The 72089-nt window shown below is 40.5% G+C and overlaps 1 pseudogene; it reads left to right on the top strand.

Moving 5' to 3' along the window:
• The first annotated feature begins 45991 nt into the window (after window positions 1-45991).
• Window positions 45992-47844, top strand: LOC134361671 (eukaryotic initiation factor 4A-II-like; annotated as a pseudogene).
• The last annotated feature ends 24245 nt before the right edge of the window (window positions 47845-72089 follow it).

Below are 72089 nucleotides of genomic sequence, written 5' to 3'. Positions count from 1 at the left end.
GAATCAGAGTTTACATTTTAGCAAGCTCCCCAGGTGACACATTAAAGTTTGAAGAAGTAACAATTTAAGCAACTTTTGAAAAATAATGATGCCCAGACATTAGCTGCCAAATCAATAAAATCAGGTTCCCTGGGGGTAAGGTCTAGGAAATGGTCTAGGCATTGATACTTTTTGAAAGCTCCCTCAGGTGACTCTAACATGCAGCTGGGTTGGAAAACCAATAGAAGGGACAGCTGAACTGGGTGTGGTGATATGGCCAGACATCGATGAGGTGGAAGGAGAAACAACACTCTAAGCAGAAAGATAGGTGTGAGAATGCACACAGAGGGGTGAAAACGTAAGACATCAAGGGGTACCTTGTAGCTGAAATATAAGACAAGGAGTCTGGGAGATGAGGGTAGACAGTCCAGGGACAGGTCAGGAAAGGTGCCACATGCTTCAATAAGGACTTTAGAAAGTATCCTGCATGGGGAGTCTTTGAAGGAATTCATGAGCATTAAACTTTGTATATTACACGATTGACAAGACACAGTAAAGGAAGACCAGTCACTATGATAGTGAACCATTTCCCGTAAAGACAAAGGGCCTGGATTGGGCTCACGCCACTGAAGTCAGAAAAAAGGCAACAGGTTTAAGAACTAGCAGAGGCAAAGTAGGTAGAACCTGATGTGGGAAGAAAGGGACTCAACTACTAGCAGGAAAACTCAAAAGCAGGGATGATCGGTTATAGAGACACAGCCTAGCATCCCAAGGAGGTGGCCACACAAACCTGTAAGAAGGGAAGAAGGGATGTCAGAGTCAGTGCAGCATGACCTGAAGCTGGCCGTGGAATCAGGTGTGGAGGTGGGATGGAGTTGGGGGACAGCTGGAAAGCACATGACTCACCTGGAGGGACACCTGGGGATATACCTAGAGGAACACCTGAAGGGACACCTGGAAGGACACCTGGAGGAATACCTACAGGGACACCTAGAGGGAAGCCTAAAGGGACACCTCTAGGTGGGCAGTCTGTATACTTTGTTCCCAGTGGATCATCAGCTGCTGAAGGACAGGGCTCATCCTTGTGTTCTTTTATCCATAGAGCCTAGCCTGGTACACGTCACACCACAAGCTCTCAACCAGTTTTTACAGGATGAAGAAAAGGAGGGAAGGAAACCTCCAGAAAGAGTTCTTGAGAGCCAGGGTCTCCAAACCAAACCTACCTTAAACTTCAGTCTGAGAAGCCTCTTCCTGAAGTGCTGATTCCCAATGAATGAGCGAGACCAACACTTCTCAAAGTTCAGGGCACATCTCACTCATCCAGCTGCAGATCTTGGTGAAATGAAGGTTCTAACTCAGTCGGGCTGGAGTAGGGCTGAGATTCTGCAAGGCACTGCTTACAAAGAAGACCTGGGACCTGTGGCTCAGGCAGGAGCAGCTGGGTTAACCTTGACACTTCCCCCACAATGGTTATTTCTGTTCCTCTGGCTTATTTTCCTCATGAGATAATGATCAAACCTAGAGCAGATGGGAAGCTGGAGAGATGGTTATGAAAGAGTAGGGGTAAAAATCAGACCCCTGTGTCTAAGGGGGTAAGAAATGAAGGGTTTCACTAGGCAGGGGCAACAGAAGGAATTAACCTGAAAGAGATGGTGTGAGGTTTGTGCCTGAGGCAGGTCTGAGTTCTAGGTGGAGGATATGGGATATGCCTGTTTCTACCTCCAGCTCCCCACTTTCAACAAGAGATTTTCTTGTCCTTCTGCTCCCTGAATTCCCCTGTAACTGATGAAAACAGGATAAGTAGAGCCTTTCTCTTGCCATTTCTGGGATCTTTAATCTCCTAACTTATTTAAAATGCATTCACATAACTGACTTCAGTCTGGCTGTTGCAGCTAGAGACGAGGGTCTGAAAAGAGAGTTTCTCTAACTGCCCTCAGATAGGAAATGGAATTTTTGGCAAGTGTAAAGCCTTAAGGGAGCTCCCTTCAGTATAATACTCCCCAGGCAGTTCTCCAAGTGATTTTCTACTTGCGGCATATCCAGGGGGGTTCTGTCCAGTCTCTTTCCTATCAAGTTTACAGTATACCAGTGAGTTTTCAAGTGAGGAACATATACTTGTGGAAAAGTAAACTAATCATTTACTTTTGAAACTCCTCTGTTGACCTTCCAAGGTCATCCCTACCCTAACTCATGCAACCTCATCTCCCACTTCACAACCAAGCTGTAGTTCACTGCTGTGCCTATGCTTTTTCTGCTTGTTCTTTCTTGCCCCTTGCTTAGAATTCCCTCCCTCCACCCATTCACTTTACAAGGTGCAGCTCAAAGCGTGCCCTCTCCAGGAAGATTCCCTGCTCGACAATTGCAGAGCCATAATTCTCTCCTACATCCCACACTAAGCCAGCAACACAGAACTAGAGAATGCACTGTACTCAGAATCTCCTGTCTGTCTGCAAATATTTTACTCCAGCAAGACTAGGGATTCCTGGAAGTCAGGGACTAAGTCTTATTTCTTTTGTATTCTACACAGAACCTAGTAGAGTGATAGGCCATCCTCAGAGGCCTGTAAGTTTTCTCTCATTTATTCTATTATTTCTTATTAATATAGCATTTATTTTTAGGTAACAGATTTGATGCAATGGATTTTTAAGTGGCAAGTAGGGTTTGATGGTTTGTAAGGACCAATGAACCACAGACAAAAATTTAAGAATTAGGCTCTAAACACGAACTTATTTGTGAACTTTATGTCTCCTCACTATATCTCCTTACTTCTTCCTAACACCCTAAAATAATAGAATTAATAGTAGTAGCAGTAGCAATACTAATGGTAGTAGCATCATTAGTAGTAGCAGCAGTAGTAGTAGCAGAAGCAGCATTAGTAGTAGAAGCAGCATTAGTAGCAGCAGCATTAGTAGCAGCAGCATTAGTAGTAGCAGCATTAGTATTAGTAGCAGAATCAGTAGTAGCAGCAGCAGTATTACTAGTAGTAGCAGCAGCAACACTAGTAGTAGTAGCAGCAGCAGTAGTAGTGGTGGCAGCAGCAGCAGTAGTAGCAGCAGCAGCACCAGTAGTAGCAGGAGCAGCAGCAGCAGTGGTAGTGGCAGCAGTAGTAAAAGCAAACCAGCAGCAGCAGCACCAGGTCCTGCTTGATCTGCCATCTCTCATTACTTTTCTGACCTCCCCCATCCACCATTCTCCCCCCACCCTCAGTACTCCAGATGCATTGACCTCCCTGTTTTTTCTTGAACATGCCAGGCGTACTTCCACCCCAAGGCCTTTGAGCTTGCTCTTCTGTAAATCTGGAAGTCTCTTCCCCATATATGCACATGGCTTATTCATTCGCCAACTGTAGGACTTTTCTCAAAGGGACCCTTCTTGGTGAGGCCTTCTTGACCCCTCTATTTAAAATTACAATCCACTCGCTTTTTCCTCCTCCAATGCTACCTGTCTCTTTTCCCTGCTGGATTTTTCTCTAAAATGCATATCACCATCTCATGTACTACAAATTTTATTTCTTTATCTTGTTTGCTATCTTGCTAGAATGTAAGCTCCATGAGTGCAGAAATTTTTGCATGTTGAATTTACTGCTGTACCTGCCTAAAACAGTGGCTAATATATAGTAGATGTTCAAAAGTATTTATTACACGAATAAAAAATAGAACTGTCCTAAGTGTATTATGTGAACCACTGGTAATTTTCAAAATAACTTTAGGTGGCATATAAACCAATTGTTTTATAACCACATATTTAATAAAATGTGTTTTAAAAAATCAACTGGAACATCAAAAATGATCCTATGGATGTAATTACTTAGAATGAAATTATATTTTTAAAAAGCGAGTAGATTTTAAATCGATTTAAATAAAAGTATTAGGTAAGTAGTAAAGAAAAATATTAGGTAAATAGGAATATAACTTCCACACAGACGTTTCAAAATTATGATAGGGGTCTGCAAAAGACCGACATTTGACTTCTACTAAGGTCATCTGATTGTGCTGATATTGTGAATATTTCAAAAATTCTAGACTCTATGTTAAAAGTAATGCTATTTTGTCTTCAGTTCATATGGGACATGCCAGTGTGGCATTTCTACCTATTTAATATGTGCTGAAAATAATAAATAGCAATAATAATAGCTAAAACTTACCGAGTATTTACTGTTAAGCATTTTAGATTCATTATTGCATTTACTTCTCACAACATTATGAAGTAGGTACTATTATAATCTCACTTTACAAATGAAAAAACTAAAGAACAGGTAGTTCCATGAATATGCTCGAGGTATCACAGCCAGCAAGTGAGCTACAATTCAAAGCCAACAGTCTGACTTCGGAGTACAGCCTTGTAACAATAATGTTTTTGCTTTTCAACAGTGATGTTATGATTTTATTTATAAATTTTTGTGTATATATTAGAAAAATCAAACAATTCTCTTTTTTTTTTTTGAAAACCTGTTGGCTCCATATTGTGAATAAGGATGAAGTTAATATATTTCTCCTCTTACCACTCTTCCCTCCCCTATATTACCCACTTTTGTTGGTTGTATTATTTTCTTTTATTTCTTTACTTTATATGTGTATATGTACTTATATCCTACTGCTTCGTTTAGCAGACAAACAATATTTTTGGATCATCTGCTATGAAACATGAGAAAATCTATTTGCTTGCACTATGACCCACATTCTCACCCTCTTCACCATCTGATGTTTTTATCTTTTGGGTTTTTGCTACTTTTCTTTTATCTATTTATTTTATTTATTTTACTTTAACATTTACTTGGACATCTTTGTGGGGTACAGTGTGTTGTTTTCAATGCATGCATATACAGCACAATGATTCGCTTAGGGTAAATAGCATAGTTTTGTACCCATTAGTCCACCACTTCTCATCCAATGTTTTTAGTTATTCTTTTCCTACAATGTCTTTCTTTATAAATTTTGCCATTGCTGAATTAGTTTTATGCTGAATTTAGATAAATTTAATCCCACTGCCAGTCCTTTTATTGTAGCTCCTCCATTCATTTTTTGAACAACCACATTTTATATTTTAGTAGTTTTTCAAGATCTTATGGGAACCATATTCAGGATTGTTATGTATATCTGTGCAGGTTGTGCACTGCACATTTCCAGGGAGCACCATTTATATTGTAGTCCATGTAATAAGTGGCCATATGTGGCAGCCATGACTATATTCTTTAAGTTCTGTAATATTTGAAAATTTTTGTCAATTGCTTCTTTACTTTTGCATAGTTTACCTGGGTATAAAACTATTGGGTCATTTCTTTCTCCTGAGGACTTTACAGTCATTGCTCTAATCATTGCTCCATTGTTTCCTAAAATTGAAAAATACCATGAAAAAGTGTAAAGCCAGCCTGTGTGCCAGACTTGATCTTTATGAATTCTTAAAAGTCAGAGGATTAGGATTTTGCCAGTCTGATAAGTGAGAAATAATATTTTATTGTACTATTAATGGACATTTCCCTTAATTTTCCTTTTATTATTTTATAATATATTTATATATTAATAATTATATATTGTAACACATATTGTGTATAGTAATATATTTATATATAATGTATTATATTTTATGTATTTTCTTACTATGAGAAAATTTGACCATCTTTTCATGTGTAAAGGTCATTTTAATTTATTTTTCTGTGAGCTGGCTGTTTATGAGTCCTTTGTGCATTTCCTGAATTATATACTAAGATTGCCTAATGGTTCCAGCCAGGTAGCAGACAGAGAAGGGATTTGGCTTGGGGAACATAATATGAAATAAACTATAGCAAAGGAAGGAGGGGGTTGGCCATATGCTGGCTACTTTTCATTTAGGGACTATGAAGTCTATAGCTTGTGAGAGGAGAATTCAGTTCAATGTGTCATGAACAGAATGATCTGAGTCTGCCAGTCCCATAGCCCCATTATGAAGCAGCAGCCAAAGCGATCATCTGTATGTGATATCAGGTAACCCCCTAAAAACCAGGGAATCTGACTCAAATAGCCTTCTAAAATCTGTCAAGATCTACCCAACAGGGTTGGTTTATATTGGCTGGTCACTAACTGAACCAAAGAGATTCTCTTTCATAGTAAGTCTGATCATGACCATGCACAAAGAGGGAAGAAGACATGGAGCAGAAAGAGAGAAGTGTACAGAGAGAGGAATAGCAGAAGCAAATAGAAGTAGAGAGAAAAAACTGCTGACATGTAAATACGGTGCTGATGTTAGAAGAGGGAACAACCAACCAACCACACGACATGGGCAGTCCCTGAGCCCAATGGTCAGGAGAGTCACGTATACCCTGAGCTATGTTCCCATCTGCAGAGTCAGGCTACATGGCAGCTGAGATGATTTCCTGGTATTCCTTACAATCAACTTTAGTTGCCCAAGATTAGCTTAGCCTTCTATTTCTCACAGGCTAAAAGTACATAATCAGCATATTATTATTTCAATGAAAGATGTAATCGAAAAAGTACTGTCAGTGCAAAGCCTTTCATAAGAGGAGAATTGTTTTCTCTATATATAAAACCTCAGTGGAGGTAAGGGGCCAGTTATACACGTCATCTATAGTAGAGGTAGATTATATTTCCCCACCCCACCCATGCTGGGCTTTGATCATATGACCTGCCCTGTCCGTTATAATAGGAGCGGGAGTGACAGTGATAATTCTAGGCCAAAGCCTTGAAAGGCTCATACGCTTCCACCTACTCTCCTGCACTTTTGCCATCACCATGAGGAGGTACTGCTGCCTCTTCAGCATGGCCCCAGAATAAATACTCGTGGAGCAGAACTGCTCCTAACAACTCACAGACCTGTGAACAATAATAATCTTTGTTTTAGGCCACCGATTGTGGAGTGCTTTGTAATACAACATAATTGTAGAAATAGCTAACTGATACGCTGCCCTGGAACATGACACCCTGAGAGGGGCAGGTACCATGGACCACTTCAAGCCTCCAGCATAGAGAAAGAAACCATGGAGTTAGTATATGTGCCCCCAGGGAAGGCAGGGAGCATTCCGTGACATCAAAATGAGATTAGAGGCTGCTCAGGAAGACAATAGATTTCAGGTACTGGTAGAAGGAAAAGGACAATGGAAAGAGACCTAACAGAGAAAGCGATAGAAAATGATATGTAAAAAAACTATTAAAAGGCCTCTAGGTGACCCAGCAATTCACTCCCATGTATTTTGCCAAGAGAAATAACATCTGCTGATGAAATTACTCCTACAAGAATGCTCATCACAGGTTTGTTTTTTTTCATTGGTTTTGTTGTTTTGCTGTTGTTTTAACTTACACAATGTAATTGTACATACTTATGGGGTACAATCTAATATTTTGATACATATATGTGTTGTATAATAATCAGATCAGGGTAGTTAGCGTATCAATCACCTCATGCACTTATCATTTCTTTGTGGAGAAATTCAAAAGCCTCTCTTCTAGCTACTATGTAATATACAAAACTTAACTATTAACCGTAGTTGTGCTACTGTGCAATAGAACATCAGAACTTATTCCTTCTGTCTAATTGTAATTTTATACCTATCAGCCATCCTCTCCCTATTATCCCTCCCCAGTCTCTGAAAACCACTGTTCGATTTTCTCATCACAGGTGTATTCACAATAGCCAAAAATGGAAACAACCCAGGTGTCCAACGACAAGTGAATGGACAAGTCAAGAGTAGTACATTCACATGATGGAATAACACTTCACGATAGACAAGAACAAACTACTGACACTTGGAACAACATGGAGGAACCCCAAAAATATTCTGAGTAACAAAAGTTTTACAAAGAAGGCATATATTTCATATAAGATGTTTTAACTAATACGTAATGAATAAAAATCAGAGCAGTGATTGCCTATGGGAAAAACGGGTGCAGCAAGTTTTTCGAAAAGGGACAAAGGAAACTTTTGGAGTAATGTTCTATATGATGATAGGGGTTTAGGTTATACAAGTGTGGGTGTTTATCAACACATCAAATGGTAAATTTAATATTTATGTATTTCATTGTCTATAAACTTTATCTCAAAAGAAAAAAAAGAGCCATAAATAAATATTGAACTCTAATTAATATTTTTCAGCTGCAGTGCTTAGAGATGATGGGTACTGATGCCTGCCATTTAATTTGAAATACATCAAAAAAGAAGGTGGTTTGATGAATGGGAAAAAAACAAGTGGATAGATGGATAGATTTGTGATAAAATAAGTATACTGTAGTGGATTGAATAATGTCTCCACAAAACTCACTGAAGCTTGAATTGTGTCCCCCAAGTTTTATGTATTAGAAACTTAGCCCCCACTGTGGCTGTTAAGAGGGTGGGAAATCCTATTATGGTAACCGAGAGGTGGAGCCTTGAAGAGGTGATTGGATTATACGGCCATGCCATAGTGAAAGCATTAAAAATGATGGATGGTGGCATGGCTCTGAGGGCATGGGGAGACAAAGAGGAGAATCTGTCTCTCTCTCTCTCTCTGATCTCTCTGCTTCCACCATCTTGCAATGTGAGACCCCTGGGTCACTGTCCCCACCACCAGATGGACTTTGGACTTCCCAGTCTCAGAAACTGTAAGCAATAAATTTTGTTTTTCTTTATAAATCACTCAGTTCCAGGTATTTTGCTATAAGCAACAAAAATGGACTAACACATATACTAAAATGTTAATGTTGGAACCTGAGTGGTGGGTACATGGGTATCCACTATAACATTTTTTAAACTTTTATATATTTTTAAAATTTTAATAAATTTCCTATGAGCAAATTAATATAATAAAGTAATAAAAATACTAAAGTAATAAAATCTTATGGGCAAAAAGCTTTGGGGGCAGCTAACTCATGTAAATAGAAGGAAACAGTCAACTATGTCTGAATGAATCAACAAAAGAAAAGACAACAGAAGAATTAAGGGGGAAAAGCCCAAAGAAAAGGAAAGCCTGGGTAGAGTAGATGAGTCCTCAATTCCAAAAGAACCAAGACTGGGAGCAATGAGGGGAACAAAATCACCCTGAATAGCCAAAGCAATCCTGAGTAAAAACATAAAGCCAAAGGCATAACAGTACCTGACTTCAAGTTATATCACAAAGCTATAATAACCAAAACACATGGTACTGGCATAAAAACAGACACTCGAACTAATGGAACAGAATAGAGAACCCCAATCCACATACTTAACAGCCAACTGATCTTTGGCAAAGACAACAACAACATACAGTGAGGAAAAGACTGCCTCTTGAGTAAACGGTGCAGGGAAAACTGGACACCCATACACAGAAGGATTAAACTAGGCCTGTATCTCTCACCATATGCCAAAATCAACTCAAAATGGATTAAAGACTTAAATATAAGACCTGAAACTATAAAACTCCTAAAAGAAAACACAGGAAAAACATGTCAGGAAGTAGGACTGTGCAAAAACTTTATGAATAAGACCCCAAAACCACAAGCAATAAAAGAAAAAAAAATGGGATTATATCAAACTAAAAAGCTTCCACGCAGGAAAAGAAGCAATTAACAGAGTGAAAAGACAACCTACAGAATCAGAGAAAATGTCTGCAAACTATGCAGCTGACAAGAGATTAGTACCCAGATTATTCAAGGATCTCAAACAACTTAATAGCAAAAAAACCAAGTAACCCAATTAAAAAATGGGCAAAGCAGCTTAATAGGCATTTCTCAAAGGAAGACATACAAATGGCCAAAAGACACATGGAAAAATGCTCAGACTCACTGAGCATCAGGAAAATGCAAATCAAAACCACATCGAGTATCATCTCAAGCCAGTTGGACTGGCCACTATCAAAAAGACAGAGAATAACAAATGCTGACAAGGGTGTGGAGAAAGGAGAACCCTCTTACACTGTTGGTGGGACTGTAAAATGGTGCGGCCATATGGAAAATAGTATAGAGGTTTCTCAAACAACTACAGATAGAAATGCCACATGATCCATCAATCCTGCTGCTGGGTATATACCCAAAAGAATGGAAATCATCATGTCAAAGGGATACCTGCACTCTCATGTTTATAGAAGCTCTATTTACAATAGCTAAGAGTTGGAACCAACCTAAATATCCATCAACAGACACTGGATAAGGAAAATGTGGTATGTATACATATATATATATATACACATACACAATGAAATACTACTCTGCCATAAAAAAAGAATGAAATTCTGCCATTTGCAGCAACATGGATGAACATAGAGAAAATTATAAGTGAAATAAACCAGTCACAAAAAAAGAAATACCACATCTCCTCACTTATAAGTGGGAGCTAAAAAATAAACAAATAAATTTTAAAAGGAAGAAAGAAAGCTATAACAATCACAATAATTCCTTGAACTTTCAAAGGGAGAGAATGGAACTGAGGCCAACAGAGTGGGGAGGTGGTTAGTGAGAAATTGGTAGAGGGCCACAAAAACTTATTACATTTTGTAATGATAAATATGGCAATTATCCTGATTTGAGCATCACATTTTGCACAGTTATTGATATTCAATGCTGTACCCCACAGATATGTACAATCAATTATGTTTCAGTAAAAAAGAAGGAAAAGAAAAAGAAAGATATGCTAATCTCTGGGGACACAAAGTGAGTCAGACCTAAAACAGTTCCCTGCCCTCACGAAACGATGTTATAGCACAGGAGTAGGAGTTTATAAAAGAAGCTCTTGGTGCAATAGAACAAATGGCAGGGGCCAGCAGAGGAGACTTGTCATGAAAGGTATGGGCCTGTCCAAAGGGAACAAGAAAAAAAAACAAAAGGAAATCAATGGAAATTTTATAGGTCTTAATAAAATTACATCCATATAAAAAAAACCCACAAGTTAGTAATACATAAAAATAGTAAAATGAGAAACATTAAAGTCACAGTTGGTGTGGCTCAGGGAGAGAAGAAACTGCATGTAATTTTAGCACAAGAAATAAAGCTTAATGCCTAGAGAGGATTTTATTGTACCCAAGGGGGATGGGTTTAGGGGTCTTCCCACAAGTCAATAACAGGGAAAGGGAATCATGTAGAAATAGAATTTTGTTTAATATACCAAATGAGGATGTTTGAAAGAAAGAAAGTCTCAGTTGCCAGATGTATATTTATAATCCTGCATGTGAATGGGGGCCTGGGAATAACAAAATGAGTAACTTTTTTTCCAAAAATAATCTTTCAATTGTGCCTTTTAAAAAGACGTAGTTGTGGGAAGTCATCAAAAATCAATCTATAATAAACAGGTTCTCTGGACACAGTTTGGGATGGCTAATTGAAGAATTCATGACAAATGTGCCAATGGACTAGTCAAAATTGAACACATCCCCTCTCTCTGTTTACTAATAATACATAGGCAAGTATCTGGACAGAAAGGGGACCTTTAAAGCTACATACATAACTTTTTTTTTTTTGTCCTTTATTTTGACCGGTAAGAGGATCGCAACCCTTGGCTTGGTGTCGCCCGCACCGCGCTCAGCCAGTGAGCACCTCGGCCATCCCTATATAGGACCTGAACCCGCGGCGGAAGCACCACCGCACTCCCAGCGCCGCACTCTCCCGAGTGAGCCACAGGGTCAGCCCAATACATAACTTTTTAATTATAGATTTGGAAACCTTCTAAGCTTTGGTGTTCTGATATGTAAAACAGAAATAATTCTCACAGTGCCTGCACATTGTAAGCCCTCAATAACAGTTTCTATTGATCTGTGAGGACACATGATTAAAGACCATTTACTTACGTACATATGCCTGGAATATACATACCAGAAAGAGACGTAAATTGGTAGAATTTTCTGGAATGTTGGAGGAAAATATTAGAGATTATGAGGAATAAGGTGTAAGATAAGGTCTTTTTTAACATTCCAAAGTAGTAACTGAAATTAATTTCTCAGTATATGAGAAATTTTGCAGAATTTGGGAAGAGCTATATTTTATCAAAGAAGAAATTTTTAAATAAGAGGAATAATGGAGAGAGGAGAGTTTCAAACATTCTTTAGGACTGAAAGAGTTATGGTATATGTTAACATGGACACAATTGATAGGAAGAATAAAATCACATGTTTGCTTGCTAAAATGACATGTGCTCATTGTTAAGAATAAAATAATACTGAAAATGTATAAGGCAAAAAGTCAAGGTGTCCATCCTCAAGTAAATAAAACATAGATTTAAAAGTAAAAATTAATTGTCCACCCCCAAGTCCCTGGAGAGTGTTTGTTCTATAATGTTAAGGCCACACCAATTAAATCAGATTTCGGGAGGTGGTACCCAAGCAGCTGTGGTTGTTAAATCTCCCGACGTGATTCCAATAGCAGCCAAGTTTGAGAACAAGGGTTGTAGAGCAGTGGTCCTCAAACCAGCACATCAGCATTACCTGGGAACTTGTTAGAAATGTAAATTCCTAGCCTCCTACCCAAGACCCACTGAATCAGAAGCTCTAGGGGTGGGGTCCAGAGATCTGTGCTTTAACAAGCCCTCCAGACAATTCAGTGCAGCTTAAGGTTGTGAACCAGTCTTAGTATGCAAAAAGAGAAGAGATGGTGATAAAGGATATATTGAACATAGCAACTAAGATTTGCATGATATTTTTAAGTTTAAGAGTCTCACTTGTATGATAAACATAATTAAAACACAATTTTATCTTTCACTTTCCCCTTTAAATGTAGGAGTAAATTTCATCTGTTCTTAGGTGAAAACATAGTCAGGTCTTATGACTTCTGCTCACTCTTAGGCAACATCTCAGTACAGAACTTATAAGATACTTCCAAAGATGAGAGTTCTCCCCCACCCTTCCAAACCCCTTGGAGGTGGCATAAGTTTGCTCCCAGGCTGGTGTATGGGAGTGAAAAGGGGAAGGAGTAGGGAAGGGCAAGGAAATTTCTTTGTAGCCAATAGTTTCAGCTGTCAGGGCCCAGTAGATGAACATTTAGGGGGCTCCTCCCACAGGTGCTTTCTCGGGCTCACTGGAGGCCACTCTGCTGGACTCCTCTGGCCACACTCCCACCATATGGGCCCTGCCTTCTGCTCCTCAGCGACTGCTCCTCATCACCCCTGTACCTCTGCTATCCACTCCATACAGACTGCCAGGGCCACCTTGTCTCTCCCCTTATCTCCTCCAGGGGCAGGGCAGGATGCTAAATAGCTCCAGCCTATTTCTTCTCCAGTGAGGCCAACTTCTGATCCCAGGGAGACCCTTATACAACACTTAGCCCCCCAAATCCCTGGGAGTGCAGGTGATCCACCTACCCCACTGTCCCTAGGCCTCTTTAGCTTTCTCAGGCACAGATCAGCCACCACCAAGTCAGCTCTTCCCCCAACTGCAGGGACACATAACAAACTCTCTGAATGGACCCTTGAAACCACCTGCTCCCACTGGACTTTGGGGGGACAGGGGAGAAAAGAGACATACAACATGGCAATAGTTCTCTCCCAAGAAAATAATTCCCTCACACCTTCTCTGTCCTTTTCTCCTCAACTCTTTTTATTGTCTTTAAGTGGGTAAGGCGTTCAAGAGACCTTGAACCAGTTAGGGGACATTTTCTTTGTAAATTGTCCATGTGGTGATTTGGTTTTGGAATATCACTTATATTATGACTCGATGTCTACACAGAAGACATTTTAACATCCTGCTACATAGAGAGGTTCTCACGTGATCCTAAACAACCTGGTGATGTCTTCATTGTGATCATCATTATTGTCCAAAGCCATGCATCTAAAAGAAAGCAAGGCAGAGGTGAGGACTTGTGTCTTCCAACTCCAAACTGTGCTCTTTTAACTATGCCATGAGATGGACAGAACTTGCCGAAAGAGAAGTGAGAGCCAGTGAGACATGGACTATGGGATCACTTATTAAGGTGGAAGTCCAGAGTGAACTGACAGCCCCAAGGTCAGAGAACCAGGAAGAGGCTTCCCCACAAACATATTCAAGAACCAGAAAATGTCAATAAAATAGTACCTCAGCTAAGTTTCTTTTGATTGCAAATAATGAAGACCAACTGAAGACACTTTAAATAAATGGATATGTTCACCACCTTGACTGTGGTGATAGTTTTGTGGATTTATACATATACATATCGAGTTACCACTTTGAAATATGTGCAGTTTACTATATGTCAATTATACCTCAATAAATTTATCTTTTTTTTTTTTTTTTTTTTTTTTTAAAGATGACCAGTAAGGGGATCTTAACCCTTGACTTGGTGTTGTCAGCACCACGCTCAGCCAGTGAGCGAACCAGCCATCCGTATATGGGATCCGAACCCGGGGCCTTGGTGTTATCAGCACCGCACTCTCCCGAGTGAGCCACGGGCCGGCCCTCAATAAATTTATCTTTAAAAACTCAAACAGCAAAATCAAACATTAAGATGAGTTATAGTGGGACATAAAAGATACGATATTGGGGCTAAAGATGCTCCAAAGAACTGAAATGTCTAAAGGTCAGGGGAAAATTAGAAGTACAAAAACACATGTTAAAAAACGATCATGCTTCTTTCTTTTTTTATTATTTTTTTCAGAAAGAAAAACACAACAATCATAATAATTACTTGAACATTCAAAAGGAGAGAATGGAACCAAGGCCACCAGAGGTGGGAAAGGGGCCGGGAGGGAGTAGGGAGAAATTAGTAAAGGGGGAATCGGCCCATGGCTCACTTGGGAGAGTGTGCTGCTGATAACACCAAGGCCAAGGGTTCGGATCCCTATATAGGGATGGCCGGTTAGCTCACTTGGGAGACCATGGTGCTGACAACACCAAGTCAAGTCATTTTTTTTTAAAAAAAGAAAAAAAAAAAGGAAATTGGTAAAGGGCCACAAAAAATGTTTACAATTGGGTAATGATAAAAAAATAAATAAATATAAATAAAATTTTTAAAAATTTTTAAGAAGAAATTTATTGAATAAAACAAAAAACAAACAAACAGAAAAACAGGATCATGGCTGGCCAGTTAGCTCAGTCGGTTGGAGCCCAATCATGAGGCAAGTATAGGAGAAAGTAAAACATTTGTGGTTTAGTGTTCCTCAGATATTGATATTCAGTGTCTGTGGGCATTTTATTGGCTTTGTTAGGTGGTAGTAAAAGAGTTGCAAATATTTAAATATATAATATAACATATTTTACAGTAAAATTCTTATAAAGATCAACTGACATCAAGCATATGTCATCATTTGGAAAGGTATAACTTGCTAGACAAACCTAAGTGGTTACTAATAACAGAAAATGATAACAATTATTTCTGATTAATTCAGTTTCCCGAGCATACACTGTCACCCTTTCATGTGTAATTGGATATTTCTCCCATCTCTCTCATTTACAGGTTAAGAACTTTTCAAAAAAGAGTTGAGACCTAGACACAGATATAGGACTGTAGTGTCATTCACCTCTTCAGGCCTGTCCTCCCCAGTTGGCTTGCTCCCTGTGTCTGTCGCAGCAAGATTCCTGACTGGTGTGAGTGGGAGCCAGGGGAAGTCTTGTGCCGCACTGTGTGGAGCTGATGTAATGTGTCCAGGCATCTGCACAGGGAAAATGAGCTTCCCACACATGTGTGCAAAGGCAACAGCTGGAGGACCAGGGACAGCTTCAGTCCTTCTGGGAGATGCAGGGCCTATGTCTTCCCTCTCAGGGTAACCTTTCACAAGGACGGCAGACTGCTCAGATACATGTTGCAGAAATCCCCCTTACCTCCTTTTTTTTTTTTTTTAATTTAAAAATAGTTGTATATTTCTATAATCCTGAGGTAGGAAAGACATTTGCAAGTATGAACAAAAACAAAGATTGACAAGAAAGATTAACAAGTTGACTAGATAAAAATGATAACTTTTGTGCATAATATATACATAAACAAAGTTGACAAACAAAAGCTAAACGGAGAAAAATATTTAAAACATTTATGACAGATTAATGTATGAATTAAATATATGTATGATATAAATATATGACTGATATGCACTATATCAGCGTAAAAATAGGCAGGGCACATGCACAGCCAATCATAATATGAGAAACACAAGTGTTACTAAATACATTGACAAACATAATAGAAAAGTAAATTAGAACTATGTTGTTTATGACTTTTCATTTAGCAGACTGACAAAGATTTTTTTCTCCATGTGTTATATTTTTCCATATATATCTTGCCTTCTGGAAAACAGAGAGATCACTTTTTATTCATGTATTTATTCATGCAACTTCCTTGCAACCTTAAATGGAATAATCAGCATACACTCAGATTCCTGAAACTGCCACAGAAGGTATTCCTCAACCTGCTCACTGGCTTTTCTCCACCAAAGAGAATTTGCCAAAATTGTAGATTGCTATGTTTTTCTCAAACTATTTTTGCAAACTTTGCAGATTAGGAAAAATCTATGTATTTATTTCCTGTATATATATATTTTTTTTAATTTTTTTATTTAATCTTTAGATAGAAAATTATTTTCTCAGCATAAAAATGAAGTAAAACATCACAAATTAAATTTTTTGGGGGGTTTTTTTATTTTTATTTTTATTTTTTATTTTTTCTTAATTTTATTTTGTTGATATACAATGTGGTTGATTATTGTGGCCCATTACCGAAACCTCCCGCCCTCCTCCCTCTCCCCCCTACGTCTGAACAATGTCCTTTCTGTTTCCTTGTCATATCAACTTCAGGAACTGTAGTTGTTATGTCTTCTTCCCCACCCCCACCCCCAGTTTTTTTTTTTTTTTTTTTTTTTTGTGTGTGTGTGTGTGTGTGTGTGAATTTATTTATTTATTTTTAGCTGCCACCAATAAGTGAGAACATGTGGTATTTCTCTTTCTGTGCCTGACTTGTTTCACTTAATATAATTCTCTCAAGGTCCATCCATGTTGTTGCAAATGGCAGTATTTCATTCGTTTTTATAGCTGAGTAGTATTCCATTGTGTAGATATATCACATTTTCCATATCCACTCATCCGATGATGGACATTTGGGCTGGTTCCAACTCTTGGCTATTGTAAAGAGTGCTGCGATGAACATTGGGGAACACGTATTCCTTCGACTTGATGATTTCCATTCCTCTGGGTATATTCCCAGCAGTGGAATAGCTGGATCATATGGCAGATCTATCTGCAATTGTTTGAGGAACCTCCATACCATTTTCCATAGAGGCTGCACCATTTTGCAGTCCCACCAACAATGTCTGAGAGTTCCTTTTTCTCCACAACCACACCAGCAGTTATCGTTCAGAGTCTTTGGGGTTTTAGCCATCCTAACTAGGGCGAGATGGTATCTCACTGTAGTTTTAATTTGCATTTCCTGGATGCTGAGTGAGGTTGAGCATTTTTTCATATGTCTGTTAACATTTGTATATCTTCCTTAGAAATGCCTACTTAGATCTTTTGCCCATTTTTAATTGGGTTACTCGTTTTTTTCTTGTAAAGTTCTTTGAGTTCCTTGTATATTCTGGATATTAATCCTTTGTCAGATGTATATTTTGCAAATATTTTTACCCACTCTGTTGGTTGTCTTTTAATTCCGTTAATTGTTTCTTTTCCTGTGAAGAAGCTCTTTAGTTTGATATAATCCCAATTGCTAATTTTTCCTTTCGTTGCCCATGCTTTTTGGGTCATAATCATGAATCTGTGTCCAGTCCTATTTCCTGAAGTGTTTCTCCTATGTTTTCTTTAAGAAGTTTTATTGTTTCGGGGTGTATATTTAAATTCTTGATCCATTTTGAGTTGATTTTAGTATATGGTGAGAGGTATGGGTCTAGTTTCATTCTCCTGCATATGGATATCCAGTTATCCCAGCACCATTTGTTAAAGAGGGAGTCTCTTCCCCAGTGTATAGACTGGTGCCTTTGTCAAAGATCAGATGGCTGTAGGTGTGTGGGTTGATTTCTGGATTCTCTATTCTATTCCATTGGTCAGTGTGTCTGTTTTTATGCCAGTACCATACTGTTTTGGTTATTATAGCTTTGTAGTATAGTTTAAAGTCAGGTAGTGTTATGCCTCCAGCTTTATTTTTTTTGCACAGCATTGATTTGGCTATGCATGGTCTTTTGTTATTCCATGTAAATGTCTGGATAGTTCTTTCCATTTCTGAGAAAAATGTCATTGGAATTTTGATGGGGATTGCATTAAATTTGTATATCACTTTCGGTAGTATGGGCATTTTCACTATGTTGATTCTTCCAATCCAAGAGCATGGGATATCTTTCCATCTTCTTGTATCCTCTCTAATTTCTCTCAGCAGTGGTTTGTAGTTCTCATTATAGAGATGTTTCACCTCCTTGGTTAACTCTATTCCTAAGTATTTTATTTTTTTGGTGGCTATTGTAAATGGGCAGGCTTCCTTGATTTCTCGTTCTGCATGTTCACTATTGGAGAATAGAAATGCTACTGATTTTTGTGTGTTGATTTTGTATCCTGCTATTTTGCTGAAATCATTTATCACCTCCAAGAGTTTTTTTGTAGAGGCTTTAGGCTGCTCGATATATAGGATCATGTCATCTGCAAACAGGGACAGTTTGACTTCATCTTTTCCAATCTGGATGCCCTTTATTTCCTTCTCTTCTCTGATTGCTCTGGCTAGTACTTCCAACACTGTGTTGAATAGGAGTGGTGAGAGTGGGCATCCTTGTCTAGTTCCTGTTCTTAAAGGAAAAGCTTTCAGCTTTTCCCCATTCAGGATGATATTGGCAGTGGGTTTATCATATATGGCTTTAATTATGTTGAGATACTTTCCCTCTATACCTAATTTATAGAGGGTCTTTGTCATAAATGAGTGTTGAATTTTATCAAATGCTTTTTCAGCATCTATAGAGATGATCATATGGTCCTTGTGTTTGATTTTATTAATATGGTGTATCACATTTATTGATTTGCGTATGTTGAACCAACCTTGCATCCCTGGGATGAATCCCACTTGATCGTGGTGAATAATTTTACGTATGTGTTGCTGTACTCGGTTTACTAGTATTTTAGTGAGGATTTTTGCATCTATATTCATCAAGGATATCGGCCTGTGGTTTTCTTTTTTGGTTATATCTTTACCTGGTTTGGGTATCAGGATGATGGTTGATTCATAGAAAGAGTTCGGGAGATTTACGTCTGTTTCAAACTTTTGGAATAGTTTGTAAAGAATCGGTGTCAATTCCTCTTTGAATGTTTGGTAAAATTCTGCTGTGAATCCATCTGGTCCTGAGCTTTTCTTTGTTGGGAGCTTTCTGATAACAGCTTCAATCTCCTTTATTGTTATTGGTCTGTTCAGATTTTCTACATCTTCATGGCTCAGTTTTGGGAGCTTGTGTGTGTCCAGAAATTTATCCATTTCCTCCAGATTTTCAAACTTGTGGGCATATAGTTGTTTATAGTAGTCTCGAATGATTCCTTGTATTTCAGATGAAACAGTTGTAATATCACCTTTTTCATTTCTAATTTTTGTTATTTGAGTCTTCTCTCTTCTTTTTTTTTGTTAGCCATGCTAATGGTTTGTCAATTTTATTTATCTTTTCAAAAAACCAACTTTTTGATTCATTGATCTTTTGTATTGGTTTTTGGGTTTTGATTTCATTCAGTTCTGCTCTGATCTTAATGATTTCTTTCTGTCTGCTAACTTTAGGCTTGGATTGTTCTTGTTTTTCTAGATGTTTAAGGTGAACTGTTAGGTTGTTCACTTGCCATCTTTCCGTTCTTCTGAGGTGAGCATTTAATGCACTAAATTTCCCCCTTAATACTGCTTTTGCAGTATCCCACGGGTTTTGGTATGATGTATCATTATTTTCATTAGTTTCAATAAATTTTTTGATTTCTTGCTTGATTTCTTCTTGGACCCATATGTCATTAAGTAGAATGCTGTTTAATTTCCATGTGTTTGTATAGTTTCCAGAATTTCATTTGTTATTGATTTCTAGTTTTAATCCATTGTGGTCTGAGAAAATACATGGGATAATTCCAATTTTTTTGAATTTATTGAGACTTGATTTGTGACCTAATATGTGATCTATCCTGGAGAATGATCTATGTGCTGATGAGAAGAATGAATATTCTGAGGTTGTTGGGTGGAATGTTCTGTAGATATCTGCCAATTCCAATTGGTCTAGAGTCTTGTTGAGATCTTGTGTTTCTCTACTGATTCTTTGCCTAGATGATCTGTCTAATATTGACAGTGGGGTGTTCAGGTCCCCTGCTATTATGGTATTAGTGTCTATTTCCTTCTTTAGGTCTAATAGAGTTTGTTTTATAAATCTGGCTGCTCCAACATTGGGTGCATACGTATTTATGATTGTTATGTCTTCTTGATGGATCAGTCCTTTTATCATTAAGTAGTGTCCCTCATTGTCTCTTTTTAGGGTTTTTAGCTTAAAGTCTACTTTGTCAGATATAAGAATAGCTTCTCCAGCTCGTTTTTCTTTTCTGTTTGCATGGTAAATCTTTTTCCATCCTTTCGCTCTTAGTCTATGTGAGTCTTTTTGGGTGAGGTGGGTCTCTTGTAGGCAGCATATAGTTGGGTCCTCCTTTTTAATCCAGTCAGCCTGTCTGTGTCTTTTGATTGGGGAATTTAAGCCTTTTATATTAAGAGTTGTTATTGAATAGTGCTGATTTATTCCTAGCATTTTGTTGATTGTTGTTTGGCTGTCTTAGTTGTCTTTTCTTCCTTGCTTTCTGATTTACTGTTTGGTTTCTGTGTTTGTTGGTTCCTTAGGTTGTAGATAGCCTTTTTGTTTGTTTGTTTTCTCTTCATGAATGCCATTTTTATTCTACTAGTGGGTTTTGAATTTTCTTGGGTTTTTATGGCAGTGGTACTTATTTTTCAGGAACCAAACCCAGTACTCCCTTGAGAATTTCTTGTAAGGGTGGTCGTGTGGTGGTGAACTCCCGCAGTTTTTGTTTGTCTGAGAAATATACTATTTGCCCTTCATTTCGGAAGGATAGCCTTGAAGGGTAGAGTATTCTTGCCTGACAATCTCTGTCTTTTAGTATTTTGAATATATCATCCCATTCCTTTCTGGTTTTTAGGATTTGTGAGGAAAAGTCTGATGTTAGCCTGATTGGGGCTCCCTTATAGGTGATTTGATGCTTCTCTCTTTCAGCTTTTAAGATTCTCTCTTTGTCTTTGAGTTTTGCCAATTTGACTATAACATGTCTGGGAAAAGACATTTTTTGGGTTGAATACGTTTGGAGATTGTTGAGCTTCCTGGATCTGAAGATCTGTGATTTTTCCTATACCTGGGAAGTTTTCTGCCACTATTTTGTTGAATATGTTTTCAATGCAGTCTCCTTTTTCCTCCCCTCCTGGAATACCCATGACTCGGATATTTGAGCGCTTAAGGTTGTCTGATATCTCTCTCAGATTTTCTTCAATACCTTTGATTCTTTTTTCTTTTCTTTTCTTTTTTTTTTTTTTTTTTTTTTTTGTCTGCTTGTGTTATTTCAAACAGCCCATCTTCAAGTTCAGAGGTTCTCTCATCAACTTCCACAAGCCTGTTGGTTAAACTCTCCATTGTGTTTTTTATTTCGCTGAATAACTTCTTCAGTTCGGCAAGTTCTGCTACATTTTTTTTCAGGGCATTGATTTCCTTGTACATTTCCTCTTTCAGGTCCTGTATACTTTTCCAGGTTTCATCATGATGTCTAGCTGAGTTTTCTTGTATCTCATTCAGTTTCCTTAGAATTATCACTCGAAATTCCTTGTCAGTCATTTCAAGGGCTTCTTGTTCTATAGGATCTAGAGCTTGAGATTTATTATCTTTCGATGGTGTACTTTCTTGATTTTTCGTATTTCTGGTATCTTTCCTTTGATGTTTATTCATTGTGGCAGGGGGTTTCACAGTCCACAGGTTTGACACTATTGACTGACTAAGATGTTGCTGTGGTTGCCAATTTGGTATGGCTACCTCAGTGACTCCCTGTTCCCTGTGGTCTGGCCCGGGCTGCTGGGATGTGTCAAGGCTCCGCAGAGCATGTGGTCTCCGCAGAGCTTCCCCTTCCCCTGCAGGATCTCCCTGCTCTGTGCGCACTAGGCCGGGCTTGGGATGGAGCCCGGTGAAGCCTACCTGTTGCTGGATTGCACCGCATGGACCCTTTGGAGTTCCCGCCTCCATGCCAGATGACTCCCTACTCTGTGTGCACTGGGTTGGGCTGAGAATGAAGGCAGGTGGTGGCGGTGAAGCCTACCTGTTGGATCAGGCAGTGGCAGCCCCACAGGGCGTGTGGTCTCCGTGGAGCTTCTGCCTCTCCCGCTGGACGTCTCCCTGTCTCAGCTGCAGGTTGATTCGCTTCCAGATCCAGGGACGGGCGGGTGGGGGTGGGGGGTCAGAAGCTGCTGTCACTGCTGCAGCCTGGGGTGACACATGCCGGCTCAGGCCTCCATGTTTCCACGTCTGCAGCTGCGGCTGCTACGCGGGACGTCACGCACCAGCGGGTTGCCCGCGCAGGTTGGGGGAAGAGTCCCAGTTCTCGGCAGGGTAAAGACACCCTTTCGCAGCTGTTCCTTTGCGCCGATTCTGCTACAGCTACATCTGGCGCAGGCCTCAGGCTGCTCTACTCATGGTGGAAAAGTGGCAGGCAGCTCTCCTCTTCCGCCATCTTGACCTCCACTGTAGTGTTGAGCAAAGGGAAGGCTCTGGTTTCAGGGCACAAAATGAATGTCACAGAGAAATCCTGTGGCTTGGGGGGCTCCCCCATGGGCCAAGCCGGAGCAGCTCCACACTTCCCTTGGGGAGAAAGAGAATAGACGGCCGCTCCTCTGGTGGCGGCAGCAGCGGCTCCTCTGCAAACTTCTCCAGGACCCAGCTCCGATCTGCGGGCTAGAATATTTTCAACACTGTGCCTGTACACAGCGCAGAAGATCTATAAATCTGCAGCCAAATCCAAGAGAAGTTGGCTCGGGTTGGTCACGCCGTCAGGTGCCAGCTGCCCTCGGCGCTGACCTTCGCTGCCGTAGCTGTAGCAGAGGCTGCGGCCGCCATGTTCCCAGGAATGATCCACAAATTAAATTTAAAGTCAATTGATAAGGAACAAATTTAACACACAAACATCAACATCCTTAATGCAAAAAGAACTCTTAAAAATGAATTTGAAAAGTCTAAGCAGAAATTTGCTGGAAGATGTGAGGATGTAAGTCACACACTCCAAAGAAACACAATGGCTAATAAGTACATTCTAAGATGTTGTGGTGGGGGGGAGAGGAGAGGGGTGGCAGGCAGGGAGGCTGGCCCTCAGTTCCCATCTCCGGACCCCAGGTGTCTGGCTCCATTGCTTACCTGGTTGTGGGCAGGGGCAGGGCTGAGGCCCACAGTACCCCCTTAACTCTTGCAAGCTGCAAGCACACAATGCTTGCCTGGCTGCTTCCAAATGGGTGATGCTCACAGAGAGTCACAATTCTTATCTGGCATTCAGTGGCCAAACTTGGCATTTGCTCAGCAGAAGAGGGAGCAGCATCTACCTGTGTCCCTAAGTGCCTAGTGCACTGAATGACACAAATTAGGGGTTCAACAAGAATTTGTGCATGGAAGGAAGCGAAAGAAGGAGGAAAACAGAAGGCACAAGTGAATACCTATCTTTCTAAGAAGCCAGGGATTCTACAGAAATGCTCCTATGGAAATATGTACAGTACTCTGGGGAATTTGGGAGGGTTGCAAGGCATCCTCCACAAATAGGGATTGAGTGTCTTGTGTGACTACAGATGACTGGAAGTTTCCATGACTCTCAGGTACACCATCCTTTCCCCCAGACCACACCTGACCTGAAGGGATGGGTTCCCATGGCAGACACTGTTGGCTGCCAACCAGTATCCATTCTTTCCTCTTACTTACTAAGAGAACATCAATTTATTGGGCGATGTCCCATCTTATCTCCCTCAGAGTCCCTTGCAGGTAGGGAAGTGACCATGGGACCTAGTTTTGGCCAATAAGATAAAAGTAGAAGCCTACAGTATGGAGCTTCTAGGAAAACTTAATTGCTACCTTATTTTAAGAAAAATAAAAGGAAAGAGGGAAAGAAAGCAAGAAGGAAGGAAGGAAGGAAGGAAGGAAGGAAGGAAGGAAGGAAGGAAGGAAGGAAGGAAGGAAGGAAGGAAGGAAGGAACCTTTTTACAGATCTTTCTCCTGGACACTTCTTATAGATGAAACAGTCATCTTGTAATTATGAGGACAGAATCCACATACCATGAATGGCAAAGCAGGAAGAGAGATGAAGCCTGGGTCCCTGGTAGCATTGTGAATACACTGTATAAGTTCTAGACTGCCTTCCTCCAGACTTTTTTTTGGATGAGAAAAATAAAACCTCTACTTGGTTCATCACAAGCAGGTTTCTGTTTTAAAACATCAGATGTAATTATAACTGATGAGTCAGAAGCACAACATGAATAAGTGCATACAAGCTCCTGGGAACCAAGCCACTGGGAGGAAAATCCCAGTGGTGCACTCCCATGGGTCCACTCACAAGTTAGAGTTATTGTTATAAATTATGGTCTCTCAGACTCATAAATAGTAAAGGAAAGACACTAAACAAGGTGCTGCCAGACCCTACTAAGATCAGCCCCAAAGGTCATGGAGTCAGTTGTCCACCTGCCTGAAGACATGCTTCATACTCTATTGATGGGGGATGGAGCCACTTGGATACAGGTACGGTAGGAAGACAGGTATGGTAGGAAGACAGATTTTCAAGAAGACAGTGAAAAGAGCAGAACAAGTATTGGGGTCACCAGGCCATCTACCAACAGACTGCACCTGTGATTCAGACTCTGGCCAACCAGGCAAAATGGTAAGAGATGATGGCAGGAGATGGTATACCATGAGCAAGAACCAGGAACCTCTGCATTCCAGCAACAGCTTCCAACCTAGAAAGAAAACAAGCTGAGAGTGGACAAGGGGGACTTGTTGCATGTGTTGGACATTGACATCAATGATTTCATCTGATGTTTGGAGAACCAGACACCAAAGAAATATGGCAGATGGTTATGGTTGCCCACCCAACATGCACTCCTCAACCCTTCTTCCTTGTCAAAAAGTTCATCGCCCACTACAGAGGTAAAAGTGTCATTCACCACTTTCCCAGCTTCCCTGGCAGCTGGGGAACGAGCATATGACCTAATCCTGGCCTATGGAACTTAAGGGGAAGTCTGTTGAAGGGCTTCTAGGAGAGATTTTCCTCCTCAATAACGCATTCTTCACTTGATGAGGAAATGTCAACATGCAGCACCTTGGACTGCTGTGGTCAACTCATGACCTTAAGGGAAGACATAACCAAATTCAGAAGATGGCAAAATGGACAAATGGGATGCACCAGTGTCATGATGACATGGTGGAACCCCTGCACTGACCCTGAAACCACCTACCTCCATACTACTTCTAAGTAAGATAAGAAATGTTCTTATGGTTCATGTCAGGTCTAGTTGTTTTTGCATTGCTTGCAGCTGCTGAAAGCATCCTTGCTGATACAGGGGAGATGGAAGGGAGCCCAGTGAGCCCCAAGACTCTTGGGAGGGAGTAGAAACATACTTTCACCTTTTTTTTCCACCCTGGGCCACTCATGTAAATGCCTAGAAAGAGCCATCAGCATTCAGAAATTTGGGTTTTTAATGATTCACTATCACAGCCCCATCTATCACCCTCAAAGCACCTACTCTGCAGCTGTCAAGAACACAGGGGCAGTGAGAAGGAAAACTCAGTATAGCAGGCTCAGTCATCAGAGTATCCACCCAACTGGGGGTCAGAGGTCAAAGGATCACAAGATGTATTCCATGTGAGCAGCAGAGAGAGGGGGGCAGTGGTGTCTCTGCGTTAAATGCCGATGGAAAAATCTTGATAAGAGAGTTAGCAAACATTTGAGAAATAATGCTCTATATGTAGACTATACATTATGGGGACATATAGGGTCGAAAGAAACAAACATTTTTTCAGTATGTACCTATTTAGCAGCATATTAGATATGTTAGCTCATTTCTTTTTAGTCCTCACAAAAATCCTATAAAGTAAATATATGCATTCTTTTTGCAGATTAAGAAACTGAGTCTGTGAAAGGTTAAGTAACATGACCAAAGTCACATTGCCAGTTTGGTTTAATTCCAAAGTCAAGGATCTTTCCATTATGTGCCACTGCTTGTGTGTGTGTGTATGGAGGGGTGGAGGAGGGGTGGCAGATATGAGTGAGTGTGGTACATGAGTGTGGATGTATGTTTGTGTGTGAGTGAGCATATGTGTATCTGTGTAGGTGAGTGTGCGTGTGTGAGTCTAGGTATCATAAAGGAATGATAGCCAACAGCGAAATCATTGATTTTTGTTCTCAGCCAAGGCTGAGTTAGCTGAAGTGCCAGATGGCCCTCCAAATAGATAAGGTATTGGAGTGACATTCTCAGATTGCTTCAGGGTGAATGAAAAGAAGTGCCAGACTTCTCCAAGACTGCAAACTCGCTGAGGTAGGTTTGCTGGTCTCTGGCCCCAAGCACAGTCCAGGAGGAATTCAACAGCCACTTTCTAAATCAAAAACGGGCTTGGATCTGAGACTGTAGCTAAAATTAGTCTTGACTTGGATGCTATGGGGGTTGGCAGGTGACTACAGTTTTGCTCTCAAGGATTTATCCATCTGCTGATCATCAGCAAACACTTTCTTAAGTCGCCATTTTGTAAGTTTTAAACAGGCCTCCCTGTTGGGAAAATGACAAGCATTCTTAAAACCCTCACAGGTGCAACTAGGGGCTTCTGGACATCAGCACAGGACAAAGGAGAGCAGCAAAGGGACTCTGCTTTGGAACAGGAAGGACTCACTTTTACCTCCAGAGAGGTGGACAACAGCAGTGCCCACTGACAACGTGCTCTCCAGGGTCTAGCTGGTGAGGGACTGCCACCTTCTTTCCTCGGACCCCAGGACTCGTAGCCCTTCACACAGGTTTCCATGTTCAGTTATTCCTTTTGAGTCTCTGGGGAACCATCCCCAACGAATAAGGCAAGTTCACATACTGTAAACAAGGCCCCTCCACGTCTCCCTACCTGGTGGAAAGAAGGGAGAGTGGCCCTCAGCACCCTCGGGGTGATCCTGGAGGGCTGAGGAGGGAGCCTCTCCCCTCTGTAGCTCACTCCACTGGCATTCCTCACCTCACTAGCTCCTCTCCAACAGGGGGAAGCTATTCCCTGAAGCTGCCTCCATGGAATTTCCATCTCACGCACCCCAGAGCTAACTCTCCACAGGCCCCCATCACACACTGAGGGAGGCCAGTCAGGGCAGGGACCTGTAAGGCATTTCCAAGGTCAGACCAGATTTTGACGAGACCCCAAGTAGTACGCCAGCTCTCTTTGTTCCTGGCTTGGTGGTTTGAGGAACATTTTATAAGTGCTTGAGTAATTTAACTATAAAGGCTACATCGGTGGTAATGGTTTATTACATGGGTGAATCATAAAAGTGGTAGGTTGGAAAGCATTCTCAGCAGGCTGGCAGCCTCCCTGGCAAGAAGCGTGTCAGAGTGCAAGTGAGTTTGAGTTATTTTATCATATAGATATCCATGAATCTATTCTGATGAATAAAAGGCAATTTAACTATTATGTGTTCCAAATTACTCATAATACCCCTCACACCTCTAGTAAGAACAGCTTCAAAGGAGGAAACTCCAATAGACCATCTTCTAAGCTTCCTACAGACACATAGCAAGAGGGAGAGAGCTAAACCTATTCCCTAAAGCTGCCCTAATGAAATTCATGTTGTGAGGGAGGGAAAAAATCTTTTTCCTCTACTAGTCTTAAGTTCTCCAGCTGGGGCTCTGTAAATTAAACTAACAAGAGACAGATTCACAGGAGAAGAACAAACAGAAGCTTACTAATACGTGTGTCATGCATACACATGGCAGTTCCCAGTGATGAGTAAATCAAGGGTCAGAACTTGGGCTCATATAACATCTTAACAAAAGATCAGTAACGGGGAGGTGGCAGGCGGGGGTTGCTGGCTGGTAAGGGGAACCGAATGCTTGACCTTGGTATTACCAGTCAGCCGAGATCGATAAATTTTTAGAAAAGTGACAAGACAAAGGAAAAGGACATTGACCTTCTAGGGACAGCAAATTGTGGGAAGGCAAAGACATGAGGAAAATAATGGAAGCTAAAGTCTAGTGAGTAAGGTTTGTATGTAGGTTCCTCTGGTGCTGTCTCCGGACTGATTCAGATCTGGTGTTGTAGTCAATGATGAACTTCTGTCCTATCTGGAAGGAAGGGAAGGAGAAACATCTTTTCAAATTTATATTCTGCTTTTAGACAAATGGGGGGAGGTGGACAGAGAGTATTTCTTGTATCTGCTTCTCAATTGCCTTCAGCTCAAAATAATCCTATGCCAAAGTGACATATTTTCAGTGGCATATATTGCTGCCCTTCAACGTCAACTCAAGTCCCATCAATTCTCACCAGCGGGCATTCATCGGGTACCTCCCCTCTGCTCAGCACTGAGAAATTTGCCAAGGAAGTTTCCTAAGAAGTGTGTCTGCCCTCCATGAGCCTGAATGAAGTTCCTTTCGTAGTGACAAGACTTTCGAATGGAAAAGGGCAGAAGAATGATTAAAGGCAGTACCGTATGTCCAGATGGAAGACAACAAGTGGCCATCTGCCAAGCCTTCTTCTCCCACAGAGAATCTCAGACACCCTGCACTCAGCACCAATGACCATGGAGACCTGGATTTGACTCATTGTCCACAAGGAGCCATTCCCTCTCCTCGTTCATGCTGCTCCCCAACACGTCATGGCCTTCCTCCCATCCTCTCTCTACAGAGCCCACCTCCTCAAAGCCACCTGCTCCAGGATGTTCCCAGATTCCCCTGTCACAATGGATGACTCCTTCCACCAGACTCTCACTGTGGGCCATTTACACCTGGAATCAGGAGTAACTTCCACAGTTTAATGGGCAAAAGAAGAGGACAATAGTGGCAGAGCTCCCCAGACCCCAGAGCTCATTATTCTTTTAAAACTTTAATTACACAAGTAATATATATTTTTATGATAACAAAGAAAGAAAAAAGCTTTAAGTTCTCATAAACACAAATAAAAATTATTGCATTTCTATCACCCAATAGGTGTCAACATTTTGGTAAACCTTCTTTCTAGATGTCCTTCTACAAGTATATAGATAAAGATAGAAGTCTAGGTGTAGGCATGAATATAGATAACACTTCTACAAAAAAAAATGAAATGATACTGCACTGTGCTGCTGTGTGAACTGTTTGTTTCATGTGACATGAGTATCTCTCCACGTCAAGAAATATCCTTCTAATGTCAGCCTAATGTCCATGCCATTTCCTCCATGGATTACATACAGGAAAAGAAGCCATCAAAGAAAAAAACCAGAGACTCCCTCCAGATCTGTACCCTGGGAGAGGCTACTCATGTAGCACCCTTACTGGCAGCCTGCAAGCTCAGCGCCTAAGTGTAGGGTTGGGAGCTTCAACCCGGGCTCACTCTCACCTTCCGTTCATTCTGGCCTCAGAAAGGTTTGAATCGAGCAAGCATGGGACAATCTAAAGTTAAAGGAATCTGTGCCTCATTTCTTGGGATCTGCTTGGAATTGGTGCCTGGTATGGACAAAGCAACATCTTCACAAAACAGCAGTTCATCAGGAACTACTTTTAAGGAACCAAACACAAACTCTAAGATGTAAGTCTCTTATTGTACCTGAAAAAATAACATTAACCCTGCTACTGTGTGGACAGACTTGGGTTTGTCTATGTATCATGCAACATAATAATGGATATTCATATCATTCCACACGTGCCATTTTGATGTGGGGATGTTATTCACTTACAACCCAGAAAGCCTATGTGTGCTCCATCTTCACAGTCTGTGGGTGGGGGTCATCCTTGACCTGCCTCCTCCAAGATTTCTAGCCTGCAGGAAGGGCAAGCGTACTTTCTGTGCCCGGATCCTTAAATGCACCTGGAGAGCTTCTGCACCCATCCCACCCCCACCCCTGATTTCATCCCCACAAGATCAAACCAAAGCCCTTCTCTTTTCTCCTCTCCCTCTCTCCCAAGCCAGTATGGAGATCTGAATACATGACCTTGGTGTTATAAAGTTGTGCTCTAACCAGCCTCCCTCTTCTATTGCTAACATGGATGAGCTCTAAACTCTAATCTTCCAGCTTTGGCTCCCGTAGAACACATAAACCTCACTTTTGTCAAAGAAACTGACTCTGCACACAAAAATTTTGCAAATGAAAATCACAACCATTGCCTCTGAAATGCACTTGGAAAGTGAGGAACTGAAATTGGTCTCTACTCTTCAGCTAGATTCTGTGAAAAATTAACTTTGCCCAAAGAAAGGTCTTGCCCTTGGCCTCTATGAGGTCATATCTGAGCCTTTGAAATGTCCTGCTTGATAAGAGTATCCTTGTTCACACAAGAAGGTCTAATAATGTGATTTATCGTGGGGACGTTGAGTCATATGATATCAGTTCCACCGCAGGAGAAACTGGAGCCTGAGGTCAGCCACATGGACAGTTAGCCATGGAACCCCAATAAACGTTCTGGACATCCAGGCTCAGGTGAGCTTCCCTGGATGGCAATATGCCATATCACACATCTTTTCTGGCAGAGTAACACTGTCCATAGTACAGGGAGAAAGCTCCATGATTGGAATTTTTCTGGATTCTACCCCACATGTGTCTTCCCTTGGCTCATTTTTATCTGTGTCCTTTCCCTGTACTAAATCATAACCATGAGTATAATGGCTTTCAATGAGTTTTGTGAATCCTTCTAGCAAATTGTCAAAACAGAGGATGGTCTTGGGAACCCCCTGAGCTTGCTATTGGTATTGGAAGTGAGGGTAATCTTGGAAACTGTTTGTCTACCTCTTCACACCATGATTCAGTAGATGCCTCAGCCTCAATGGCAGAGAGAACTGCAGAGCAACAAAAATTACCAGCAATGAGAAGTATATACCAGGTAATATTTCAAGATATTGTACCATTACACACATATAAAAAGGAAACCAACAGTTCATACAAGATGAGTGCTAATAGTGAGGTGCAGACTCTGAGTGGTAACAGATTCAGAAGAAAGAATAGTAACTGTGGGCAGAAGGGGTCAGGGAAGACTTCACACATGGGACTTGAGCTGGGATTTTGAGGATATAGAGAAATTACGTTACGGGCAGAGTGAAAAACAGCATTCCAGGTAGAAAGAAATGGTTTATATCAGCTTGCTAAATTGACACATCATTTAGACGTCTAGGGAGGAAAGGCTACAGCAGAAAATTAGGGTATAATTAGTCTTGAAAGCTTCCTGTTATTATTTACCTCCCTGGGATGCTCATTAGCCAATCACTGTAAAAATCCTTTCAAAATACCAAGAATCACCTTGCTGACTTGGAACACAGAGGCCAGGGTTCTATCCTTGATTCTTCTTTAATCTTTTCCACAGCTCATGCTAAACATGCGCATATGTGTGAAAGAGATAATTGGTCATGAGAAAAATGATGTTGAAGAAGACCCCATGTTCTTTGTGCGCACATAAAAGCCTTGGTAGTTAACAAGGCTGCTACGCTGCCTAACTCCAGGAGGTGACACTCACAGAGGATGAAAGGGAACAGTGCCCCCTAGAGGTGTGTGATGTGGCCGCCGGGTAGGTAAGGAAAAGCTTTAAGGCTGCAGGCCTGATATAAAATGACTGACAAGAGGAATTACAAAGCATGAGCTCCCGTACTGAAGGCCATAACACAACAAGTCTAAGGAGACACCCTACACACACGCGCAACACAGCAGGTGACAGAACTGTTACCTAATGCAGCTTTATGGAGGCACTGACACCAATGACAGCAGAGAACTGTTGTTTTAGAGGAGATTAATGAGAAAACCAAAAGACCAGGAGCAAGGAGGGTCATCACTGCTCTCTTCAGTCCAGCCTGGTGTGGAAGCCACCATTATCCAGTGGCCTCAGCTCTGGGTGACACAAGGATCCAGCAGCAACAAGCCCAAGCATACAAGTATTCTCACCCCACCCAGATATCTGGACCTTTTTTCATCTGTTTCCTCCAAAATACTATGGCAAACACAAGAAACAGAATTTTTCCATTTTATTTCATTTTTTCTATTTATTTTCTATTTTGTTTTCTATTCTTTTTCTATCTAATTCTATTTATCTATTTCTATTCTATTATTTTCTATTCAAAACATAATAGGAAATAGAATTGCCCTTTTCAACATGACTTATAGCCTTTTTAGGAAGATCATGAACCTCCTGAGAATTTGACAAAAGTCTTGAACTCTTACCCCAGTCACACACACAGTTTTGTGCACAACTTCAAATATCCTAAAGACATCCTGAAACCCCCTGCCTCACAGAAACAAAATGTGATCCTGCTACTCAATGAGACCTGTCCCTTCTTTATTACAATCATTAATTTACCTCTATCAGGAACTTTTGAATTTTAGCTATGCCACAGTGTTAGTGTGGTAGCTTACTTTAAAAAGACATTGGCATGAACTGTGTAATGTGCAAAAGGTGATTAGTTAGCATGTAAAGAACCCTAAGAATCCATAATCCAGAGATGGCTACTAATCCCCTCAAATGTTGATTGTGACTTAATTCTACTCCTTGGGTTTGTAAAATAGCACGAAAGATGCTAGAAATAATTTATTTTGGTGAAATCAGTGGTGTTCAAGAAATATAGTTGCTATAAAAATTATCCAGGCCCCTCAAAGACAGTAACACTAAATAGGCCAGACACAAAAGGACAAATACTATATGATTCCACTTACATGAGGTACCTGGAATAGTCAGATTCATAGAGACAGAAAGTAGAATGGCAGTTGTCTAAGGCTGGGGGAAAGGGAAATGAAGAGCTATTGTTTAATGGGTATAGAGTTTCAGTTTGGGATGATAAAAATATTCTGGAGATGAATGGTGGCAAGGGCTGCACGACAACGCGAATGTACTTAATGCTGCTGAACTGTACACTTAAAATGGTTAAAATGGTAAATCTTATGTATATTTCACCACAATAAAAGAAATTATGCAGGTCCTTCCATGCCTACATGAATAAGTTTAAGGATCAGGCAAGCCAAGGACCTAATGCCTTTGGAGAAGCCTTTAGAGAAAGCCTCTGTTCCCACAATTTAGGGTCACCAACAAATACGTCATGTGAACATTTTAATCCAAGGTGGATGCATTGATTTATGACAGCAAGGATAGCCAATTTTAGATTCTGAGCTTGACTTGATTCCAAAGTCATGAGAAAAGATAGCAACCACCCTGAAGTAACACTTTCATGAAGTCAGTGAGAGGGGCCTCCCCTGAGCTTACAAGAGTACATTGTGTGACTAGTCTGATGCTTGTGTATCTGGCAGAATTTTGTTGAAAGATGTACTTTCATTGTAACATTCCACCACTAGCCACATTGCGGAGGACTTTCCCTACCCTAAACACCAGAGGCTGCTAGTCTTTTATCCAAGGAACCTGACAATTGCTAACAGGTCAGATTCACCTAAGCCACTTTATTTCAGAAGAAACTCAGGGCTTGGCCTCCAGCCAAGAATGCACCAAAACAGATAGTAGCTCAGGCCTCCACCATGGCCCCAGTAAAGCAGACAGCTGCCCAAGGGCTTACACCCTGACAGGATTGCTTTGACTGTGAGAAAAGTCACAGTGCATAATAGAGTCCCTCCTGAAGTATCTCTACTCAGATTCAATAAGAGAAATTGTAGCCACACCAAGACCAGCTGCTGGGGAGTAGGAGGAGAAAAAAGGAAACATAATACCTATTTAATTAAGGAGTTATCCCGAGAAAAATGCATGCCACAGTATAAATATATACCTTAGTTATAAAGTGTTGCACTAAATCATAACAAAGCTAAAGCTCATAAAAATTAGAAAATCATTAATTCCCAAGAAGTATTGTGTCCTAAAAGAACAAGGAGTGAAATAGCTGTGGTCCACCGGCCCTAAAAGAACAAGGTGTGAAACTGCAGATATTAACTAGTTAGCTCCTTCCATTACCAGCAAGTAGTTATTGAGCATGTACAATATGCCAGACAGTTCTAGAATAGCACACAAAGATGAGGATGCTTGGTCCTTTTTTCTTTCCCATAGGAGCTCATGGTTATTAACGGGGAAGCAAAAACATGAAAAATAAATTAGTAGTTGAAAGGTATTTTTCCCACCTGAGAAAGCTTCTGACACCAAATGTGGAGATTTTCCATGCCAATAACCAATTCTTTGACACCGGCTAGTGTCCAACAACTCAGCTCAATTCTGACACCACCTGGAGTTATCATCATACACCAAGGGTTTAAAGGCTAAGCCCCAAAAGACTGCCCCTACTTCAGATGTCAGTTGCAAGTACTGGCTCTCAAGGCTACCCACACTTCTGTCCAACTTGGCTACAAAGTTGAGGTTTCCACAACCCACACTTCAGGTTCAATAATTTGCCAGAAGAAGGAAATAACTCTAAAGCTCTAGGTCCTATAGAACAAGAAGCCCTTGAAATACCTGACAAGGAATTTCGAGTGATAATTGTAAGGAAACTGAATGAGATACAAGAAAACTCAGCTAGACAACATGATGAAATGAGGAAAAGTATACAGGACCTGAAAGAAGAAATGTACAATGAAATCAATGCCCTGAAAAAGAATGTAGTAGAGCTTGCCGAACTGAAGAATTCATTCAGCGAAATAAAAAACACAACAGAGAGTTTAACCAGAGGCTTGCAGAAGTAGAAGAGAGAACTTCAGACCTTGAAGATGGACTGTTTGAAATAACACAGGCAGACAAAAAAAAAAGAAAAAAGAATTAAAGGCATTGAAGAAAATCTGAGAGAGATATCAACAACCTTAGGTGCTCAAAGATCCGAGCCATGGGTATTCCAGAAGGGGAGGAAAAAGGAGATTGCATTGAAAACATATTCAACAAAATAGTGGCAGAAAACTTCCCAGTTATTGGAAAAGACACAGATCTTCAGATTCAGGAAGCTCAAAGATTCCCAAACGTATTCAACCCAAAAAGGTCTTCTCCAAGACATGTCATAGTCAAATTGGCAAAACTCAAAGACAAAGAGACAATCTAAAAAGCTTCAAGAGAGAAGCGTCAAATCACCTATAAGGGAGCCCCAATCAGACTAACATCAGGGGCCGACACCGTGGCTCACTCAGGACAGTGTGGTCCTGGGAGTGCAGCAGCGCTGGGAGTGCCAAGGCCACGGGTTTGGATCCTATATAGGGATGGCCGGTGCACTCACTGGCTGAGTGCAGTGCAGGCGACACCAAGCCAAGGGTTATGATCCCCTTACCAGTCACAAAAAAAAAAAAACTAACATCAGACTTTTCATCACAAACCCTAACAGCCAGAAAGGAATGGGATGATATATTCAAAATACTAAAAGACAGAGATTGCCAGACAAGAATACTCTACCCCACAAGGCTATCCTTCTGAAATGAAGGGCAAATAGTATATTTCTCAGATAAACAAAAACTGCGGTAGTTCACTACCACATGACCACCCTTACAAGAAATTCTCAAGGGAGTACTGGGTTTGGAACCTGAAAAATAACTACCACTGCCATAAAAACCTGAGAAAAATCAAAACTCACTAGTATAATAAAAATGGCATTCATGAAGAGAAAACAAACAAACAAAAAGGCTATCTACAACCCAAGGAACCAACAAATACAGAAAACAAACAGTAAATCAGAAAGAAAGGAACAAAAGACACCTAACACATCCAAACAATCATCAATAAAATGCTAGTATTAAATCAACACTTTTTGATAACAACTCTTAATGTAAAAGGCTTAAATTCCCCAATCAAAAGACACAGACTGCCTGATGGGATTAAAAAGGAGGACCCAACTAACTATATGCTGCCTTCAAGAGACCCACCTCACCCATCAAGACTCACATAGACTAAGAGTGAAAGGATGGAAAAAGATTTACCATGCAAACAGAAATGAAAAAAGGCTGGAGTAGCTATTCTTATATCTGATAAAATGGACTTTAAACTAAAAATTATAAAAAGAGATAATGAGGGACACTACATAATGATAAAATGATTCATCCATCAAGAAGACAGAACAATCATAAATATATATACACCCAATGTTGGAGCAGCCAGATTTGTAAAACAAACTCTATTAGACCTAAAGAAGGAAACAGACACTATTACCATAATGGCAGGGGACTTGAACAGCCCACTGTCAATACTGGACAGATCATCTGGGCAAAGAATCAGCAGAAAAACACAGATCAAAACATCATACTAGACAAGTTGGACTTGGCAGATATCCATGGAACATTCCATCCAAGAACCTCAGAATATTCATTCTTCTCCTCAGCACATGGATCATTCTCCAGGATAGATCACATGTTAGGTCACAAATCAAGTCTCAACAAATTCAAAAAAATTGGAATTATCCCATGTGTTTTTTCAGACCACAATGCATGAAAATTAGAAATCAATAACAAGTGAAATTCTGGAAACTATACAAACACACGGAAATTAAACAGCATTTTACTTGTGGTGCTGGGATAACTGGATATCGATATGCAGGAGAATGAAACTAGATCCATACCTCTCACCGTATACTAAAATCAACTCAAAATGGATTAAGGATTTAAATATACACCCTGAGACAATAAAACTTCTTAAAGAAAACATAGGAGAAACACTTCAGGAAATAGGACTGGGCACAGACTTCATGAATACGACCCCAAAAGCACGGGCAACCAAAGGAAAAATAAACAAATGGGATTATATCAAACTAAAAAGCTTCTGCACAGCAAAAGAAACAATTAAAAGAGTTAAAAGACAACCAACAGAGTGGGAGAAAATATTTGCAAAATATACATCTGACAAAGGATTAATATCCAGAATATATAAGGAACTCAAACAACTTTACAAGAAGAAAACAAGCAACCCAATTAAAAAATGGGCAAAAGAGCTAAGTAGGCGTTTCTCTAAGGAAGATATCCAAATGGCCAACAGACATATGAAAAAATGCTCAACATCACTCAGCATCCGGGAAATGCAAATCAAAACCACATTGAGATACCATCTAACCCCAGTTAGGATGGCTAAAATCCAAAAGACTGTGAACGATAAATGCTGGCGAGGCTGCAGAGAAAAAGGAACTCTCATACATTGTTGGTGGGACTGCAAAATGGTGCAGCCTCTATGGAAAATGGTATGGAGGTTCCTTAAACAATTGCAAATAGATCTACCATACGACCCAGCCATCCCACTGTTGGGAATATACCCAGAGGAATGGAAATCATCAAGTCGAAGGTATACCTGTTCCCCAATGTTCATCGCAGCACTCTTTACAATAGCCAAGAGTTGGAACCAGCCCAAATGCCCATCATCAGATGAGTGGATACGGAAAACGTGGTACATCTACACAATGGAATACTACTCAGCTATAAAAACGAATGAAATACTGCCATTTGCAACAACATGGATGGACCTTGAGAGAATTATATTAAGTGAAACAAGTCAGGCACAGAAAGAGAAATACCACATGTTCTCACTTATTGGAGGGAGCTAAAAATTAATATATAAATTCACACACACACATACACACACACACACAAACCGGGGGGGGGGAAGAAGATATAACAACCACAATTATTTGAAGTTGATACAACAAGCAAACAGAAAGGACATTGTCGGGGGGGAGGGGGGGAGGGAGAAGGGAGGGAGGTTTTGGTGATGGGAAGCAATAATCAGCTACAATGTATATCGACAAAATAAAATTAAAAAATAAAATAAAAATAAAATAAAATAAAATAAAAAAAAAAAAAAAAAAAAAAAAAAACAGCATTTTACTTAATGACATATGGGTCCAAGAAGAAATCAAACAGGAAATCAAAAAATTTATTGAAATTAATGAAAATAATGATACATCATACCAAAACCTGTGGGATACTGCAAAAGCAGTACTAAGTGGGAAATTTATCACATTAAATGCTTACTTCAGAAGAATGGAAAGATGGCAAGTGAACAACCTAATACTTCACCTTAAAGAACTAGAAAAACAAGAACAATCCAAACCCAAAGTTAGCAGATGGAAAGAAATCATTAAGATCAGAGCAGAACTTAATGAAAATTGGAACCCAAAAAACAATACAAAAGATCAATGAATGAAAAATTGGTTTTTTGAAAAGATAAATAAAATTGAGAAGCCATTAGCACAGCTAACTAAAAAAAGGAGAGAGAAGATCCAAATAACAAACATTAGAAATGAAAAAGGTGATATTACAACTGATACATCTGAAATACAAGGAACCATTCAAGAATACTATAAACAACTATATGCCAACAAATTTGAAAATCTGGAGGAAATGAATAAATTCCTGAAGACACACAAGCTACCAAAACTGAGCCAAGAAGATGTAGAAAATCTGAACAGACCAATAACAATAAAGGAGATTGAAGCTGTTATGAGAAGGCTCCCAATAAAGAAAAGCCCAGGACCAGATGGATTCACAGCAGAACTTTACCAAACATTCAAAGAGGAATTGACACCGATTCTTTACAAACTATTCCAAAATATTGAAACAGACGCAAATATCCCAAACTCATTCTATGAAGCAAACATCGTCCTGATACCAAAACCAGGTAAAGATATAACTAAAAAAGAAAACTACAGGCCAATATCCTTGATGAATATAGACACACAAATCCTCACTAAAATACTAGCTAACAGAATACAGCAACACATACGCAAAATCATACACCATGATCAAGTGGGATTCATCCCAGGGATGCAAGGTTGGTTCAACATACGCAAATCAATAAATGTGATACACTATATCAATAAAATCAAACACAAGGACCATATGATCATCTCTATAGATGCTGAAAAAGCATTTGATAAAATTCAACACTTGTTCATGATAAAGACTCTCTACAAGTTAGGTATAGATGGAAAGTATCTCAACATAATTAAAGCCATATATGATAAATCCACTGCCAATATCATCCTGAATGGGGAAAAGCCGAAAGCTTTTCCCTTAAGAACAGGAACTAGACAAGGATGCCCACTCTCACCACTCCTATTCAACATAGTGTTGGAAGTACTAGCCAGAGCAATCAGAGAAGAGAAGGAAATAAAGGGCATCCAGATTGGACAAGATGAAGTCAAACTGTCCCTGTTTGCCGATGACATGATCCTGTATATCGAACAGCCTAAAGCCTCTACAAAAAAACTCTTGGAGTTGATAAATGATTTCAGCACAGTAGCAGGATACAAAATCAACACACAAAAATCAATAGCATTTCTATTCTCCAACAGTGAACATGCAGAGAGAGAAATCAAGAAAGCTTGCCCATTTACAATAGCCACCAAAAAAATAAAATACTTAGGAATAGAGTTAACCAAGGATGTGAAACATCTCTATAATGAGAACTACAAACCACTGCTGAGAGAAATTAGAGAGGATACAAGAAAATGGAAAGATATACCATGCTCATGGATTGGAAGAATCAACATTGTGAAAATGTCCATACTACCCAAAGTGATATACAAATTCAATGGGATCCCCATCAAAATTCCCATAACATTTTTCTCAGAAATGGAAAAAACTATCCAGAAATCTATAAGGAATAACAAAAGACCACGCATAGCGAAAGCAATGCTGAGCAAAAAAAATAAAGCTGGAGGCATAACACTACCTGACTTTAAACTATACTACAAAGCTACAATAACCAAAACAGCATGGTACTGGCATGAAAACAGACACACTGACCAATGGAATAGAATAGAGAATCCAGAAATCAACCCACACACCTACAGCCATCTGATCTTTGACAAAGGCACCAACCCTATACACTGGGGAAGAGATAGCCTCTTCAGCAAATGGTGCTGGGATAACTGGATATCAATATGCAGGAGAATAAAACTAGACACATACCTCTCACCATACACTAAAGTCAACTCAAAATGGATTAAAGAATTAAATATACACCCTGAAACAATAAAACTTCTTAAAGAAAACAGGAGAAACACTTCAGGAAATAGGACTGGACACAGACTTCATGAATACATGAAGCAACCAAACGAAAAATAAATAAATGGGATTATATCAAACTAAAAAGCTTCTGCACAGCAAAAGAGACAATTAACAGAGTCAAAAGACAGCCAAACAAAGTGAGGGAAAATATTTTCAAAATATACATCTGACAAAAGATTAATATCCAGAATATACAAGGAACTCAAACAACTTTACATGAAAAAAACAAGCAACCCACTTTAAAAATGAGCAAAAGAGCTAAATAGGCATTTCTCAAAGGAAGATATACGAATGGCCAACAGACATACAAAAAATGCTCAACATCACTCAGCATTTGGAAAATGCAAATCAAAACCACACTGAGATATCATCTCACCCTAGTTAGGATGGCTAATATCCAAAAGACTGTGAAAAATAAATGCTGGTGAGGTTGCAGAGAAAAAGGAATTCTCATACATTGTTGGTAGGACTGCAAAATGGTGCAGCCTCTATGGAAAATGGTATGGAGGCTCCTCAAACAATTGCAGATACCATATGACCCAGCTATCCCACTGCTGGGAATATACCCAGAGGAATGGAAATCATCAAGTCGAAGGTGTACCTGTTCCCCAATGTACACTGCAGCACTCTTTACAATAGCTAAGAGTTGGAACCAGCCCAAATGTCCATCATCAGATGAGTGGATACGAAAACTGTGGTATATCTACACAATGGAATACTACTTTGCTATAAAAAAGAATGAAATACTGCCATTTGCAATGACATGGATGGACCTAGAGAGAATTATATTAAGTGAAAAATGTCAGGCACAGAAAGAGAAATATCATGTGTTCTCACTTATTCATGGGAGCTAAAAATAAATAAATAAATACACAAAAAAATGGGGTGGCGGGGAGGAAGAAGGCACAACAATTACAATTCCTTGAAGTTGATACGACAAGGGAACAGAAAAGACATTGTTGGGAGGGAGGGGGGAGAGGGAGGAGGGAGGGAGGTTTCCGTAATGGGCCACAATAATCAAACACCAATATATTGACAAAATAAAATGAAAATTGGCCCCCCCCTTAAAAATATAGCATGCATATCACAGGGTTATCGAAAGAATCATATGAATTAATTCATACAAAGCATTTAATATAGTGTCTAGCACACAACACAGGTATTAGATTTCTTCTTTTCCTAGAGGTAAAAGTGGGAGGCATTGAAGGATTTTGAGCAGGAGAGTAGTAAGATCAAGTTTCCACTTTATCATGCCTGTGATTGAGGGTGGAGGCAGCTGGGGGGGTATATTTGACTAGTAAGGAGACTTTTATACTATTTATTAAGCGAACTTTGGTTCTAGGCAGACAATGTGCTAGATAGAAGCTAGGAGAGTTACAGTTATCAACACATGCTTTGGAGTTAGCCTCAAGCACCCATCCTGGACTTTTTCCCAACATCTGCTAGGACTGCACATTCAAAATCTGCCCCTCCAAACTCTTACACACTGTTGGTGGGATTGTAAATTAGTGAAACCATTATGTAAAATAGTCTGGAGGTTCTTCAAAGAACTACAAATAGAACTACCATATGATCCACCTATCTCAGTACTGAGTATATATGCAAAGGAAAGAGAATTCGTATGTGAAAGAGATATTTGCACTTCCATGTTTCTTACAGCACTGTTCACAATAGCCAAGACATAGAATCAGCCCAAATGTCCATCAACAAATGAATAGATAAAGAAAATGTGGTATATATACACAATGGAATACTAGTCAGCCATAAAAAGAATGACATTCTGCCATTTGCAGCAACGTGAATGAGCTCGGAGGACCTTACGTTAAGTAAAGTAAACCGGGAACAGAAAGAGAAACACTGCGTGTTCTCACTCACAGGTGTAAGCTCAGAAAGTTGATCACATAGAATTAGAGAGTGGAATGGCAGTTACCAGAGGCTGGGAAGTGCAGTGGGGAAGGGGGATAGTGAGAGGTTGGTTAACAGATACAAAAGTACAGCTAGGTAAAGGGAATAAGCTACAGTGTTCTACAGCACTGTAGGGTGACCTAGAATTAACGACAATTTATTGTGTCATTTTGATTAGCTAGAAGAGGATTTTTAATGTTTCCAACACAAAGAAGTGATAAACGTTTGAGGTAATGGGAAAAAATCAGTGGTTACTAGGATTTCAGGGGATGAGGGAGGGAGAATGGAAGGGAGAGATGAACAGGTGGAGGACAGAGGATTTTTAGGGCAGCAAAACTATTCTTCACGATACTGTAATGGTGAATACATGACATTATGCATTAGGCAAAACCCACAGAACTGTACACTACAAAGGGAAAACCCTAATATAAAATTAAGTTGTTAATAATATGTCAATATTGGTTCCTAGTTGTAACAAATGTACCACACTAATGTAACATGTCAATACTGTGAAAAACTGTATGTATGTGGGTGAGAGGAGGGAATTACCTGTACTTCCTCCTCAATTTTTCTGTAAAACTAAAACTGCTATAAAAGTAAAGAAAAATTGTAAAATGTAAAAATAATTATTAAAAAAGCAAAAAAAAAAAAAGACCGCACACAAAAATTTTCCCCTCCAAGTAGATAGGCCCAATTCCAGATCTGGGTCTTCCTTAATCACATAGTAAGTAGAAAAAGACACTGAAATGGATGACACCCAGATTCTGATCTTCATCTGAAAATGGAGGCGGTCACACCTGTCCTAATGACCTCACAGAATCGCTTTGTATATGCAATACTATACTTGACATGGAAGCCCAAGAAAAGACTAAACTCCTACTCAAGATTTGTTGTTTTTGTTTGTTTGTTTTTAATAAAATAAATATATCCACATGGACAAAAATTATAATAGTACAATAAGGTATAAAATCAGAAATTAAAGTCTTCTTTTTCTGCATACCCTACCCTGGACCCACATTCCCACTCCCCAAAACATAGTCATTGTTACCAGATTTTATGCAACCTCTCTGGAAAAAAAAAAAATCTTGCGCATATCTGCATTTTGCATAAGTATGCTTTTAAATTTTTATACAAATAGGATTGTGGAGGTTTTAAAACATAAACCCTAAATTCTGACACTCATCCTACCAAGAGGTAGACTCTAAATCCTCTGCCCTGAATCTGGGCTCACCGACTGACTCAAGATCAGGTAAGATATGGCAGAAGTGATGCTGTGCCAAATTCTTGGCCCAGGACTTAAGAAATAGTCATTTTCCACTTCCTGTGTTTTGAGATGCTTGTTCTTGGAATCCAGCCACCACTCTGTGAGGAAGCCATGCAACCACATAAAAAGGCCAAGTTCCAGGCAGCAGTCAACACCAACTGCCAGACATGTGAATAAGAAAGCCTTTAGATGATTCTAGTACCAAATATCAGGTCACCCCCAGCCTTTAGGCCATCCCAGTGCACTCGAGGTGGAGCAAGACAAGTTACTCCTGCCAAGCCCTCTCAACTTGCAAGTTTGTGTGCAAAATTAACAATTATTGTAGCTTGAAGCCACTACATTTGTGACAACTGGAGCAGTGATCATATTTTACCCACTGTTAAGAAAATTGCTATTTTGCTTATAATAAAATATATTGGAGATCTTTCAATAATAACACACATATATCTAAGTAGTTTATTTTAATAATTTAGCCCTCCATTGTATGGATGTTTTATATTAAATCTGTCACTATTCTATTAGTGGACATTTAGGTTTGTTTCCAGTTTTTTTTTGCCATGACAAACAATACTGCAATGAGCATTTTAGCAAACTTTTAGGATATATCTGTAGGATAAATTTCTAACAGTTAAATGCAAAAGGAATGAGTATTTAAAATTTTGATAGGAATGAGTATTTAAAAGTTAAATGCAAAAGGAATGAGTATTTAAAATTCCTCTCCTCAAAAATAATAAAGATTGCAACTGTTTATACTTACCTGTTTGTTTTTTTATAGCATCAGGTTTAAATTCTCAGAAAAATACAAACAAATTCAGTTTTAGTTAATTTTGGGAAAATAACTACATACCACCTGAGGTTTGAAGAAGGTAGAACGGTCCCAGAGGAATTCTGAAGGTTTCATCTCTTCTTCTTCCCTCAAAGGACCCCAGTCTGTTTAGGTATTGGGGAGCCATGTGTTTCAGGGAAAGCTGGGCCCATACCTACCCCAGGAACTCTTTGATTAGCCTAAGCCAGCAGTTCTCAAACTTTAAACTCTTTAAAATTATTGAGGATCCCCAAAGCACTTTTGTTTATGTGAATTATACCTATTAATATTTACTATATTAGAAATTAAAACTGAGAAATGTTTAAGCATTTATTAATTTATTTAAAACTGGGCTGGCCAATTAGCTCAGTTGGTTAGAGAACGGTGTTATAACACCAAGGTCAAAGGTTTGGATCCCCATACCAGCCAGCCACCCAAAAAAAATAAAATAAAAATAACAGTAATAAACCATTACATGCTAACATATTTTTTTTAAATTATTTTTCAAAAGAAAAAATATATGGTGAGAAGAGAGACCTTGTTTTACGTTTTTGCAAATTAATGTGTACCTTAAGAGAAAACATTAGATTCATATCTCTGCTTCTTCATTCAATCTGTTGTAATATGTTGTTTTTGTTGAAATAGATGAAGAAAACCCAGCTTCACACAGATGTGTAAAGTATTTTAATAGCTTTTCCCAATAATTGTGGATATTCTTCTTTGTACAACACTAAAACTTGATAAGAAATATATATAAACAACAGACAATTATGTTCTCACAGTTCTGGAGGCTGGAAGTCTAAGATCAAAGGGCCAGCATGGTCAGTTTCTGGTGAGGTCTCTCCTTCTGGTTTGTAGACAGTGCCTTCTCACTGTGTCTTCATGTGTCTTCATGTGGCCTTTCCTCTGTGCTCAGCAGAGAACAAGAGAGTGACAAATGACATATTCTTAAAGTTCGTTGTGATGTTGAATCTAAAACTGAATCACTAAACTTTTCCTGTTACATTAAAATCCACTGATCTAGCTTGAAGTTTGAATGGATCTTTTATCCACACATGATTTTGTAACATCATGCTTTGGTCATTGGAGACATTAGTTTACTGAGCTATGCAGATCTTCTAATGTTTGACATGTTTCATTATACAATATCAAGAAAATCACATTCATTTACATCACTGTTATTCTAAACATAAAGTCTGTAAAGTTTGGGAAGTTGTCAAGAACACAGTGGCAGCTATAAGTTTTTTGAAATTCTAATTGTTAGGTTTTGGTGATGGGGAGCATTAATCAGCTACAATGTATATCGACAAAATAAAATTTTTAAAAAAATAAAATAAAATAAAACACAAAAAAAAAAAAAGAAATTCTAATTGTTGCTTGAAAGACTCATTTTATCATTGACAATAAACATTGTGAGTTGCTTTCCTTCTTTTAATAAATTTTATTGTGTATGTTTAAGGTATACAGAATGGTGTTATGAGATACATAGATATAATAAAATGGTTACTATAGCAAAACAAATTAACATATCCATCATCTCAGAGTTATTCTCTACCCACCCCCAGGCAAGAGCAACTATAATCTACTCATTTAGCAAAAATCCTGAATACAATACACTATTATTATCTGTAGTCATCATATTGTACATTAGATCTTTAGACTTGTTCATCACAATTATCTACTACTTTATATCCTTTGACCTACATGTCCCCATTTCCTACCCCCCACCCTGTCCCTGGTAACTCCTATTTTATTCTCTATCTCTATATTTCACTTTTTTCTTTTTTTGTAGTCCACATATAAGTGTGATCATGCAGTATTCTTCTCTCTGTCTCTGGCTTATTTCACTTAGCATAATCTCCTCCAGGTTCACCCACCCAATGGCAGGATCTCCTCCTTTTTTAAGACTGAGTGATATACCATAGTTTCTTTATCCATTCATCCATTGATGGACACTTCAGTTGTCTCCATATGTTGGCTATTGTGAATAATGCTGCAATAAACCAGTTAACGTAGATATCTTTACAAGGTGGTGATTTAATTTCCTTTGGGTATAAACCCAGAAGGGGGATTTCTGGGTCATGCGGTAGTTCTATTTTTAATTTCTTTACCTATCTCCATACTGTTTTCCATAATGGCTGCACCAATTCACATTCCCATCAAAGTGTTCAAGTATCCCCTTTTCTCCACACCTTCAACAACACTTGTTATCTCTTGTCTTTTTGATAATAGCTATCCTAACAGGTATGAAGTGATATATTAATGGTTTGATTTGCATTTCACTGATGATTACTGATGTTGAGCGTCTTTTCACAAACCTGTTGGCCATTTTCATGTCTTCTTTAGAGAAATGTATGTTTAGGTCCTTTGCCCATTTTTTAATTGGGTTGTGTTTTCTTGCTATTGAGTTGCATGAGCTCTTTATAAATTTTGGATATTAACCACTTATCAGATATATAGGTTGCAAATATTTCTACCCAATCTGTAGGTTGCCGTTTCATTTTGTTGTTTGGTTAGTTGTTTTCCTTGAAGTGACAGGCTAACTTTGTTCATTTTAAAGAAAATGTCTGCCAGATACCCCAGTCTGAATAGCCATAGTTTGTCTGACAGTTGCTCTTTCAAGTAAAAATGGTGTTCCATGAAAAACACAATGGCTAGTTCAGCTTGCAACTCAAACAATTGCAAATGTGCTTTTCCTTGAGACAATCATCACACAGGATGTTTAGTCTTGGTTTGCAGCAGAAGTGCTTTATGCAGAATATTTAAAATATGTGTGCTGCTGATAACACCACAGCCAGCCACCAAAAAAATTAATTAATTAATTTAATCAAGTTAAATTAAATATGTGGCTTTTCAGTCAGGCTTCAAGAGGTTCTTCAGCTCATATCTGGTGTCTCTGAGGATTATAGCAGAGAACATGGTGGGCCAGAGGGAATGGACCCCGATGGTGTCATCAAGAGCAACTGCAATGATATTGTTGATAACCTTGATGATATGAATTTAAAGTAGTCTCTTTGGCGTATTTTTGCTTATGGTTTTGAGAAGTCTTCTGCTATTCAGCACAGAGCTATTATTCCTTGTGTTAAAGATCCAAAAAGTAATTCTGGCACTTGGAGACTATATGGGAGCATCTTGTCATGCCTGCATTGGTGGAACAAATGTTCAAAATAAAATGCAAAAACTGCAGGCAGAAGCACCACATATTGTTGTTGGTACACCAGGGAGAATGTTTGATATGTTAAACAGAAGATATCTTTCTTCAAAATGGATCAAATGTTTGTTTTGGATGAAGCCGATGAAATGTTGAGCTGTGGGTTTAAGGATCAAATCTATGAGATTTTCCAAAAATTAAATACCAGTGTTCAGGCTGTATTGCTTTCTGCCACAATGCCAGCTGATGTCTTAAAGTGACCAAAAAATTCATGAAAGATCCAGTTTGAATTCTGGTGAAGAAAAAAGAATTGACTCTTGAAGGAATTAAATAGTTTTATATTAATGTTGAAAGAGAGTAATGGAAGTTGGATACACTTTGTGACTTGTATGTGACACTGACCATTATGCAGGCTACTATTTTTCTCAATACAAAATGCAAGGTGGACTGGCTCACTGAGAAAACACATGCCAGGGACTTCACAGTTTCTGCTCTGCAATGGTGACATGGACCAGGAGGAGAGAGACATTATTATGAGGGAATTTCGATCAGGGTCAAGCCATGTTCTGATCACTACTGACTTGTTGGCTCGTGGAGTTGATGTGTAACAAGTGTCTTTGGTTATAAAATGTGATCTACCTACCAACTGTAAAACCATATTCACATAATGGGCAGAGGGGGTCAATTTGGGAGGAAACGTATGGCTATAAATTTTGTTACTGAAGAAGACAAGAGGATTTTCATGACATCGAGACTTTCTACAATACTGCAGTGGAGGAAATGCCCATGAATGTGGTTGACCTTATTTAATCCCTTGGATGAGATAGTTTTGAATGCAGTGCTGGCTGTTGCTGAATAGGTGATCACAACGTGCACTGTACTTCTTTCTTTGGGAAAATTTGAATCTTGTCTCAATGCTCATAATGGATCAGAAATACAGATTTTGATAGCAAAGTGATATTAGTCATAAGCTCTTGTGATGAAAGTCACAAGTCATTGGCTTTATCCTCTTTAGAGTTAGACTGTTGAGGTGTGTGTAAAGAAGGGGTCTGCAAAACCTTCCTTTCTTGGAAATTAACTTCCCAGTTCTGTAGAAATGGTTATATTAGATGTTCTCTATCATTTAATAATACATTAGTGGAGGGTAAACCTGAAGTCAAACTCCATCATATTGAGAACGGCAGAGCAGAAGGACAGAATAATGGAAAGCTTGAAGCTTTGATAACATAGCTAAGGACCTAAATTAACCAACCCTCAAGCCTTACTCCCTTCAGTCTTACTATGTACGATAAATTTTCCTTTTGTTTAAGAAATATTAAGTAGGCTCTTTTGTTACTTATAGCTGATACCAAGAGGAAAGTACCAGAAGGGCACATGATGTATTTGGCCATCCTCTGCCCCTCACTCACGGTGAAATCTTGGAAAATCATTTCATTGCTCCCTTGTTGTTCAAGATGGGAGTTGGATTAGATGATATCAAAGGACCCTTTCTATGACTTAACAGGTTTGCTATTACTTAAGCTAGAGATTTGGTGTGGTGCTGTAATTTGGTTATCTAAGCTTGGCTTTTGGGATGTCAGAAGTAAGATTTATTTCTTAGATTTAAGTATTTTCTCTTCCTGCCACTGACTTTCTTTGAAACCACTCTGAGGATTGACCTGTTTAAGGAAGCTCGAGATGACAGGTGTGGCTATCTCATGTCAAAGTATAGGTTATAGTATTAAGAGGCCTGCTACATGGGCAGAAGTGATGAAGACCTCTTCTCCACAAGAAATCTCAGAACTTGTACAAGTTATAGCCTTTTATCTTCCTACTGGGAAAGTTCACAGACCTAAAATGTTGAAGTCTATAGCAAATAGAATGCTTGATACGTGTTTGAGAGATGTGTATATAGGTTAGGCAACAGTAAAATAGTTAAAGCTTGTGTAAACCTTAAAGAAAATAGTCTTTTATTGCTAGAACAAACTACTCTGGCCAACTTCACCCTAAATCACTGTTGTTTTTCAGAAGGAAATAAGTCACTTAGCAGTGATTGCCTTTGGTTATTGTTATTATAAGTCATATTCTTTGATTTCTACCTCTAAAGCAGGTGGGACCTGGGAAATTTCCAAACAATATTGAACAGAAAATGGTGTCTCCATGGAACATTAGTTGAGAGCACCAAAATATTGTAGGAGGACACTTGATAGAAAACACCCCTTAAGAAGTGGCATTGGTTGATACAAGTGAACAGATTTGAGTTGTAGGGAGGGAGGGGGAAAAGGGAGAAGGGAGGGAGGTTTCGGTAATGGGCCACCATAATCAACCACATTGTATATTGATAAAATTTTTTTTAAAAAAGTGGCATTGATCAAACAATTGCAGTATTGTAAATACTTGGTGATTGACGAAATTAGCATATAGTCAAGTTTTGCTAAGAAGTTCTCCCAGCAAACCAGGAAGGCATTGATTCTTGCAGCTCAGGACATAGGGGTTGATTCTTGCCATCCAAGACATGGGGACTGCTTGAGAGCTTTTCTTAATCATAGAATCCCTGGAATTTTCATAATCTGCCCTTACCTGAAGAACTCTTTGCCTGAGTAGATGTTTAATGTCTCTTTGAACCTCCTCTTCCCCATCCCTCTCAAGAAGGGTAGAAGAGCAACTAGCTTTGTTATGGCTGGAATCAGAAGGAATAAAGACGGTTCTCATTTTCATACTAGCTCCCAACTCCTTTGGAAATATCTAAAGAATTCTATTTTTTAAAAATTCCTGCAGTTGGGCTACTCTAATAATATAAGCTCTTAAAATCTGATTCCTATTGTAATTGTTTCCTTGCTGATACAGTTTGGATATGTTTGTCCCCCCCAAAACTCATGCTGAAATCTGATACCCAATGTAGCAGTGTTGGGAGGTGTTTGGGTCATGAGGATGGATCCTTCATGAATAGATTAATGCCTTCCCTGGGATGGGGGTAAAAGAGAGTAAGTGAGTTCCATGCTATTAGTTCCCATGAGAAGTGATTGTTAAAAGGAGCCTGGTACCTCGCCTCTCTCTCTTGCTGCCTCTTACCATGTGGTCTCCTTGTACCTGCCAGCTGCCCTGTCACCTTCAGCCATGATTGGAAGCAGCCTGAGGCCTGCTCCAGATGCAGCTGTCCCAGGATTGTGAGGCAAATAAACCTTTTTTCTTTGTAAATTACCCAGGGCCTTGGGTCAAATCATTTGCCCCCAAAACTTAAACCCCACTGTAATTATTGAGTGTGAGAAATCTTATTATGGTAATTGAAAGGTGGGACCTTGAAGAAGTGATTAGATTGATGGTTTAATGGTGGTCATGGGGTGGTTCGGAGGGCTTTAAAAGGAGAGCTCATGAGGAACTAGCTCTCTCTCTCTCTCTCTCTCTCTCTCTCTCTCTCTCTCTCTCTCTCTCTCTCTCTCTCTTTCTCTCTCTCTGCACCACCACTTTCTGCCATGTGAGACCCCTGCATTGCTGTAAAGCGACCAGCAAAGAAGACCCTCACCAGATGTGTTCCCTAGACTTTGGACTTCCAGCCTCTGAACTGTAAGCAATAAATTTCATTTTCTTTATTAATCACTCATTTCCAGGTATTTTGTTATAAGCAACAGAAACAAACTAATACAGAAAATTGGTACCAGAAGGAGTGTTGCTTATAAAAAAATATTTGGTAATGTGGATGCAGCTTTGGAACTGGGTGTTCAGCAGAGGCTGGAAGAATTTGTAGGAGCAGGCTAGGAAAAACCTAGATGCTAGTGAAAGTTTAGAAGACAAGAAAACCAGAGAAAGTTTGGAACTTCTTAGAGACTGGTTAAAAGGTGGTGACCAGAATACTGATGGAAATATGGACAGTAAAGGCCATTCTGAGAAGATCTCAGATACAAATGAGAAGGGACTTATTGAAAACTAGGGCAAAGATCACCCTTGCTATAAACTGACAAGGAACTGGGCTGCATCCTGTTCATGCCCAAAAGTCTTATGGAAGATGGAACTCAAAAGTGCTGACCCAGGGTATTTGGCAGAAGAAATTTCTAAGCAGCAAAACATTCAGGAAGCTGCATGGCTACGTGCAACAGCCTACGCTGAGTTATGGCAGCAAAGGCATGATGTAAAGCCAGAATTTATAATTACAAGGAAAGCAGAGTGTACAGATTCAGAAAATTTGTAGCCTGGCCATGTGGTACATAAGCAGAGAGCATTTTCAGGAGAACAATCCAATGGTGTAGCCCAGCAACCGTTTGTTAAGGAGCTTAGTACAGAAGAAAGGGATTATCAAGAGAAGGGATAAAAGACCTTGAAGGCATTTCAGAGATCTTGGAAACTGCCTCTTCCATTACAGGCCCAGAGGCCTAGGGAGACAGAATAGTCTCAGGGAACAGGCCCAAGGTGCCCTCCATGGACTCGCGGCCCAGAGACACCTCTGGATGCTGCCCCCCCACACCAGTACTCCAGCTGCTTCGTCTGCTCCAGCTGTGGCTAAATTGGCCCAAGTAGGCTAGACACAGCTTTGTAAAATACAAGCCAGAAGCCTTGGCAGTGTCCACATGGCGTAAGGTTTGCAGGTTTACAGAATGCTTGAGCTGTGAAGGCTTGAGAGCCTCCACCCTGATTTCGAAGGATGTATGGAAAAGCCTGGAGGCCCAGGAATAGATCTGTCACAGTGACAGAGTTACACAGACACCCTTCACTAGAGCAATGCCCAGTGGAAACATGGGGTAGGAGTAGCAGCAGAAAACCCCCATCAGCACCATGCCTAGTAGAGCTATGAGAGTGGGAGTGCCATAGAGACCCCAGATCTGTAAAGCTACCAGAGTGCAACACCTGCCTAGGAGAGCTAAAGCATAGCTGGAAACCAAGAAAGCCATAGGAACAGAGCTGCCCAAGAACTTGGGGACCCAACCCCCACACCAGCGTGCAGAGAATATAGAACATGGAGTCAAGGTACATGATTCACCAGCTGTAATATTTGATGCCTGCCCTGGTGGGTTTCGGACTTGTTTGGGACCTGTTACCCTTTTCTTTTGGCCTATTTCTACCTTTTTGAATGGGAGTATGTACCCTATGCTTGTCCCACCATTGTATCTTGGAAATAGATAACCTGTATTGATTTCACAAATGAGACTTTGGACTTTGGACCTTGGAGTTGAAACAAGTTAAGACTTTTAGGATGAAATGAATGTATTTGTACATGGAAAGGACATGAGTTTGGGGGGACCATGGGCGAAATGCTTTGGGTTGAATATCCTCCCAAAACTTAATCTCCACTGTAATTGTTGAGTGTGGGCAATCTGATTATGGTATTTGAAAGGTAGGGCATTGAAGAGATGATTTAATTGATGGTTTAATGGTGATCATGGGCATGGTTCTGAGAGCTTTAAAAGGAGAGCTCATGAAGGAGGTTTCAAGATGGCGGCGGCTGCGGCGGCTGGCGCGGAGTAGCTGAGGTGGAAAAGGTGGCCACTGGGACTCAGGCAGCCGGGAAACTTGTGGACCTTCCTCTGGCCATTTCTTAAGGGAGGACTGCTGCTGCTGGCCGGTCGTGGGGGCTCAACGCCACTTTGCCCCCGGCAGGAGAGGCTGCCTCATTTACAGGCAACAGCTTTGAAGTGTGGAGCAGGAAAAGAACGGATTCTTAGCTGCAAAAGCGAGTCTTGAAACAGGGAACACGGCGCCAGGGCTGCTGTGGATGCAGCCAGGATCCCGGAGGCTGGGGCCGCACTGAAGGCGGCCAGCTGCCCTATTCAGGATTCGAGGTTTCAGGCCGGCATTAAAGAAGATTCCTGGGAGCACCCGAGCAGCGCCGCGACTGAACAGCCCGAGGCGGCAGCGCCGAGAACACGGAAGGCAACAAACCAGAGACAGAGCGAGCACCCGACCTGGCACAGCACTGTGAGTGATCCCTGGCACAGCTCTGTTCGGGGGGTGGATGCCCACGCGGCTCCCGCCTGCACCACCAGGCCACTCACTGCCCCCGTGCTGCCTCCATTTTCCCAGGTGCGGGCAGCTCCGCCCTGCTCGGCCATCACTGAGCCCATTTGCTTGGCCTGGCGCGGGGCTTTCCGGACCCTGCGGGCCGGCCTCCTCTCCCACTCCCTCCGCGGTTCTCTGGCAGGGCTGGGGGTGTGGGGCGTCCTGACCAGTGTTGGGAGGACTAGGAAGTACGGGCGGGCGGACTGTCACTCCACCACACCCTGGACTCCGGCCCCGGTAAACTTCCTGTTACTGGGAGGCACATACCATCTCTGTGACCACCAGTTTGGAAAAAAGCCTAACGAATTTCTGGTTGGGAATAGTGTGGTAGGAGAGTTCCCAGGTCCGCTTGAACCTGCCAGAGAGCAGGCTGCAGGCGGGCACTTGACTCGGTTTATACCGGGGGGATACAAAGGTGAACAAGACCCGAGAAAGATCTACACAGTGCTACAAAGGCACCCAGAGAGACCGGTCGTCTGTGCCTAGCAGAAACCTGGTAGACTTCCTGGGCGAGGCGGTGCTGAGCAGGGTCTTGAAGGCCCAGCTGACAGAAGAGGGGTGCAGAAGACACACCCCAGCCCAGCACAGTGTGCTCAGAGGGGGGAGACGTGCGGCCAGGGAGGCGGAGACTTGACAGAAACCACACACCCGGTGGGGTCACCACTGCACGATCTAACAGCCTGGGCCAGAGCACACGGAACGGGGAGAAGTCCTGTACAGAAAGTGAAAGCTCAACAGAGATCACACACCCTGTGGTACGTGATCCACCAGCCCAGCAGAGTACAAGCTGACCAGAAAGGTGGATCCCCGGAGAAGCCCAAGACCCGAGGCAACCACACACACAAGACACTAGAGGCCAACTGAGCAGTCACGGCGGGAGCCATACCAAATTGGCAACCACAGCAACATCCTAGTTAGTCATTAGTCTCAAACCGGTGGACTGTGAAACCCCCTGCCACAATGAATAAACACCAAAAAAAAGACACCAGAAATACAAAAAATCAAGAAAGTACACCACCAAAAGTTAATAAATCTCATACTCTAGATCCTATAGAACAAGAAGCCCTTGAAATAACTGACAAGGAATTTCGAGTGATAATTCTAAGGAAACTGAATGAGATACAAGAAAACTCAGCTAGACATCATGATGAAATGAGGAAAAGTATACAGGATCTGAAAGAGGAAATATACAAGGAAATCAATGTCCTGAAAAAAAATGTAGCAGAACTTGCTGAACTGAAGAAGTTATTCAGCGAAATAAAAAACACAACGGAGAGTTTAACCAGCAGGCTTGTCGAAGTTGAAGAGAGAACCTCTGAACTTGAAGATGGGCTGTTTGAAATAACACAAGCAGACAAAAAGAAAGAAAAAAGAATCAAGGACATGGAAGAAAATCTGAGAGAGATATCAGACAAGCTCAAGCGCTCAAATATCCGAGTCATGGGTATTCCAGAAGGGGAGGAAACTGGAGATTCCATTGAAAATATATTCAACAAAATAGTGGCAGAAAACTTCCCAGGTATAGGAAAAATCACAGATCTTCAGATCCAGGAAGCTCAACGATCTCCAAACGTATTCAACCCAAAAAGGCCTTCTCCAAGACATGTCATAGTCAAATTGGCAAAACTCAGAGACAAAGAGAGAATCTTAAAAGCTGCAAGAGAGAAGCGTCAAATCACCTATAAGGGAGCCCCAATCAGGTTAACATCAGACTTTTCATCACAAACCCTAAAAGCTAGAAAGGAATGGGATGATATTTTCAAAATACTAAAAGACAAAGATTGCCAGCCAAGAATACTCTACCCTGCAAGGCTATCCTTCCGAAATGAGGGGCAAATAGTATATTTCTCAGACAAACAAAAACTGCGGGAGTTCACTACCACAAGACCACCCTTACAAGAAATCCTCAAGGGAGTACTGGGTTTGGTTCCTGAAAAATAACTACCACTGCCATAAAAACCTAAGAAAAATCTAAACCCGCTAGTACAATAAAAATGGCATTCATGAAGAGAAAACAAGCTAACAAAAACACTATCTACAACCTAAGGAACCACCAAACAAAGAAACCAAACAGTAAATCAGAAAGCAAGGAACAAAAGACACCTAAGACAACCAAACAACCAATAAAATGCTAGGAATAAATCAACACCTTTCAATAGCAACTCTTAATGTTAAAGGCTTAAATTCCCCAATTAAAAGACACAGACTGGCTGACTGGATCAAAAAGCAGGACCCAACTATATGCTGCCTACAAGAGACCCACCTCACCCATAAAGATTCACACAGACTAAGAGTGAAAGGATGGAAAAAGATTTACCATGCAAACAGAAAAGAAAAACGAGCTGGAGTGGCTATTCTTATATCTGACAAAATAGACTTTAAACTAAAAACCATAAAAAGAGACAATGAGGGACACTACTTAATGATAAAAGGACTGATCCATCAAGAAGACATAACAATCATAAATATGTACGCACCCAATGTTGGAGCAGCCAGATTTATAAAACAAACTCTATTAGACCTAAAGAAGGAAATAGACACTAATACCATAATAGCAGGGGACCTGAACACTCCACTGTCAATATTAGACAGATCATCTAGGCAAAGAATCAGTAGAGAAACACAAGATCTAAACAAGACTCTAGACCAATTGGAATTGGCAGATACCTACAGAACATTCCACCCAACAACCTCAGAATATTCATTCTTCTCATCAGCACATGGATCATTCTCCAGGATAGATCACATATTAGGTCACAAATCAAGTCTCAATAAACTCAAAATAATTGGAATTATCCCATGTATCTTCTCAGACCACAATGGATTAAAACTAGAAATTAATAACAAACGAAACTCTGGAAACTATACAAACACATGGAAATTAAACAGCATTCTACTTAATGACATATGGGTCCAAGAAGAAATTAAGCAGGAAATCAAAAAGTTTATTGAAACTAATGAAAACAATGATACATCATACCAAAACCTGTGGGATACTGCAAAAGCAGTATTGAGGGGAAAATTTATTGCATTAAACGCTCACTTCAGAAGAATGGAAAGATGGCAAGTGAACAACCTAACACTTCACCTTAAAGAACTAGAAAAACAAGAACAATCCAATCCTAAAGTTAGCAGACGGAAAGAAATCATTAAGATCAGAGCAGAACTGAATGAAATTGAAAACCAAAAAACAATTCAAAAGATCAACGAATCAAAAAGTTGGTTTTTTGAAAAGATAAATAAAATTGACAAACCATTAGCATGGCTAACAAAAAAAAGAAGAGAGAAGACTCAAATAACAAAAATTAGAAATGAAAAAGGCGATATTACAACTGATTCATCTGAAATACAAGGAATCATTCGAGACTACTATAAACAACTATACGCCAACAAATTTGAAAATCTGGAGGAAATGGATAAATTTCTGGACACACACAAGCTCCCAAAACTGAACCGTGAAGACGTAGAAAATTTGAACAGACCAATAACAATAAAGGAGATTGAAGCTGTTATCAGAAGGCTCCCAACAAAGAAAAGCCCAGGACCAGATGGATTCACAGCAGAATTTTACCAAACATTCAACGAGGATTTGACACCGATTCTTTACAAACTATTCCAAAAGATTGAAACGGGCGCAAATCTCCCAAACTCATTCTATGAAGCAAACATCATCCTGATACCAAAACCAGGTAAAGATATAACCAAAAAAGAAAACTACAGGCCGATATCCTTGATGAATATAGATGCAAAAATCCTCACTAAAATACTAGCAAACAGAATACAGCAACACATACGAAAAATTATTCATCACGATCAAGTGGGATTCATCCCAGGGATGCAAGGTTGGTTCAACATACGCAAATCAATAAATGTGATACACCATATTAATAAACTCAAACACAAGGACCATATGATCATCTCTATAGATGCTGAAAAAGCATTTGATAAAGTTCAGCACTCATTCATGACAAAGACCCTCTATAAGTTAGGTATAGAGGGAAAGTATCTCAACATAATTAAAGCCATATATGACAAACCCACTGCCAATATCATCCTGAATGGGCAAAAGCTGAAAGCTTTTCCTTTAAGAACAGGCACTAGACAAGGATGCCCACTCTCACCACTCCTATTCAACATAGTGTTGGAAGTACTAGCCAGAGCAATCAGAGAAGAGAAGGAAATAAAGGGCATCCAGATTGGAAAAGATGAAGTCAAACTGTCCCTGTTTGCAGATGACATGATCCTATATATCGAACAGCCTAAAACCTCTACAAAAAAACTGTTGGAATTGATAAATGATTTCAGCACAGTAGCAGGATACAAAATCAACACACAAAAATCAGTAGCATTTCTTTTCTCCAATAGTGAACATGCAGAAGGAGAAATCAAGAAAGCCTGCCCATTTACAATAGCCACCAAAAAAATAAAATACTTAGGAATTGAGTTAACCAAGGAGGTGAAAAATCTCTATAATGAGAACTACAAACCACTGCTGAGAGAAATTAGAGAGGATACAAGAAGATGGAAAGATATTCCATGCTCTTGGATTGGAAGAATCAACATAGTGAAAATGTCCATACTACCCAAAGTGATATACAAATTCAATGCAATCCCCATCAAAATTCCAAAGACATTTTTCTCAGAAATGGAAAAAACTATCCAGACATTTATATGGAACAATAAAAGACCACGCATAGCCAAAGCAATGCTGAGCAAAAAAAATAAAGCTGGAGGCATAACACTACCTGACTTTAAGCTATACTACAAAGCTATAATAACCAAAACAGTATGGTACTGGCATAAAAACAGACACACTGACCAATGGAATAGAATAGAGAATCCAGAAATCAACCCACACACTTACTTCCATCTGATCTTTGACAAAGGCACCAAGCCTATTCACTGGGGAAGGGACTGCCTCTTCAGCAAGTGGTGCTGGGATAACTGGATATCGATATGCAGGAGAATGAAACTAGATCCATACCTCTCACCGTATACTAAAATCAACTCAAAATGGATTAAGGATTTAAATATACACCCTGAGACAACAAAACTTCTTAAAGAAAACATAGGAGAAACACTTCAGGAAATAGGACTGGGCACAGACTTCATGTATATGACCCCAAAAGCACGGGCAACCAAAGGAAAAATAAACAAATGGGATTATATCAAACTAAAAAGCTTCTGCACAGCAAAAGAAACAATTAAAAGAGTTAAAAGACAACCAACAGAGTGGGAGAAAATATTTGCAAAATATACATCTGACAAAGGATTAATATCCAGAATATATAAGGAACTCAAACAACTTTACAAGAAGAAAACAAGCAACCCAATTAAAAAATGGGCAAAAGAGCTAAGTAGGCATTTCTCTAAGGAAGATATCCAAATGGCCAACAGACATATGAAAAAATGCTCAACATCACTCAGCATCCGGGAAATGCAAATCAAAACCACATTGAGATACCATCTAACCCCAGTTAGGATGGCTAAAATCCAAAAGACTATGAACGATAAATGCTGGCGAGGCTGCGGAGAAAACGGAACTCTCATACATTGTTGGTGGGACTGCAAAATGGTGCAGCCTCTATGGAAAATGGTATGGAGGTTCCTTAAACAATTGCAAATAGATCTACCATACGACCCAGCCATCCCACTGTTGGGAATATACCCAGAGGAATGGAAATCATCAAGTCGAAGGTATACCTGTTCCCCAATGTTCATCGCAGCACTCTTTACAATAGCCAAGAGTTGGAACCAGCCCAAATGCCCATCATCAGATGAGTGGATACGCAAAATGTGGTACATCTACACAATGGAATACTACTCAGCTATAAAAACGAATGAAATACTGCCATTTGCAACAACATGGATGGACCTTGAGAGAATTATATTAAGTGAAACAAGTCAGGCACAGAAAGAGAAATACCACATGTTCTCACTTATTGGAGGGAGCTAAAAATTAATATATAAATTCACACACACACACACACACAAACCGGGGGGGGGGGGGAAGAAGATATAACAACCACAATTATTTGAAGTTGATACAACAAGCAAACAGAAAGGACATTGTTGGGGGGGAGGGGTGAGGGAGAAGGGAGGGAGGTTCTGGTGATGGGGAGCAATAATCAGCTACAATGTATATCGACATAATAAAATTAAAAAAATAAAAATAAAAATAAAAAAAAATAAGAGAATTAAGAATTTTAAAAAAATAATAATAAAAAATAAATAAATAAATAAAAGGAGAGCTCATGAGTAGCTAACTCTCTCTCTGCTCTGCCATTTTCTGCCATGTGAGACCCCCACACTGCTGTAAAACCACCACCAAAAAAGACCCTCACCAGAAGTGTTCCCCGGACTTTGGGCTTCCAGCTTCTGAAACTATAAGCAATAAATTTCATAAATTTCATTTTCTTTACAAATCAGCCAGTTCCAGGTATTTTGTTATAAACAACAGAAACAGACTAACACACCCAGCCTCAGGTATTCTATTTTCACAACACAAAAACAGACTAGTACACTTATCTATCTCTTCCACTACTCTGAGTTACTTGAGGAGGGAAACCATTTTTATTTCTATGTCTGGAAGTATTTGCTCATAATAGGGAACCAATAGATTTTTTTTTTAATAAATGAATGAGTGTCTGAATGAATTAATGACTTAAAAGCAAGTCATTTCCTTTTCATAGGGATATTTGTTGTTTTCTCGTGCCCAGCATTTTCTCCTTATTTCTGTAGTACCAACCTTCTTTCCTCCGTGTGGTTGTGGTGGGGCTGACAGTCATAGCACCCCACTCTCCACCACTACCACAGTGTGTCATATCTTCTAGGCTGGGCAGTCATGAGATTCCTCATCACTCACCACAGAGATTGGCTTAAGAAACAGGCAGATGACTCAAGAAGGACCAATCAATTCCCCAGTACAGTACTTGGATACTGGGAGAAAGATACTCTCTCTTGCTACTGAGGCTACTAGATTATATATCCCTGGAGATGCCAGTGGTCATCTTTTTTTTCCCACATGGAAGTAGCCTGTCTGCAGTAGAAGAAAATGTGGGAAATACAGAAAGAATCAAAGAGGTAGGGGTAAGGAGATGAAAATAAGAAATAAAGAATGAGCCAGTATTTTCTGTCATTCTGATCCTGTGGTCAAGACCTCCTCATCCTTCTCATGTGTTGCCTCCTGTTTTTCCCTGTATACGTAGTTTGTGTTGAAGTCCTCACTAATATACACCCAAGAAACAATTACATTCTCCCTTCACCAAAGTAACAAAAGCTTCTCTCTAAAAGAGATAGACTATAGCACAAAGCTTTTATGAGTTGGTTCCACCTGTATCACAGCAGAGAACAGTGAGTACATGGTACAGTCCTTAGCTTTCATTCATTAGACTTCTGCAGAACCCACACTCCTTTTCACCATAGCGACATGTCAAAATCACCCTTCATATGACCATGAGCTGTGGAAGGATAACACTGCCTGCCAGTCAATGGTTCTATCTTGAAAGTCTCAGTCTGTGTCTATATAGCAATGTTTCAGCATTTGTTTAGATTTTTTTGTACCTTTATGATTTTTCTAATGTCTTGATTAAAACAAAGTTTTAATCCTAGTATAAAATAGAATGGATTTCACCAAGAATGTAATCCAAAGATGTAAATTCGTAGATGTGCTTAAAATTGTGGGAATAAGAGAAAAACTGTATGTTCAGGTAGGGGAAACAAAATAACATTAAAGAACATCTATCCTACATTCTACAAATCCAGAGCTGGCCACTGTGGTAACAGTAAAGACACAGAAGTGAGTAAAACAGACATAGTCCCTGCCTTGTGTCTAGTAGTAGAGACAAATATTAATAATATGATCACGCTATGGCAGATGCTACAAAGGAAAGGACCATGGTGCTAAGAGTACTGATAATAAGAGCACGTGACAACCTCAGGAAGGTCTGCAGAGGCTTCCTGAAAGAGTGATGCTCGCACTGAGACCTGAGAATGAGTAGCAATTAAGTAAACAAGGAAGAGGTACAATGGCATAGCGGATGCCATCGGTGTCCTGCTCATATCTCCTGTCACCACATCTGCTGGGCAGTACAATGGCTGCTTCCTGCAAACACCTGTGACTTTCTGCCCAAGTGCTTTCTCTGGCCATAGAAGTGGCCTCAGCCCATGCACAGAACAGGCCAGAATTACTAAATTGACAATCCCATGAGCATCTCTCAACCAATTGTCAACAGGAATTAGTGTACAAATATCTCAACCTCCACACCACTCAAGTTGGACAACTCTGAGGCATGTTCTATGCCATCTTCCAGAAGTCCCCAGTATGACTGAGCCTCACTTTCACTTGCTAGGAGTCTGTCCATTCCTGCACCTTGTGCTGGCTTCCTTTCTTTCCCCACTCATCTCCCACACCCCACACCCTCACCAGAGTTTTCTGCATCACCCCTCAAATAAACTACACAAACTTAAATCCCAGTCTCGAAGTCTGCCTCTAGGAGAACCCAGCTAAGACAAGGAGGTAAGAGTAAGAGTGGAGAGAGCATTCTGGGCTGGAGGAAAAGTGTGTGCAAAGGCACTGTGGTAGGAAGAAGCATGGAGAGTTCAAGGGGATGAAAGAAGACCACTGCCATTAGGAAAAAGGAGTGAGAGAAGATGTGGCTGGAGAAGTAGGTGATGGTGGGGGAGTGGGCTGGGAGGCAGATCCACAGAGGCTGTGTAAATGAGTTTTGCCTTTATCCTCAGCAGGGTAAAAAGCCATTCAAGGATTTTATCATTGAAGCCGATGTGATCTAAATTGTGTTTTGAGACAGTGGCTCATGTTTCAATGCAAAGAACAGACTGGAGGGGACTGTGGTAGACGGGTTTATAATGGTTAAGTGCAGATCGCTGTGATCCAGGATGAGGTGATAGGAACTTGGACTGCAGTTACTGACAAAGGTGGGTGTGAAGGTTAATTCTAGGTGTCAACTTGATTAAAGAATGCTGAGAAACCTGGTAAAGCTATCTTTTTATCTGTGTCCATGAGGATGTTTCCATAGGAGATTAGCATGACAGCCTGAGTGGACTGGGTGGGAAAGACCCACCCTCAATATGGGAGGGAGGGAGGGAGCAACCCAATCTGCTGGGGGCCCCAAGAGAACAAAAAATGGACAAAAAAGACGAATTGCTCTATCTGCCAAAGCTGAGGTACACTCTTCTCTCCTGTCCATGGACATCAGAGCTCGAGACTCTTCACCATTTAGGTTCTAGGACTTACACTAAGGACACCATCAGCTTCCCTGGTTTTGAGACCTTTGGGCTTGGACCGAGCCACGCTACTGGCATCCACTTTGCAGATGGCCTATCTGTGGGACTTTTCTTCACAGTCATGTGAGCTAATTCCCCTAATAAATCCCCTCTCACATATTTATAACTATCTTATTGATTCTATCTCTCTAGAGAATCCTGACTAATACAGTGGGGTTAACAGGTGGATTTGGAGGATATTTAGGAGGGAAAATTGACAGGACTTGGAGATGGATTAGATGTGAGAGATGAGCGAGAGGGAAGGATCAAAGATAACACCTAGGTTCTGGCTCTTGTGTTTGAATAATTGATGGATTTCTAGCATAGAAGACATACTAGAAATAAATCATTAAAGACTGCATCTTAAAACCAAGGTATATTTTAGCAATTTTATGTTTTTGTTTCTCTGGGACTAAAACCTACATAAGCAAATATGCTCATTATTTTACTTTTATACATTAAACTTCTGTGCAAGATAGGATAGGAAAGCATAAGGAACAAAATCTAACAGCAGCTAAAAATTAAAACTAAAAACTAAACATGAATGTATTTCAATAGTACCTCCTCTCCCCAGATTACATAACACACATGAACTGAAAACATGAGAGTGTAGCAGTCTGGCGGCAAAGGCCTAGGCTGATTAAAGGTCTTTCTGCTTTAAACCAGCCTGATGCCACCCAGAATTTAAACCCTGTTAAAATGAATATCCTTTTATGAAATATCACATGTTCTCCTTCATAGGTGGAAGTGTAAAAAGTCGATCTCATAGAATTAGAGAGTAGGATAGGGGTTACTAGAGATTAGTAAAGGTGGAGGGGAAGGGGGACCGGGAAAGGGTGGCCAACAGATACAAAATTACAGCTAGGAAGGAGAAATAAGATTGGTGTTCTGTAGCACTGTAGGGACACAACAATTACTAACAGAAATTTGTTGCATAACCTCAAATAGCTATTAGAGAGGATTTTGAATGTTCCCAACACAAAGAAATGACAAATGTTTGAGGTGATGGATATGCTAATTACTCTGATATGATCATTGCGCGCCTGTATACATGTACCCAAAGATCACATTGTACCCCATAAATATATCCAATTACCATGTGTCAAAAAATAAAATGGGAACTTTGTAAGTAAGTAAAAGAAAATGTATGTGTCATAAACTTGTCCCAGATGATGATGAGACAGAGAAGGAAAGGGAAAGAGAATGAACGCTTCGGAAGGACAAACTATGAAAGGAGAAGAAAGAAATTAAACTTTCATACTTTACAGTGTTGTCTTAGACCCAAGCCCCTGAGAATGTGAAAGGAAAAACTGAAGATATAGAAGAAGACATGGCATTTCAGAGACATTAGAGAACTTAGAAATCAAGTAGTCCAGGATTTCTCAGCCTCAGCACTGTTGACATTTGGGCCAGAAAATTCTTTGTGGTGGAGGAATGACCTTGTGCATTGTAGGATGTCTAGAAGCATCCCTGGTTCCTCCCCAGCTATGACCACCAAAAGTGTGTTCAGACATTGCCACATGTCCACTAGAAGGCAAAATTTCCCTCACTGAGAGCCAGTGAACAGTCTAGTCCTCCCATCTTACAGACGAGGAAACTGAGGCCCATAGTGAAAAGGAGTTGCCCAAGGCTGCACAGAGTCAAGACAAGAACCTAGATTGTCCAAAAATTGTATGATCTTTCAATCAAAAGCCATGTCTGAAGACAAAGACTTCTGTTTTGTATAAGCCTAATTCAAATTAAAGTAACATGGGCTGGTGGGTTAGCTCAGTTGGTTAGAGCATGTTGTTAGATACCAAGGTCGAGGGTTCGGATCCTCATACCAGCCAGTCATCAGAAAAAAAAAGAAAAAAAAATAGTAAAAGAAAAATCAAGCAATATTGGGAACACATCAAAAGGTACAGCAAGCCATCCTTAGGTGTGAGTGGAGACTAGGTCCATCTGCCCAGAGTTTTTGCATTGGTAAGGGCACCATAAATTACCAGCAAGAGCAGAAAAGAGCACAGAGACAAAATATGTGAGTTTTGATTTTTGTGTCAAACTCAGAAAAATTCTAGTTTAGAACACAGGTCAAGGAATATACTAGTCAGTCTTAAACAAGAAAAATCTTGTCATATGCTACCACACAGATGAACTTTGAGGACATTATGCTAAGTGAAATAAGTCAGTCATGTAAGGACAAATACTACATGATTCCACTTACATGAGGTATCTAAAATAGTCAAACTCATAAAAGTAGAAAGTGGAATGGTGGTTGCCAGGGGCTTAGAGCAGGAGGAATTGGAAAGCTGCTGTGCAATGGGCTTAAGGTTTCAGTTACGCAAAATGAAAATGTTCTAGAGATCTGCTGTTTAGTAATGTGTCTATTGTTAACAATACTGTACTGCACACTTAAAATTTGGTCAGTGGGGTAGATTTCATGTTTTGTTTTTTTATCCACAAAAAGAAGAGCACAAGTCAAGGACTGCCATTACTATTCTATCTCTCCATTTCCTGCAGCATCAGCTCTTATATGGAAAAGTTTCCAGTGTTTGATTGATGACAACCTGGGAAATGCTGGTCCCAAATCCCAGTCCTCATTTATAAAGCTCAAGTAACCACAAAGTTGCAAAATACAAAACAACCTTTAAATACAGTGTTTATTATCACCAAAGCCCCATATTTTCAAATCCAAGTGCAAATCTCACTTCTTATATAAAGCTTGTTTTTATAAACTTCAGAGAACGTTAATGCCTAGAGATCATATTGGTCAAATCCTTCTTCTTAGAGATAAGAGCCTGAAAACTCCAAGAAGTTATGATTTGCCCAAGGTTATCCAGCTAGTTAGTGGTAAAATTCTGTACAGAAACCCAGGTCTCCTAAACTCTCCTACAAGGCTTCCTCTCTTTCCTACTATTCCAAGGACCCCCCAACTCCCCACCCCCATTAAACTGAATTATTGAAATGTTGCTGTCATCCCAGAAAGGAATGAAAGAAGACCTAGATAAGAAAACTGTGGCAAGATGTCAAAGAAGAGAGATCTGATGAAAAATAAGTGAAAACTGCTAAATAAAAAAATAAAGAAAGAAAACTCAAAGGATAGTGAAGAAAAATACCAGAGGGAAAAAAAACAGGCCCAAAAAAGACATTCACAAAGATAAGCTTCTAGTTATTCTTGGTGCCCTGAGCAGTGTTTGAACTGCTGCCAAAATTGCTTTTGACCTAAATGGAAAATAAAAACCATTTTCTTTATCTATTGAGAGTAAAATCAAATTTCATGTTAGGAAGCATTTTGGATGAGGTAAGTTAAAATATTAGAAAATAGAGTATTATTGGCCAAACCTAGCATACCTGGGGCACTCAAGAAATGTTTGTTGTTAAAAAGAATACGTAGATTTTACTAATTTACATTGAGGTGGTACTCAACATGGACTTCACTATTTTAATCTTGCTTCTAAACAAACCTCCTTATTACCATCCTTCCCTTTAACTTTGTGCCTTTATACACACACTCTCCAGCTCTTAACGTCCCCTTTCTCTCTCAGTCATTCCCCTTTATAACCACCCATTTAAGTAAATAGTATAAAAACCCTGTTTCCACTCCCACATCTATTTCCTTCCAGTATGTATGAGCTACAGTTCTTTTGGCTACAAAGAAGCACAAACCCAAATGAAGTAGGTTTGAACAAAAACTACATTTATTATTCCAAGTAACAAGAAGTCCTGAGATAGCACTACCAAGCACAATAAATGTTGGTTGACCTGGACAGCCCTGCAGCACCTAGTCTGGAGAGGATTTAAAAGATCGATAAACTGTGGTCCCAGGAGCTTATAGTTCACAACACATGTTCACAACCCCAAAACAAGGCAGTGTGACACATACTAAGTGATTGGTACAGACTCCTGCAAGTTCTAAAAAGGGAGAAGAGCTCTGTGGCTGGAACGGACAAGGATCACTTCACGGGGGACATGAATGTGGATGAGATTTTCAAGGATGAGGACTCCAATAGGTGGAGATGTTGCCATGAAGGAGCATTCAAGGTGGAGGAAACTGTTGAAAAAAGAAAGAGAAGTCGATTTTCTGAAGCATGCAAGTGAATTGGTTTGATTGGAGAAAAGAATTTGTTCCTCCAGGCATAGAGAGAGGTGAAAGGTAGTAACGTCCACCTCCAGTCATGAAGACCAGGGTCGAAACAAGAGAGAAGCCCTAACTAAGGTGGAATTGGAAAGGCCATCCCCTCAAGTGGTCCAAGGAGGCCCTATTGAGTAGGGAGGCAGAATATCTCCCAGAGGACGCCAAAGTCCCTGCTGGGGATACCCAGACTCTGTCAAGCCTGAGTTTCTAGGTAAAAAGAAAACCAAGAAAAGGAGTGAAGTCATTGCCTGGAAGACTCTAGAACTGGGTGGGACACTTTGGAGGAAATCAGTAGGCTCTCCCACAACATTTAACTAGATTGTTCGGGAATAACCAGTGTACACAGGCTGGGCAAGACTCAGGAAATGAGATTCTAGGCCCAGCTTTTCCATTAACAGGGCTGCTATACATGAGATCACTGCCCCTTACTCTGCCTCAGTTTCCTCATCTCTAAAATGAGGTCACTGGACTAAATGCTCTCCACATCTCTCCCTCCTCCAACAATCCAAGAGCGGCTCTTTGAAAGAATGTTTATTTAGGCAAATGCTGTCGTGGAGCCTTCTAAGCAAGGAAGCAGGACTGATCAGGGCTGAGTCGTTCCCATACTGCCACCAGCTGTGTGGCCACGTTTTTTCCCTCAAACATCTGCACCATCATTAGTAGTGTCTATACTTCAAATACAATGGGGTTTATTATTATTAATGATAATTATTGTTATTGAAGAGCCAGAGAACTTTTGTCTCATACTGATATTTTGTTTCATGTCTCATCAGATTTCTTCTTTCAAACACATCTCTATTTATTTTTAAAATGTAGAAAGGGTACTGAATTGAAAGTAAGGACATCTGGATACTCAGTTTAATTCTGAAATGACACTGGGCAAATCACTTCCCCTCTCTGAGTTTCAGTGTGGGCAGAAGAGTAGATTCAGTTCTATCAGTAGTTCTTAACCGTAGGTGAGCCTCAAAATCATATGGGACTTTTTCAAAAGGCAGATACAAGAAGCCCAGTTGTGTGTCTAGGGGTGGGGCCTGGCGATGTATATATTGAAAACTCTACCCAGGAGATTCTGATAGGCCCCTAAATTCTGTTTATTAATTAGGTATGTGCCACATAATTAGGTATGTGTGCCAAGACTAAAAGGCCTAAAATATATAGAAATGAAAGATTTTATTTCTGTCCTTAAAAGTTTAGCAAATGATAAGGAGAGATAAACATGAAAGCAGACATTTAGTGAGTAGTCTTAGCCCTTCAAAAGATAGAAGTACTGAGTATTGTAGGAACACAGAGGAGGGGATTCTCACACAATGGCAGGAAGCTGTCCCAGAGGAAGTAGCACTTGCATTAAGCTTTAAAGGGCAAACAGAAGCCAGATGAGGTGGGAAGAGGGAAGCCGCGGGGACAGGCCAGGAGTTCAGAAACACAGATCTCATGAGTAAGGGACAGAGAGACTGAGCAGGCATAGGCTAGGGACAGGGAGGTAGTCTGAGGGGGAGGAATAAAAACAGAAACAGAAACTCCAGGCTTCTAACATTCCTTGCATCCACATCTGCAGAGTGCCTCGTCTCCCTCCTGACCTGCAGGATCAATCCTGGAGTGTTGCAAACAAGACTGGCTGTTAGTTTGGGGGTGAGAAGTTCAGGGAAGAGGAGGAGATGTTACTGCAAGACCCAGATGGATGGGGAGGGGACACTGTGAACTCCTGCTGAAAATATATGAGTCACCTTCCACACCAAAAGGGCAGAAGGACTGGGCTCTGCAGCTGGGTCCAGAATCTTCCTCTCCAGCCTCCTCCCACCCTACTTCACCTCCCTCAGGCTGCACTTGGCCTTTGGCAAGGTCTCTTCCCGATCTCTTCTTTCTCAACTCTGGCCCTGGATGCACAGCCCGATGACATCTCATTGGCAAATGCATTGATTGTGGGGATGGACGTCAACCTGTAATTTGCCCGTGTCCCTTAAGAGTAGCATTTCTTGTGAGCACCTCAGAAGCCGCATCTGTTTAAGTGGAGCTGAGTGCACTTTTCTGAAAAGCAAACTAATTACACTATCCAATTTCTTCCTCCATCAAAGGTCTATCCTTGGCACTTACCTAGCTCTATGGATTAGTTTCCCTCAGCTTCCATTGCTGAACACGGCTTCCATCCTTCATGCTCAGTCTAACCAGCTCTGCCTCCCACCCAGACCCCTCAGAGTGAAGGCTCACCTATCCCCACACATGCAGCCTAGAGCAAAGATGAGAATTTTTAGAGTTTAGACTAAGATAGGCTTCTTGTAGTGATTTACAAAGTCTCCCTGTCTCTCAAAAACAAAAAAAAAGTTCAGAGAAAAAATTTTTTATGTGGCTCAAACATCAATCTCTTCCAGAGCTTCAAGCATTCATTAGGCACCACTGTTTATGAAGTAGCCAACATGAAGATTTTCAAGACTAGAGCAAATACAGAGAAATAGAAATGTGTGCTGAGGCCTCTGAGTTTCTAGGACACAACATTCAGGGAAACCCACAATGAAGAGGCTGCTAAGCCTGCTGGGGTCTGTGTCCACAGCCCTTGCTCACAAACCACAGAGGGCAGCGCCCTTTGTGGCTACCATCTGGCTTCTGTGGAAGGAAGTTTCCTTCACAAAGAAATTCTGTGCAACTTGCAAAAGGGTAGACCAGCGATTCTCAACCAGAGGTGATTTCATCCCCCCTGCCCTGGGGGAGAGGGGCACTTGGCAATGTCTAGAGACACTTTTGGTTGTCACAACTGGAGGGGAGGGTGCTACCTTGAGCATGTGGAGGTCAGGGGCATGCTAAACATCCTACAATGCACAGGACAGCCCCCAGCAACAAAGAATGATCTGGCCTAAAGTGTCAATAAGGCCAAGATTGGGAAAACCTGAGTCTGTAGACCATGCAGGGAAAAGACATCTTTTTCCTCTATGGCTGGAAGCTGGTGGCCCTGGTTGTCTGCACTGGTGAAGGCTAATAACTGCTTGCCTCTGCTAGCATATCCTAGCTGGAAGGCGCTCCAGAGACCACATGCCCAACCCCATCACTGACAGATGATAGGAAACCCTGAAGCTCAGAGAGCAAAGTGACTTTCCTCATGTCCCGCAAGTTAGCAAAGTAGAACCTTGGTCCTGAGACCCTGCTGCAGACTGGATGTTTGTGTCCCTTCCCAAATTCATATATTGGGCTGGCCAGTTAAGCTCAGTTGGTTAGAGCATGGTGTTGAAACACCAAGGTCAAGGGTTCAGATCCCCCTAATGGCCAGCCACCAAAAAAAAAAAAAAAGCCAAATTCATATGTTGAAATCTAATCTCCCGTTTGGTAACATGTGGAGGTGGGGCCTTTGAGAGGTGATTAGGTCATGAAAGTGGAGCTCTCACGAATGGGATTAGCATCCTTATGAAAGAGTCCTGTGGGAGTTCATGCTCCACTTCCAGCATGTGAGGACACAACTAGAAGGTGCCATGTGTGAACCAGAAGAGGGCCCCCACCAGACACCGAATCCCTCCGTGACTTGTTCTTGGGCTTCCCAACCTCCAGAACTGTGAAGAAGAAGTTTCTATTGTTCATAAGCCACCCAGTCTATAGTATTTTGTTGCAGCAGCCGGAATGGACTGAGATAGCCCCCAAACCCATCACACTCACATTCTGTGTCCCTCCACTATAGCACAACCTTCAGAACCAACCCTATTTTCAGCCAAAGAAAGTGCTGGTACTGCGAGTTACAAAATAAAACTTCTATTAAAAAACATTTTTCAGGCTGGCCCATGGCTCACTTGGGAGAGTGTGGTGCTGATAACACCAAGGCCACGGGTTCAGATCCCTATATAGGGATGGCCATTTAGCTCACTTGGGACAGCGTGGTGCTGACAACACCAAGACAAGGGTTAAGATCCCCTTACCAGTCATCTTTAAAACAAACAAACAAACAAACATTTTTCTTCTTTTTCCAAAAACCTTAGAACTTTCAAGTTTGCCTCTGTGTGTGTGTTGACACCTACGTGCAGTAAAGACTCACCTCTCTCTGAGAGGGTACTGACTTCAAAAGATCAGCTTGCCAGACGCTTAATTTTGCAGGGAGGTAGGTTAAGTGACTGCCCAGGGCCACAGCTAGGAGCTAAAAAGGAAATGAAAGGACCCTGACATTTCTTTCAACCTCTAGTATTCCTGTTTTCACACTTCCACCCTGGGAATTGAATCACTGTGGAGTTGATGATCCTGCAGTTCCTGGCTGCAAACCCTCCAGTCCTGAATAAGTGATCTTTAGTCCTGCTATTTCCTCCTGTGGACAGAGGAACTAGACAGAAGCTCTGCCGAAGGAACCCCTCGAAGGAGTGGCTGTGCACTCTGGGGAATGGCCAAAAGGCAGGACCAGAATCCAAGCTGCCTCCAGTTGGGCGGGGGGAAAGGAGAGTTGGGAAGGGCTGCTGGAGCAACGACTGGGAATGCTGGCTGACAAGGGGTGGAATAAACAGGGGTGTGTGGAACCATGTCTGAGAAGAGCAGCTGGGTAGGAATGAGAGTGTGTAGGAGCAGATGCCCAAGGCAGTGGCACTGGGATCAGACTGGACACTTAAGAGACAGCAGCACTAAGGACTGATAAGGGAACATGGGGTAGAAATACAGATGAAAGAGCCTGTTTAGTCCATTGTCCTGCCTCCAGGCAAGACCACAGAGCACAGCTTTGATAAGGGGATATCTAACTCAACGGGATGGCTTGGCATTGCCAGGGTTAAAGCCCAGAAATATGGGTATGTGCTATTGGTCATATACCCTGTTGTCCTCCATATGTTCAGCGTAGAGCAAGGGAGGTTCAGAGACCCCTAAGCAATGATCTGATTACAGCCCCTGATTTTCTGGACCCTGGAGATCCATGGGGAGCCCCTTTTCCCCCTTGAGGAATCTTTTGAGACCAAACAATCTAAGGGATCCACTTATGGGTGGATCTTCAGGCCTGGGATGCCTAATAGAAGCCAAAATGCAAGGAGGACAAAGAAGGTCCTGAGAGAAAAATTCCAGGGCTGGAGTGCTGAACGGGAGTGATGGCCTAAACAGTGTGAGGACATTGATTCTCCTTCTCCACCCTCTCAGCCTCCCCGTTCTCCCTGCCCCAGGGTGTATGTACCTGAATCACAAAACTCAAGACCTGGGTCACTGTGGCTCTAGTTCCTGTGTTGGAGGACCCCTGTAGTGGTTTCTACCCTCCACCCATCCCCCAGAAAATAGAACTAGCCAATTTACAGAGAAAGGCATTTTTTAATTAGAGAAAAAGTAAGAGTGAAAGGCGCACATGAGTTAGAGAGATACCGTGGCAAACCCCAGGAAACAGCAAGGAGTAAACCCCAGAGGTCAAGGTCTGGTCAGCACCACCACAAGGGCAACTAGCAACATGCACATTACAATGAAATGGAGATGGAGTTCTAGCTCTTCTACTCACTACCTGTCTGCCCTTGGGAAGTTTATTTAACTTCTCAGGGCCTCACTTTCCTCATCTGTAAAATAGGGTTCTTGTAAAGGCCTAATGAGATTATTTCTGTGAAGCACTTAGCACTTAGCACAGGGCCTGGTGCACAGTATATTCTCAAAGACGGGATAAAGTCATCATTATGGATGGCTAAACAGAGCATTGATATTAGGTGACCAGAGGAAGGCAAGGAAAGTACGGAAGTCCAGATAGGGCTGGATTGCAACAGACTCCCAAGAAAGTCAGAGGTGAAGACTGGT

Source organism: Cynocephalus volans, chromosome 13, assembly GCF_027409185.1.
Source record: "Cynocephalus volans isolate mCynVol1 chromosome 13, mCynVol1.pri, whole genome shotgun sequence".
NCBI lineage: Eukaryota > Metazoa > Chordata > Mammalia > Dermoptera > Cynocephalidae > Cynocephalus > Cynocephalus volans.
The sequence above is the reverse complement of the archived record's forward strand: the minus strand, read 5'-3'. Positions and strand labels throughout refer to the sequence as shown.